Source organism: Salvia splendens, chromosome 11 (genome assembly GCF_004379255.2).
Source record: "Salvia splendens isolate huo1 chromosome 11, SspV2, whole genome shotgun sequence".
In the NCBI taxonomy this organism is placed as follows: domain Eukaryota; kingdom Viridiplantae; phylum Streptophyta; class Magnoliopsida; order Lamiales; family Lamiaceae; genus Salvia; species Salvia splendens.
In genome coordinates, this window is record NC_056042.1 from 21,885,696 (window position 1) to 21,947,341 (window position 61,646).

The 61,646-nt window shown below is 36.4% G+C and overlaps 3 protein-coding genes across 8 annotated transcripts; 2 read left to right on the plus strand and 1 right to left on the minus strand.

Moving 5' to 3' along the window:
• The first annotated feature begins 31,430 nt into the window (after positions 1-31,430).
• LOC121755490 (putative late blight resistance protein homolog R1A-10) lies at positions 31,431-37,842 on the plus strand. 6 transcript variants are annotated; one of them, XM_042150785.1, is made up of 7 exons: positions 31,431-31,832; positions 32,927-33,183; positions 35,333-36,189; positions 36,257-36,344; positions 36,423-36,869; positions 36,943-37,607; positions 37,683-37,842. In XM_042150785.1, exons 3-6 carry the CDS (start codon positions 35,843-35,845, stop codon positions 37,594-37,596), a joined length of 1,536 nt encoding a protein of 511 aa, XP_042006719.1. In that variant the 5' UTR covers positions 31,431-31,832; positions 32,927-33,183; positions 35,333-35,842; the 3' UTR covers positions 37,597-37,607; positions 37,683-37,842. The 6 variants fall into 6 exon arrangements, with proteins under 6 accessions (XP_042006719.1, XP_042006717.1, XP_042006722.1 ...); XM_042150788.1 differs by lacking the exons at positions 31,431-31,832; positions 32,927-33,183 and adding an exon at positions 34,717-34,909 and having other exon boundaries at positions 35,328-36,189; positions 36,423-36,700; positions 36,788-36,869; XM_042150787.1 differs by lacking the exons at positions 31,431-31,832; positions 32,927-33,183 and adding an exon at positions 34,717-34,909 and having other exon boundaries at positions 35,328-36,189; positions 37,669-37,842.
• On the plus strand, positions 35,333-35,836 carry LOC121754590 (serine/threonine-protein phosphatase 7 long form homolog). Its single transcript, XM_042149925.1, has one exon. The coding sequence runs from the start codon at positions 35,333-35,335 to the stop codon at positions 35,834-35,836; it is 504 nt and encodes a 167-aa protein (XP_042005859.1).
• An 857-nt stretch (positions 37,843-38,699) lies between the features above and the next one.
• Positions 38,700-40,722, minus strand: LOC121754591. Its single transcript, XM_042149926.1, has 3 exons — positions 40,566-40,722; positions 40,242-40,293; positions 38,700-40,122 (listed from the first exon to the last, which is right to left on the minus strand). The coding sequence occupies exons 1-3, from the start codon at positions 40,720-40,722 to the stop codon at positions 38,700-38,702; spliced, it is 1,632 nt and encodes a 543-aa protein (XP_042005860.1).
• Positions 40,723-61,646: the final 20,924 nt, after the last annotated feature.

The window sequence follows — 61,646 nt, forward strand, 5'->3', positions numbered from 1 at the left end:
CCACCATTAGATTTCAAAATGAGTGGATGGGATTAAATCTTACGAATTTCAATAAATAGTAGGCAAAATATCAACAAAAGGGTAATATCGTCATTCTATTATCATATCATAATTTTCGTGTTGTTTTTATATCAACATAGTGTATTACAAAGATCAATACAATGACATGAGTATTTCAACATAAGTACACGAAAATATCAACACAGTTTTATTGAGATTTTACATGCATTATGTTGACATTTTACATGCATTATATTGAGATTTTTTGATGTATTTGTTGATAAAAATCTGCTTAAAAACATATACGAAAACTGAAATAAAAATCATCAAATTCCATCATCCGAACATTGTCGGAACATATGCAATTGAGATCTCGTTAGAATCCTTATAAAATTACCTTTAAATAGATATATTTTTTGCGAAAAAATTATTTAAATCAAGTGAGTTACGTAAATTTAAAGTTTTGGGATTATTTTAATAAGAGAGAATTGACATTAATACCCTTTAATTTTATTTAATAATTATTTAAATTTAAAATATAATCTGCTTGGCATTATATCAACCACTAGATCTCCTAATCTAATGGTTAAAAATTGGTCTTAATTTTAGATTGCTAATTAATTAGTAATTGATCACATCCCGAACAGTAAATATTTAGCTTTCAAAAATATTTAAAATGTTCATTTTGTTATATAGAGAATAATTAAGATGCATGGATAACAAATTATAAGTACTTTACGACAAAAAACATTAACAGAAGATTAAAAATGATTTTAACTAAAGGTATTATTTTGATAATAAGAAGAAATATGAATTGATAAAATAAAAATGCAAAAAAAAAGGAAAAAAATTATGTTCTTGTTGATGGTTGAACCCTAGATGTCTTACTCAAAAACCCAACAACTAAACCCTTGGACTACTACATTTTATATGACATTTATTAAAAACAAATACATTTCTACACTCCATTGGAGGGCGGATATGTTATTTTTAGCTTGATTTAAGGAAAAGTTTAGGCTCTTCGAAAGGTCAGGAGGGGGTGGTCCCCTAGATCCGCCAGTGGATGGGGGTGGGGGAGATGATTGTGACATTTAACGATGGTGCCAATCAGGGTGTTTCACTATGGTCTATTAGCCTCCTTCTCTTGACTCTTTTTTTCTCATTATGAATAATAAGAAATTTGTATTTTCAAACTTAGGCTTTAATTACCAAAATATAGAGATTTTTTCTCAGGATTATATATTGTTTGATTTACGAATTTAAATGGCTACTATGCCGTGATTAGGCCTGCAAATTTAATCTGCGGGTTTCGGGTATACCCGACCCCGACCCAATACCCGTCGGGTATTAGGTACTCGAAACCCGAAATTATGGGTTCGGGTACGGGTTTGAGTAGTTAATGTTAGAATTTTTCAGATTTAGGGTACCCAAAACCCGTATTAGGGTACCCAACTAATAGCCGATTAATTATGTATTTCTGATAAATATTTTTATTTTGTATAGGTTGTGTTGAAAGACTTATTTTTATTCATTCAACAGCTTGCTTTACAAAGTGAGGTGGAGGCCTACTAAATACATAAAACAATCTCCGTATATGTTAAAGATTTGCCTTAGTATCAATTAGCACTAAATGCTAAGTTACCTAATTTATGAGATCATATCAATCTTGATTGATTTCTTTCCAACACTCCCCCTCAAGTTAAGTAATGGGATCACTCATTCTTAACTTGTCTAATACTCTGTGGAAGCTTCTTGAATCGACAGCCTTTGTGAGGATGTATGCGAGTTGGTCTTCTGATCTGACAAAAGGAATCTCCACTATCTTAGCTTCAATGTTATCTTTTATGAAGTGTTGGTCTACCTCGACATGCTTCGTTCGATCATGTTGGACTGGGTTCTCAGATATACTAATTGTCGCCTTGTTGTCGCAGAACAATTTACATAACCCCTATGACACCAAGTCCAGCTCTGTCATCAACCTCTTCAGCCATAGGATCTCGGTCAGCCCACTCCTAATCACTCGAAATTCAGCTTCAGCGCTCGAGAGGGCCATTACTTTTTGCTTCTTACTCCGCCAAGTGACAAGATTTCCTCCTACAAAGGTAAGATATCCGACAGTCGACTTTCGATCATTTGGATTTCCTGCCCAATCATCATCAGTGAAGCCATGAATTTCCAGATGTCCATGTTTTTCAAACATAATCCCATGTCTCTGTGTTCCCTTTAGGTACCGAACGATCCTTAAAGTTGCTTCCTAGTGAGTCGCTTGGGGTGCATGCATAAACTGGCTAACCACTCCTACTGCATAAGCAATGTTAGGTCTGGTATGGGATAAGTAGATCAGCTTCCCCACTAAGCACTGGTACCTTGTGCGAGGGGTTGATTCGACCCCTTCGATTATCTAGAGACCTTGGTTCTTCACCATTGGAGTGTCGGTCGGCTTTCAGTCAACTGCCAGAAGATCGAGCACATACTTCCTCTGGCTGATGAAGATCCCCTTTCTTGACCTTAGTACTTCTATCCCCAGGAAATACTTGAGTAAGCCCAAGTCCTTCATCTGAAATTCGGCAAACAAATTCTTCCTCAACTGATTGATCTCATCCTCATCATCTCCCGTGAGTATCATATCATCCACATAAATGATTAAGCAAGCGATCTTCCCTTCTATTTTCTTCAGAAATAGTGTGTGGTCTGAGTTGCTTTGCTTGTACCCATACTTCTTCATTACCTCCGTGAATCTCCCAAACCAAGCTCGGGGTGACTGTTTGAGCCCATACAAAGTCTTCTTCAGCTTACAAACTTTTTCTCCTTCGAATTCCTCTATAAAACCCGGCGGTGCCTCCATGTAAATAGGCTTCGACAATTCCCCATGTAGGAATGCATTTATTACATCAAACTGGTGTAGTGGCCATTCTTTGTTCGCTGCTATAGAGAACAATACCCGAATAGTACTCATCTTTGCAACATGTGAGAATGTCTCAGCATAGTCAACTCCGTATGTCTGGGTATATCCCTTTGCCACCAGTCTTGCTTTATACCGTTCGATCAATCCATCTGGCCTCCTTTTTATGGTGAAGACCCATCGACACCCCACAGTTCGGACTCCATCCGGTTTCAGGCATACTTCCCATGTTTTGTTCTTCATTAGAGCTTCATTTCCACTAGCATCGCCTCTCTCCAATGGGAAATTTTCATGGCTTCTTCCGTTGTTCGAGGGAGCTCCTCTTCTTCATAAACGCTGCTGCAAACGCCCTCGCCATCTCACTCAAATTAGCCTTAGCCAGATTCAACACCGAATATCAGCTTCTCGAGCTAGTCCTCTCAGGGCTGTAGCGCTTAGCTGGTATCCCACGAGTGCTTCTTGGTGGAAGTATGTACCGCCTTGTGTCACCATCAATGGCTGCATTCTCCTCTTCACCAGAACCGTTAGGAATAATAATTGTACTATCTGAGCTGGTTTCAGGAATGACCTCGGATATCACTGGAGGAGGACTTAACTGCAGTGTAGTTGGCTGAGGAGGCTCCATAGTAGACGAGATAGGCTCGACGGTGACACTAGCTTGCTCTGTTAGTTCCATTGTTGAGTTTCCTAATTGTGGTGACGCAGCCCAACTAAGGGGTCTAATGATATCACTCAAATTCTCCCCCTGGCTATGAACACTCTCCCCCTGACCCTGAGTCTAGGCTTGGAAAAAATATTCACATTCCAAGAAATTACAGTTCATGGTTGTTATTATTTTCCTAGAAACTGGGTCATAGCAACGGTACCCTTTCTGGTTAATCCCATACCCAAAAAAACACATTTAAGAGCACACGCAGAAAATTTACTTCTTTCATGTTTGGGAATATGCACATAAATAGAGAAACCAAAGACACGGAGGGGAAGCGTGAGGGGTTCGGGAATTTTAGCTAGGGTCGAAAGAACCTGTAAGGGGGTTTTCATTCCAAAAATTTTTGTAGGAAGGCGGTTTATTAGATACACAGGAGTGGCAACAACTTCTGGCCACAAAAGTTTTGGAACATTTGAATCGAAAAACAGGGCACGAGTGACTTCCAGGATTAACCTATTTTTTCGTTCTGCTACTCCATTTTTTCAGGGGTATAAGGGCAAGTTGTTTGATGAACTAGACCTTTACTCCTAAAAAACTCAGCCATCTCCTTATTAACAAACTCCCTACCGTTAACAGATCGAAGAATTTTAAAAGGAGTTTTAAATTATGTTTGAATAATAGTGAAGAATAGGACAAATATTTCAAAAAATTTAAATTTATTTTTCAAAAAATATATCCAAGTTAATCTCGTGCAATCATCCACAAATATGAGAAAATATCTAAAACCGTGATCACCAATAATAGGCGCAAGGCCCCACACATCAGCATGCACTAAAGAAAAAGAGGAAACATCTTTTTAGGTCCACAAACTTTGCCAAAGTATTATTTTAGGTCCTTGAACTTTGAAAATATTATTTTAGGTCCGTCAACTACAAGTTAATATCATTTGAGATATTTTGTACTTTTTCTGGACAAAAATGCCCTTAAGGCCTTCAAAGGGCAATTTTGACAATTCTTTCGCCACTCATCTTGCGCCAGAGACCTATAGTCCAATACTCTGAATGACAATACAAATTAATATAAATAATACTCTGAATGACAATACAAATTAATAGCTATCCAATTTCAAAACAAATAAACTAAATATAATTCACAAATCACCTATAGTAAGTTCTTAAAATGCAGTTTAGATTAAAAAAATAAAATAAAGTATCTAAGTCTCAATTCACTATCTCTATATAATTGGTCATCTAATAATTGAAAAATGTACTATTTTTTACGGCAAATTTTAATTATATTTAAATTCAATTTTGATTGTAATTGAATTAAATAGTAGTAAAAAAATTGTTGGACTCTAGGTGTTTGACGCAAGATGAGTGGCGAATAAATTGTTCAAATTGCCCTTTGAAGGCCTTAAGGGTATTTTCGTCCGAAAAAAATTCAAAATACCTCAAATTATATTAACTTATAGTTGACGGACCTAAAATGATATTTTCAAAGTTCACGAACCTAAAATGATACTTCGGCAAAGTTCGTGGACCTAAAAAGATGTTCCCTCAAAGAAAAAAATATCCTGAACTCAAGTCTCACTAGATTTGAATGATTGTCTGTGGCTTTTCGCCAAAACACAAGATTCACACGAAATGTCTTCAAACTTAGAAATTTTGGGAAAAGAACTTTAAAATAACCCAAGGAAGGATGTCCCAATCTGCGGTGCCACAACCAGGCTTCTCGGTTAGCAGATCCGTGAGCAAGCATCGCGGTGCCACCTTGTTGAGTTATCTCATCCACGTAGTAAAGACCTTGACGCTCAGTGTCACGCCCAATTATCCTCCTCGTCCTGATATCCTGTAACACACAGAAATTGGGATGCATCAGTAATGTACAATTGAGCTCTTTAGTCACATTGCTAATGGATATGAGTTTATGGGATAATTTGGGCACATAGAGGCAGTTGGAGAGTTTTAGGGTCGGCGAAATTTCTATGGTCCCACACCCACTAAAGGCAATTAATTCCCCATCGACGGTCTGGATTGAACATTTAGTTGCCTCATCAAACATTAAAAAATCATTTTTATCATACGACATCGTATCCGTAGCCCCACAATCAAATATTCATCCACTCTCCTTAGGGTCGGTTCTACTTTGAGCCACACATGAAATTGAAATTTTTTCTAAGGGGGCAAAAGGATTTGGGGTGACATGTTGTATAGATTTTTATTTGATTTCTGCCTGGTTTTTGGTTGAAGGTTTAAGGAAGGTATCGAACAATGATGAATCAAATTCTGAGTTCACCGATTGAGATCGAAAACCATGCTCTGATACCATGTTGAAAGACTTATTTTTATTCATTCAACTGCTTGCTTTACAAAGTGAGGCAGAGGCCTACTAAATACATAAAACAATCTCTATACATGGTAAAGATTTGCCCTAGTATCAATTAGCACTAAATGCTAAGTTTCCTAATTTACGAGATCATATCAATCTTGATTGAATTCTTTCCAACAGGTTACTTTGACATTTTATTGTTCTATTATCTCGACTTTAATACTTGTTTACATTCATGCTATGTTCATGTTGCATTATTTATATTCTTACTTGCTATCTTTTGAAAATATATAGGTATGTTTTCTCTATTTTATTTACATGTTCATTTAATGTCTTTTGAAAATATATAGTTATGCTTTCTCATTTTTTAATAATTTATATTCTAACCACAATATAATTTATGTAAAAGAATAAATTTGAAATATAATAATTTTGGGTTTATGGTTACCGATTAGTTGGGTTCGGGTACCCGCATAATCGGGTATTAGGGTATCCGAATTCACATATGGGTCGAGTATTGGGTATGATATTTTTGAGATTTCGGGTTCGAATGTCCAAATTTTCCTGTTTGGGTACCCGCGGGTACCCGAATTTGCAGGCCTAGCCAGGATTATGTAGTAGTGATATGATTGTTCACACTATAATTATGGTTCCTAACGAATTTAAATGACTACTATGTCAGGAGGATTATGTAGTAGTGATTGTTCACACTATAATGATGGTTTCTATATGGACTAAACATGTACGTCTATATTTGAACTCGTGTATATAATACAAGAACGTCCGGAATCAATATGATGCTTTAACATATACTCCATGACTCCATCCGTCTCATGTTACTTGAAGCGTTTCTTTGCGTCAAAAGATTAAAGAAAGTTAGTGTTTAGTGAGTTAAATAAAGTAAATAAAGTAGACGAGAGAATAAAGTAAGAGAGAGAAGAGGGTAAAGTAAAAGAAAGAATAAAGTAGGTGTGATTAGATATTTTGTTTTTAGCCAAAAAGACTCAAGTAATTTGGGACAACCCAAAATAGAATACGAATCCATGACTCCTTGCCCATCCAGGAGGTCTTGAGTTCGAATCATGGATGGTGCAACCTGGGATTAATTTCCCCTGTGGGCCTTTACAAGGCTTGTTGCCTTGGGGCTTGGCATGCTGATGAGCCTTGACCCGTCCGGGACAGCGCTGGTCTACGGGCCGAACCCGTCGGAGGGTGGCTGGTCTACGAGCCTGACCAAGGCTAGGTTACGAGACCGAATCCGGCTGGAGGGAGGCTAGTTCACGAGCCACGAGGGTTGGGAAGGGCTAGTTAGCTTGCCAAATGTATCACGAACTCCGATGTATGTGTGTGTTAAAAAAAACCGAAAATAGAATACGAATCAAGTAACTTGAGACTGAGAGAGTACTATATAGTACGAATAGGTATAACTTTAAAAATGTGAAAATCGAATGTGAATGTATAGAGAAATAACATGTTACTCTTTTCGTTCCATAGTAGTACAGTCATTGTCATTTTTGTACGCTTCATAGTAGTGAAGTTATTTTCTTTTTTAGTAAAAGTCAACACATTTCTTTTCACCTGCTATAATATCTCTTACTTTATCCTCTCTTCATCTCTCCACCTTTTTCATTTCGTACTTTATTCATCATTTACTTAGCTCACTTAACACAATTTTTTTTTAAATCGCGTGCCCAAAAAAACACATCCACTACTATGGAACGAAGTAAGTATAAGGTAACAATAAAGAACATTCATTGATGATACCAGAATAATTTTAAGAATATTTGCTTTGTTACATAGTACTCCCTCCGTATTAAAAAAAATAGAAACATTTGAAACGACACGGGTTTTAATGCACAATTGGTAAAGTAAGTGAAAAAATTGGTAAAGTAAGAGAGAGGAAAAGAAAAATGAGTAAAGTAAGAGAGAGGAAGAGAAAAGGTAATGATAGTAGAGTTAGTGGATTGTGGGGTCTATGTCCTAAAATAGAAAGATTTTAAAGTTTATATTTTTAAGGAACGACCCAAAATGGAAATAGTTGTTATTTTTTAAAACGGAGGGAGTATACAATTTAAATAGTACAACCATTTTTTTAATTAAGTACTACTCCCTCCGTCCTGACTAAAATGACATATGTTTTAGTTGGCACGAGATTTTAGGAATTGTTGGTTAATGTGTTTAATTGAAGAGAAAAAAAGGTAGGTGTGAATATTGAATCGAGAGAAATAGAGAGATGAATATTTTAATTGGGGGAAAAAATGATTGGGTGCATTAATTGGAGAGAAAAAGTTTTCAAAAACAAAATTTTATCGTTCGGATAAACTAAAAAGGAAAGTGTGTCATATTAGAAGGAATATTATACTATTTTTGGGGGGAAATGTAATAGTATATGCGTAATCCTTATATATATGACAGTAGTGTGAAGGTTTAGAAAAGTGGATGTGTAGTCATATTTAGTCACCTGCAGTGGTGTTCGGTTTTCTAAATAAAATAGTAGTATTAAGATATAATCTAAGATTTAATTGTGAGATTATTTTAGTTGAAGAGCTATAACTAATTATCCCATAATTATCCATCTAAGACTGAGTTGTGCGATTGAATCTCATGAACCAAACATGCTATATATTTAATTCAGACATATAATCTTGCAAACCGAACACCTGCCTATATATATATATATATATATATATATATATATATATATATATATATATATATATATATATATATATATATATATAGGGTCCCCTTATTCCCACAACATCTTCTTAGTGTAGAACTAGAGACTAAATATTAGCCAATGGATTTTAATCTAGTGGCTGAGATTAGAAATACTACATCATAAATTCGAATTTCATCCTGTGAATTAAATTGTTCATCCAAAGGGCATGTTAGTCATTTCTTAATGTGGTCAAATATGGTAAAAATGAGGGTGGCGTTAGTCATTTATGAATTAGGGTAAAAACGCACACATTCCACTTCCCGCTCTATTCTCCGCCGCTCCAGCTTTACCCCCACTCTCTTCTCCGCCGTTTCACTACCCCATTCCTCAACCGTAGCTCTCTTCCTTTCCTCTTCTCTAGTCTTCTACACATACTCACCATGGTGGACACGAGGCGGAGCAAATTGAAGGGTATTAATTGTCGTAAAAAAATAGTTACATTCTACCAAATCGATTTGAACTAATGGATGGACGTCGTCTTCTTGAGTTGATTCTGAATCTGAATCAAACAACAAGCCTATCGAATGTATAAACTTCAACACCGAATTCTCCAATCAGATGTCGGATTCAGTTTCCCATTCGGTGAGTTCTGGCTATTCTTTTTTGTTTATTTCAGTTGTAAAGTTGATTTTGTAGTTGGAATTTGGTCTCCGGTGAAGTGTAGATATGTTTTTGTAATGAAATTGTTGAACGCATGTAAAATAATTGTTGCTCGTAAAGGTTGGGGGTGTGCAATCCAGTAGGCCGGACCCGAGATTGCCTCCCGTGATTGAGGAAACGACTCGTAATATAAATCAATCGATATCTTTAGATTGCTGTCTAGGATGGTTCAATTGTTGTCTACTTTTTTTTTACTGTTTTGGTTCTGATTTTTGGAGTTAATGAAAACTATTCAAGAGATAAGTGATTACAGTGAAGATGAAGTACTGTGTAAAATGTGGTTTTTACATTGTTATATGAAGTGATTTGATTCAAATTTTGTTTGCTTCAAATTTGGATTAATTTTTTGGAAGGTTTAAATAAGAATATGAAGTTATTTCATTATTTTTTGGGAGGTTTAAATTAGAATATGAAGTTATTACATTATGAAATGAAATAATAAAAGTATAAGATGAAATTTTTACATTATAAGGTGTAATGTTTTCTTTCAAATTTGGTTATTTTTTTAAGGGTTCATTTTAAATGACGTGTTCCAAGTCTCAATTTAAGTTATAATATTATAAGATGAAGTGGTAATAGTGGTAGATGAAGTTATAGCATTATAAGATGAGGTGATTTGTTTCATATTTGGTTCATTTCTTTAGATGAATTTACAACATTACATGATGAAGTTATAACATTATAAGATGAAGTTAATACTTTGCAATATGCATTAGGGAACCAATGAACAAGGGAACAAATGGTAAGGGAAAACTGCATTACTTTGCATTATATTAAGTAATATTTTGTATATTTGATTCATCACTGACACTGTAATTGTTCTTTATATAGACAAATCAGTTCCCACTTATGATATACATGTATTGAATCAACCACCCGTGGCGCTTTCAACATTCAAACCAAACGAACCACTTGGGCACTTTTGAAAACAATTCATCAAAAATGTTTTTTTGATTCACTAGAATGATATACGTTTGATCATTATTGTATTATATTAGAAAATATTGTTACTATTGTATTTCAATATATATTAATTTTTGTTTCATTATTTATTAAATATAGTTCATTAATAACTTTCATTTTGTTTAGTTCATATACTACTCATTTGAAAAAATGTGCTTTAAATTTAGATTTGATGGATTTTGGATGATCGAGGTGAAGATTGTACAATGTGACATAATTTGAGGATTTAATTTTCCATAATTACAATATAGATATTTTAGTATGAAATTAGGAAATAAGAAATAATAAATCTTTTCAAATTTGATTAATGATTTGAAAGATGTGATTATCCATAATCATAATATGGATATTTTAAAGCAATAATTTGATGTGTTTAACCGATATAACAAGAAGTAATGTTAAAACATGCAACTATAAAAAGTTCATCCTAAAAAAAACAATTCAATACACAAATATAAATAATTCATCCTAAATAAAAAACAGTTCATTACGTACATGAATTACAGTAAACGAAATATAAAACATACAGTTCATTACGTAGGAAAATTACTACACACAAAAGATAATTGTTAACCTACAGATGGATGGAAGTCGTCTTCTTGAGTTGATTCTGAATGTGAATCAAACAACAAGCCTATCGAATGTATAAACTTCAACACCGAATTCTCCAATCAGATGTCAGATTCGGTTTCCCATTCGCCAATCTGAATCAGATCGATGGACGTCGTCGTTGTCGTCTTGGTTTCTCCGATCCAAATCAGATTGATAAATTTCAAGGTCGTCGTCTTGGGTTCTCCAATTTGAATCAAATGGATGTACTTCGTCGTTGTTCCCTGTTTTCCTCAAACGACAGTTCTCCATTAATCTTCCGATGAACAGTAAACAATTTGTAAATTATTTTTGCTTGAATCAATAAGAATATTAAGATCTGGAGGGTATAATGAGTGTAAAATGATAGAATTTAGACGTGGAGTATGATGATTTTAATTCATAATTATCTTTCCATGAATTTAGGGAAGTTTAAAGCTGAAAATTATCTTCATTACCAAATCACCCCTATGCGTGTATTTTGTGATTAAATAACCAAGAATGGGTTGATTTATTATATCCATTAGATTATAATATCGGATGACTGTGATTTGTTATCTGGTTCAGTCTTTAAAATTAGTTCGACATTGAATGCACTCATATATATATATATATATATATATATATATATATATATATATATATATATATATATATATATATATATATATATATAAATAAGGTGTGATCAAATACAAACCCTATATATATATATATAGGGTTGTGATCAATTGAGATTTTTTAGCCTAATTGAGAATTGAGATCCATTATTAGCCACTCATTTTTATTAAATGAGTGGTCCAAAATTTACCACATGGAAAATATTTTACATTAATTAATTGTGAAAGGGCAGAATGGTAATTTCATCATACATTTTATTTAATAAATATTTTTTATTTTTAAAAAAAAATTAAATTTTTTTTTCGATTTTTTATTTTTTTTATTATTTTTATTTTTTTTTGTCAACTACATATACAATTCATGTCAACTACACACATATAATGTCAACTACATATACAATTCATGTCAACTACACATATATAATGTCAACTACATATACGATTCATATCACCTATACACATATAATGTCAACTATAAGCTGTTGACATTTGATGTGCAGGGCTATTGACATTTGATGTGCAGGGCTATTGACATTTGATGTGCAGGCTACACATCGTAGTTGACATCGCGTGAAAATTAAAAAAAATTTAAAAAATTTAAAAAAAAATTTTAAAAAATTTTAAAAAAAATAAAAAAATAAATTTTTTTTAGTTGTTGACATTTTAATACGAGTTGTTGACATTTGATATTCTGGCTATTGAAATGAAATGACGATAATACCCTTAGTTGATATAATCTACTTGTAGTTGACATTTCAAAATGAGTGGCTGAAAATGCATCTCAATTCTCAATTAAGCTAAAAAATCTCAAACTAACAAGACCCTATATATATATATATATATATAAATAAGGTGTGAACAAATACAAACCCCTATCTATAATACAAACTACAAACTTTAATCCTACACACTCCTTGTAAGTAATCAACGGTTAGAAATGGGATTCATATGTCAATGTCAAAGCCTAATACAAATTCTGTCACTGGGGGAATGTCAAAGCCTAATACAAATTCTGTCACTGGGGGAATGTCAACGCTTAATACAAATTCTGTCACTAGGGGGAATGTCAACGCCTAAAGTTTGTATAGTTTGTATTATAGAGGGTTTGTAGATTATCACGACCCTATATATATATATATATATATATATATATATATATATATAGAGGGTTCTGTTAGGTTGAGATTATTTAGCTAAATTGAGAAATGAGATGCAATATCAGCCACTAATCCACAAGATTAACTAAATGTCAACAGCTATCACATTATGTCAACACGGGGGTATAAGTGTCATTTCATTAATCAAATGGTGGAAAAAATAAAATTAGATTTGAAATCATTTTCTAAAACCCTCTCTAAAACTCTCGGTGAAATATCTTCTGTGCAAATACAAATTTGCTGATCTTCAAAATTCAAATCGAAAACCTTTATCAACGCTTCAAAGTCGACTTCATAAATTTCTGCAATGACGATTCAAAGAGAATCGGCTGAAGAGCCGATTGTAGCTGAATCGGTTGAAGCACCGATCGAAGAGAATCGGCGTTCCACGTCAGCGGTGGTTCCGATCAGCGGTGGTTCCGACTTCTTCAGGTTCAGCAATTGATTCAAATTTTAAGTATATTGCTTCGATTTTAGTGTATTAAATCAAATCTGGATTTGTTTTCTTATGAATTCGATTTCTGCTGAAAGATGTTGGGGCTTCAGTAGAGGGCGGAGAGGAGAGAGCAGCGCGTGAAAAAGGTGATGGATCTGCGTTGTTGGTGTCCAACCACCGTTAGATTCTGATCGGTGGTTGCAACGCTGAGGAACTTGCGATTTTTGGCTTCGTTTAGAGTTGGTTAGCATTATTGATTGAAATTTAAATTGGAAGCCGGAGACCATAGAATTCCGATTCAAATGCAGCTCAAGGCGGAGGAGGAAGGCGACGGCGGCGGAGGCAGAGCGGCAGCGAAAAAACAAGCGTCAAAGGATTGAGAATCGATGAGATTGAGTGAGAAGACGGTGGGGTTGTATGTCGGCGAGAAAGGACTGTTGTTTTGGCTCACAAATTCGCCTACGCTTCCATCTTCATCGTGATTGGGGGATGGATTCTCTTCTGGTTTGTGGGTCCCGCTTTGAACTTGTAGATGAATTTGTGAAATATGTAGATGAATTTGTGAAATATATGGATGTCGTTGTAATTCGATTGTGTTGCTCGAATTTGTGAATTATGTAGATAAGGTGTTTGTGATATTGCCTAAAATATTATTATTGACATAAATTATATAAGTTGTTGACATGAAAATGTTTGTTGTTGAGTACGAAAACAATGTCAACTATATTTATAATCCATCTCAACTACATATAAAATTTATATCAACTACACACATGTAATGTCAACTATATGTACAATCCATGTCAACTACATATATACAATGTCAATTATATGTAAAATGTTGTTATTGACATAATTTATACATAAAATGTTGTTGTTGACAATAATTATATAGGTCGTTGACATATAGCTCGTTGGTGGAGTTTGACATTAGTCAAACGGATTCGATTCGAACACTTGTATAAAGTGTCAACAACTCAAAAACAATTCTTGTAATTAAAAAATAACAACTATTTTATCTTAATTTTTTTAATTCACACAAGTTCTGGCATCATGTTCATACAATATATGTTAATAGCATGCATATCAAATGTCAACAACTTATAGTAAAATGTCAACAGCATATTAATAGCCTGTATATAAAATGTCAACAGCTTGTCAACGACTTGTATAAAGTGTCAACAACTCAAAAACAATATCAATAGCGAGAATATCAAATGTCAACAACTAAAATATAATACTTATAATTCATATATCAATAGCGAGATATCAAATGTCAACAACTCTATTAAAATGTCAACAACTAAAAAATAACACTTGTAATTCACATATCAATAGCAAGAATATCAAATGTCAACAACTCGTATTAAAATGTCCACAACTAAAAATAACACGTCGATTCCTTATCTCTCATGATTTTCTTCGTGAATTCACGAACCTCATCGATTTCTCCCTGTCAAAACACAAAAGCAACAAACTGTGCCAAAATTTCATTATTGCATTTTTACTCCAGCTGCGATCGATATATCGAAGGAATTCGACAGTTCTTCTTTGCTCTCCAAGCATAAGAATAACAAAACTAAGCAAAATTTTGTCCAGAGTCACGTTTGCAGCAACCAAAAAAGTACTCTGTATAGAAGAAGCAACGCGCACAAATCTCACCGGAAAAAATATCATGTGTGAACGGCTTCGGCGAAAAGCTGATGAATGACAATTGATTCCAACCAAACATTCAATTAACTCCAACAAGTTATTATCCAAAAAATAAAGCAACAATATTTGAAGATTTTAAAACAAATTGAACCTCTCGGCAACGAATTTGCTGAATTGAAGATTTGATGAACTCCAACAAATTGAAGATTTGATGAATTAAACCTCTCGCTGATCAAATTGAGAGCGGAATCGAACACATCCGCGAATTCAACCTCCAACAACGAATTCGTTGAAGCTAACAATGCAGATTCCGACGAGATCGCAGATCTCCATCAAAAAATCAGAAATCTCGAGGAAGAGAATCACAATATCATTCCAGGAAGGCTGCGAAGAAGGAGAAGAGGAAGAACAACATAAAATAATTGGCAGAGATCGCGCGCTGAGAGGAGGAGGTTTGCCTCAATGATCCCGAGGAGCAGTGGCGTATTCAAGCCAAGTAGAAGCAGGAGGGATTGCGAGTCGAAGAGGATGTTTGACGACGATCAGCAGCAGCTATATGGCGGCGGCAATCGCCATTGTCGTCGACGAAATTGGAAGGATGAAGATGAAGATGGAGGGCCGATTAGCGGTAGTGATTTGGGAAAAAAAAGGATTTTTGGGAAGAGGAGAGGGGGATGTGAATTACCATTCTGCCCTTTCATAATAAATTAATCTAAAAATATTTTTTGTGGGGCAAAATCTGGACCACTCATTTAATAAAAATGAGTGGCTGATGTTGCATCTCATTTATCAATTAGCCTAAAAATCTCAATTGATCATGGATATATATATATATAACAATTGATCATACATATGATTAACATTTATAAATTTACAAAAGTATATAATACATTTGTCCTTTCAAAATAATCACATTTTGTTATTTTGATATATTCAAAAATTTAACGGCTTTTCATTTGTAATCATTATTTTTTTATTGATATATTCAAAAAACTAACGGCTTAGTGTTATTCCTTGTGACGAAATTAACTTTAGTCAATGTAATCTCTGAGTAAGATTCTACCTTCAACTAAAACTATTGTCATTCAACCACTACTATCTTTATAATACTTACTCCATATGACTTAAATACTTAATTGAATTAATAGTGAGTATTGATAAGTTGAAATAGATAATTTACTTCAACTAAAACTATTGTCATTCAACCACTACTATCTTTATAATACTTACTCCATATGACTTAAATACTTAATTGAATTAATAGTGAGTATTGATAAAGTTAAAATAGATAATTTAAATGAACTCCAAATTCACCTTCCGTTCTACATATGAAGGAATTTTCAAATTTTGAGGAGGGGCAATTAGCAGAAGATTAAAAGAAATTAATTTGTATTGGGTATATAAATACATGGGATGAAAATTATAGGTGGGGCAATTGCCCTCTTTAATAACATATAGATCTGCCCCTGAACCTTAGACTCCAAGGTTATTTTGCTTCTGCTTAATCGTCGAGTGTTCTTCCATTTTCTTTTCTTTCCCTCCTTTCAGTCCTTTTTTTCTTTTCCTCCTATTCTCTAATAATATTCCTATATTTATTATTCTTTTTCTCTTTTTATATATTTTTATAAATTGATTAATACTTACCTATACTACACACGTCATCTGCATGAGACGAAAAGTGCCATTTCATTTCTTTTGATCTTACACGTGTCCTAATTCCAATCTACGTGTATCAACTTGAAAAAAGTGTTCTATTACATAACTTAATAAGTCATACCTATATATACTTTATAAAGGAAATAAACTATATATATATATGATCATTTTCTATTGCTTATAGAATCATAATTCAAAATTAAGACCAAATCTTTATCATTAGATTTCAAAATGAGTAGGTGAGATTAAATCTTACGAATTTCAATAAATAGTTGACAAAATATCAACAAAAGTGTAAGATCGTCATTCTATTATCATATCATAATTTTCATATTTTTTATATCAATATAGTGTATTACAAATATCAATGCAATGACATGAGTATTTCAACACAAGTACACGAAAATATCAACACAGTTTTATTGAGATTTTACATGCATTATCTTGAGATTTTACATGAATTATATTGAGATTTTACTTGCATTATGTTGAGATTTTACCTATATTATATTGAGATTTTACCTACGTTATATTGAGATTTTTTGATGTATTTGTTGATAAAAATCTGCTTATCAACATATAAGAAAACTGAAATAAAAATCATCAAATTTCATCATCCGAACGTAGTCGGAACATATGAAATTGAGATCTCGTTAGAATCCTTATAAAATTAGCTTTAATTTGATATATTTTTTGCGAAAAAATAATTAAATCGAGTGAGTTACGTAATTGAAAGTTTTGGGATAATTTTAATAAAAGAGAATTGACATTAATACCCTTTAATTTTATTTAATAATTATTTAAATTTAAAATACAATCTACTTGACATTATATCAACCACTAGATCTCCTAATCTAATGGTTAAAAATTAGTCTTAATTTTAGATTGCTAATCAGTTAGCAATTGATCACATCCATATATATATATATATATATATATGTCCATGATCAATTGAGATTTTTTAGGCTAATTGAGAAATGAGATGCAACATCAGCCACTCATTTTTATTAAATGAGTGGTCCATATTTTGGCACACAAAAAATATTTTTAGATTAATTTATTATGAAAGGGTATAATGGTCATTTCGTGGTTTGGTTTAGGTTCTTCAGCCTTCAATCGCGATTTTGGTGAGATTGGCGATTTCTGTGAGATCTCTCTGATTCAATTTATTCTAACGCTTTCTGATTCAATTGATTCGAAAATTAGAACACAGACGATTTCAACGATTTCAACGACCTCTGATTCGACGATTCCTCAGTATATCAATTTAAAAAAAAAACGACTAATTCGACGGAGTTTGATTGAATCTGAAGTTTTTAGGTTGATTTTATCGACTTTGATTCTGTTTTTATGCTTTATTTGTTGATGCCCAGTCGAATTTGTTCCTAATCAGTTTTTTTTTTGCTTTTTCATCTTTAGCTTCGAGTTCAATTCGTAATCAATACCTAAGGTGTTATCTGATGGATTCTTCATCTTATCCCGAGTCGACGTCGACGAATGGTGAAGGTAATTTGGATTGGTTTTCATTAACAAGACTTTTTTGTACTTTGTTGGTGAATTATACTCTGTTGACATAAATGCACAGCTGTTGATATTTGAATTGATGTTCTGTTGACATAAATACAAATCTGTTAACATGATGTATGTTACCTGTTACATATTCTATATAGTTATACTCTTTGTTGACATTTTGTTGACATACAAAATAGTTGTATGCAAAATGCACTCTCCCCTGGCTGAAGAGCCCCTGCTGTGGTATTTGTTGGTGGAGGAAGGTGTTATGGGTAGGGTTGACAGTCCATGATAGGATGTCTAAGATGTTGGTGTTGGTGTATTGGTGCTGCGTATTTTGAGATTTTGATTCTGGTGTGGGTCAGTTAAGATATGCTAGTTGACATTATGTTCTGGTGTAAATTGATGTTTTGTTGACATAAATGCAAATATGTTGACATGATGTATGTTACCTGTTAAATATTCTATGTAGCTATACTCTTTGTTGACATACAAAATAGTTGTATGCAAAATGCACCCTCCCCTGGATGAAGAACCCCTGCTGTGGTGTTTGTTGGTGGAGGAAAGGGTTATGGGTAGGGTTGAGAGTGCATGATAGGATGTCTGATATGTTGGTGCTGCTTATTTTGAGATTTTGATTCTGGAATCTGGTGTGGGTCAGTTAAGATATGCTAGTTGACATTATCTGTTTTTGGTTATTGACATATTTTCCCATTATGTTGTAGGATCTGTTATTCCAATTTGCAACGCTGAGTTGAGGCCTTATGAAGGTAAAAAAATATCTTCACTTGAGGAGGGAATTTCCTTTTATGAAAAGTATGCTCAAGAGGCTTATTTTGATTGTCGAAGATTTGAAAATAGGTCTAGTGGTGGTGTTATTACTTTTCAGTATGTTGTTCGCAACAGACAAGGTTTTCATACAGTTGATCCATTGGATGTCGATGTAAGTATATCTGAGGATGTGAACGTGTCAGATGATGATGAAGTAACTTCAAAGAAGAAACGAAGACGTGGCACAAAAAGGTGTGGATGTGGAGCAAGGATCAGTTTCAAGTTTTTTTCTGATTGTGGTGTTAAATATTATCTTGTGCATCAATTCATTGAGGAATACAATCATGCTATGGGTGACAAAGATCATAAGCGATTTATGAAAGGAAATCGCAGTATGAATGATGTTCATCACAAGTTTGTTGAAGATTGCACCAAAGCTAACATCGGTCCTACTTCAACTTTCAACTTATTTAAGGAGTTTTTGGGTGGTTATGATGTTGTTGGGTGTACGTTGAATGATGTTAGGAATTGTTCTCGTGATATTAAAGAGAAACTGAAAGAAGTGGATGTTCAAATCATCCTAAATCAGATGCAAGAGAAGAAGAGAATTTGTGAAGGCTTTTTTTACAAATATTAATTATCGCCTGATGATAATAAGTTAGTGAGCTTATTTTGGTCTGATGCTGAGTCTCGGAAACATTAACATATGTTTGGAGATGTTGTAGCATTTGGTACAACATATTCGACAAACAGGTAGTTTATTTATTATACTTGATAATTGACATACATAGTAGTTAGTTGACTTAGTAGTTGACATAGTAGTCAACATAGGATATATTTGTAGTTGACATTGGTTATTATTAAAAATTTGTTGATGTTTTGTGTGATCTATTTGTTCAATAGGTATCGTATGGTGTTTGGTCCATTTATCAGAAAAGACAATCACGGGTGTCCTATTGCATTTGGAGCTGGTTTCGTATCCAGTGAGAATTGTGATGCATTCTCATGGCTTTTCACTGTGTTTGTTGAATGCATGGGTGTTGTTCCAAGGATCATAATCACAGACCAAGATTGGGGAATGAGGCTTGCAATTGAGAAGGTATTATCTGGTACAAGGCATCGTTTGTGCATGTGGCATATTATGAGCAAGTTGTTTGAGAAAATACCAAAATCTTTTTCTGATAGAGAAAAGTTTAGTAAGGAGTTTAAGGCTTGTGTTTGGTCAGAATTGTTAGATCCAAATAAGTTTGACATATTATGGACTGGTATTGTTGAAAAATATGGTGTGGAAGATCATAAATGGTTTAAGGACATGTTTGCTATTAGACATTTGTGGATCCCAGCCTACTTTAATGAGAACAACATCTTTTTCAGAAACTGAAAATAGTTTTTTTAAGAGGTACTCGAAACCGTTGTTTAATTTTGCTGACTTCACTCTTCAGTATAATAATGTCATTGATGCTCAATGGAATCAAACTGAAAGGCTTGACTATTATGATTCTTTAATCTCTCCAAAATATGCCACTGATTTAGAATTTGAGAAGCAATTGGCATCTGTATACACGGATAGGATATTTAGAGTGGTACAAGAATTGATTTATGTGGCTGATAAGAGTTGTCGGATGATTAGCATGTCCACATTGAAGAACATCGAGGTCTTTAAAGTTTCTGATGCTAGAAAGAAGACCTTCACAGTTACACATGAGATAGAGACTGAGTCATTTGATTGTGAGTGTAAACTATATGAAAGGTGTGGTTATCTATGAAGCCACATTTTCTTCGTCCTCAGAAACAAAGATGTGAACAATATTCCAGAGAAGTATGTTGGTAACCGGTGGCTGAAAAGTGAATTATTGAAGGCAGTTCATGGTCTCACGAGTGATGAAAGTGCGTCTGACAAAGGTATGTGAACTGTTTCCTATAGATATTTCAGTTTATTTGTCATACATTGCTCAAACAGGACGACGACATTCTCTGTATCTAACAAAAACACACATGTTTAGTATATTTCAATTTTGTGTTGACATAAACTATATAGGCTGTTGACATGTTACAGATTTAGTGTTCATATAATTTATATAGGATATTGACATGTTATATGTTTGCAGGTTCTAACGAAGATAACAAGCTACAGATTGGTAACAGGTGTCATGGACGTTACTTTGGTCTATATCAACGCGCTTTTTTAAGAATAAAAATCATCTGATTGCATTGGATAATTTGCTTGCGGGTATTGGTCCTCAAATTTTTACTGATGACACTACTGGATCTTCATGAGTTGATAAAAATGATTCCATCAAGAACATATATGGTATTGCTGTACCTGAAGAATAACTGCACATGCTCCAGATGTGGTTAGTACAAAGGGAGGTACAAGTGACAAAAAAAGCAGGATTAAGTCGAGCATAGAGAAAGCAATTGAAAAAGCAAGTAAACTTCATAGGCGTTGTGGAAAGTGTCATAAAGTGACTGATCATAATGCCAGGAGTTGTGGAAGAAAGTAGACATAATTGTTCTTTTTTAACAAACAGAGTTGTTTTTTAGTTTTAACATATGCTACAAGTAATTGACATTTTCTTATTAGTTGTTGATATTTGATTTTACACTCTGACTTTTGGCACTGGAATCTCCCAGAATGGAACAACATTCTGTTGTCAGTGCAATAAAATTCATGTTAGTTACAATTAAAATTATGTCAAATATATATACTAGCCATGTCAGCAACTAATATAATTATGTCAACTATGGTGCATCTCGTGTCAACAGCACATACAAGTCATGTCAACTACGGTGTGTATCGTGTCAACTACATGTACAAGCCATGTCAACTATGTTACATACTATGTCAACTACACATAGAACGATGTAAACTACAATTATAAGTCATGTCAACAACAATCATAAGAAAAAATAGATGTTGACATTTAATAAGAAAAAATAGCTGTTGACATTTAATTCTAGTACATTTGATAAGAAAAAATAGTTGTTGACATTTAATTCTAGTTGTTGACATTTGATATATTAGTATAGACTGCAAGGTTTAAAAATCAGTTTGAGATAATTGTTTTACATATCCATCTAAAAACATGATAAGATCAAATATCCAAACCACTTTTTGTTCAAAATCAGAATAAAACAGTTGTTTACTTCTTGCTTCAACAGCTAAACCATTCCTTGAACTTGTTCTGTAACTCAGGCAATCTGTGCTTGTTTGTTGTCATCCAGTCGTCAGCGATGCGTACTATATCCATACACTTCTTGTTGCTCCCTGATGTAAGCATCGCTTCGCAATATCTTACTCTGAGTATCTGTAGAAAAAAAGCCAATATTCCATTCCCTTCCCTTTCTGCCAAAGTAAGTTTCCATGTGTCTCATCAAATATATACCACTGTCTTCTTTATTGGTACTTGTGGCCCAATCTAAAGGAACAACTTTGTATGGAGACTTCTTTATATTTTCTGATAGCTTTGATATGTTCTTCTCTTTGAAGTATGCCTCAAACATATCTTTCTGCAAATATATATAAAAAACTAAACTAAACTATTTATACAAAGCATTTCGACATGATGCATAAATTATGTCAACAAAATGTAATCATAATGTCAATTTTATTGAAAAAAACATTCAAGTATTCCAACATGAAGGGTATACTTTTCCAATGGATCCTTGTCTTTAGGTGGTTTGACACTATCTATTATCTCAATTTTGTTGATCTTCATCCAAAATACCACAACGTAGTAATAGCCACTTGTAAAAACTGGGAAGAAGACTTGTATAATATGAGAGAAAATATTAGAGAAAAGAATTTGACAACACTTGTCCAAATTTATGTTGTTGACATTGTGAGATCTCTGGATAAAAATAAATTTGTTACCAAATCAATTTTTTTCCAATCGAAATCTTGTATTCTACTAGTCTCTTGATCAATTCGTGACATAAAGTTGTTCTTGGATTGTAATGGATTCCAATGAGGCTCCCGATTTGTTATATTCAAATACTGCATTCAACATTTTTTTTGAGTGAAATATGTCATTCAAATAGTTTTCATATAAATTTAGATTACTCACGCATGGGGATGTTGTTAGAAATAGGCGTGGAGGTGAGGTTTCTGCCCTTTCTTTTTCTCTAAAGTTCAGGTATGTTGCCCATACATCAATTACACCTATACTGATTTCTGTATGGGGTTTCAGAGATGAAAACACTCATTTGCTTGCCCAAACAAAGCCATTAGTGTAAGAACATGTATCACTGAAATGAAAGCGTGCAGACAACATTTAAACATCATTCATAAATTAAGCCAACTGCATAGAAATTTAAAAGTTATTCAAAGAATTAAATTATGCATACTCATTTGTTCCTTCAGTTTCTACTATGTAGTAGTAGATATCTCCGGGTTCAAGGTTGGTTTCATATGCACAACTCGTATTTCAAATGGTGAGCGTAGCACTGGGCTAGGACGCATTTCAGCACGAGTCCGTCTCTCTCTAGCTTCAGCCAGTGGAATCTCAGAGATTGGAAAGGGTTCTGTTGTCAGTGAATTTTATGTTACTTACAATTACAAATCATGTCAACTATATTATACTAACCATATCAATAACTAATATAATTATGTCAACTACGATACATATCGTGTCAACTGCACATAGAAGTTATGTCAACTACTCTACATGCTTTGTCAACTACACATACAAGCCATTTTAACAACTATTACAAGCAATGTCAACAACAATTCAGTCATTTTTAAAAAAATAATAAGGTTAATTTTACTTATTTTACCTGGTAGACAGTCATTCTTCTCTCTGCGTTTTCAGAAGTTTTTTTCTTTTTCCTCATGCATCTTCTCTTTCCCTTTATATCCTTGTTTTTGTTCGTTCCATTCAGGAGGTGTGTCATCCATTGTCTCAAGACCCTCTTACATCATATACTCAACAATTGAGCATGCAGCTGCATCCTCTCTGTCTTCCTGAAACTCCATATATACAATTTGTATTTACTACTGAAACTCCATGCTATACCATGTCAATTATATATTTATCTATGTCAACTACGATATCCACAATGTCAATAACTTATATAAAATCTATAAAATTTATATACAAAGCTTCTAGAGTTTAAGATAATCATTATAAATTGTACCTATTCATTTATGATATCAACAATGGTGTTTGTGGCCTTGATTGCTTCTTCATTGTTGTTGATTTCACAGTCACCACATACTTTTGATAATATGTGCAAGACATCTTGTGTTCTTAACTCTCTATCAGCTTCAACTTCTTCTTGAATTTCCAACTCACTTCCCCTATTCTCAGATCCTATTAGTGATGCCAGTGTGTTGTCATGTTCTGAAGCATTGACTTCTTGTTGTTGGAGAGATGGGGATGTTGTCCGTGGAGATCCTAGTATGGCTGTCGAGATAGGAGAGTTTGATTCAATATTCTCCCTTCTTTGTTCGTCTTCTTCAACAGACTGTCTGACCTCTTCAGGATCACCAACTGGTAAGGTAGGTAAGTTATCTTTGTTTCTTTGTTCTACAGCCTATTCAAAAATTAGTTCTACAATGTTACTTTCTAAACTGTAGGAATAATTCAATGTCAACTAAGAGAAACATATATTAACAAAATGATGTATTAATATCATTATAGGTTGTTTATGTACTTACTTTATCAGAGAAATCTCCCAATCTGGAAGTTGGAAATTCATTCAAATCTTCAATTGTTTCGTTTGCTTTTTCAGCATTCCGTATTGAATCAAACACAACTTTCCAGTTATCAACAACAACATCGTTGTCTATATTATATGACTGCGACAAATGGAGAAAAGTGTCACTCACAGAGGCAACTGGAGACTTTTGGCTTCCAATTGTACTTCTAGCAATATCACAAATATATCCGAATAAATCATTATTCTTGATCTGCGACGAAGCTTCTTTGAGGACTCTCACAAGGTTGGTCCTGCCATCATTTATTTGCTTGATGTATTTTACTAAATTGGCCACCATATGTGATGGGAGTATGTTCTGAGAAGAAGATCCAACTCCACTTTCATTTACATCAAGGCTTTTTTCTTCATTCCCTTGCTGCTGCTCCTCCTGTATGAAATCTTTTGGGAGTAGGTTCTGGGAAGACCCAACCGCACAGTCATCAGGAATCTGTTGTTGAGGCATCTGCTCCTCCTCCTCATCCTCCTGCTTCTCCTCCTCCTCCTGCTCCAGAGTGCGGACATATCTCTTCTTTATACGTCCTAAACCAAAAACTCCTTCACTGGTCTCTCTATCTTCTCTAGCCTGAAGATGCTCACTTTTCTATCCTTTCATTAATGGAAATGTGCGAGGAACATGACGTTTTTCTTGTGTAGCTCTGTCTAAGCAGCAGAGCTGCATATGTTAAAAAATGCATGTCAATTACTGGTGTGTAGTGTCAACTGAATACACAAGCCACTTAAATAACTAATTCAACTTATGTCAACCATAGTACAAGCTATATCAACTACACATACAAGTCATTTCAATAAGTAATATAATGCAAAATGTAAAACATACCATGAGGAAAGGAAGTGGTCCTGCAAAGGCGTTCTTCTCTGTCTTCGTCCAATTTCCCATAGCAAACTTGAGCACAGAGATTGTATATGAACACCAGTTGATATTTCTCACGTTATCCAAATCATCAATTATCTCTCCAATCTTAGATTTTATCATTCCACATGTTGAAGGCTCAATCAATGCGGATTCTAATAGGACCAAGAACAATCTCATGATCTGCTAACATAAGTTGTTCAACAGCTTTATGGTTCACGTTTCCTGGTTTCGTATCACATTGTTCTGCTAACTCCCTCATGAAAGGTGCATTACTTTTCCACTTCTCTCTGCAGTAAGTAATGTCACCTCTTGGAAATCCATATACAAGCTCCACATCCTCTTCCGTGATATGAATTTTTCTTCATCAAAGCTCTTCAACAAAGAAAATGCTAATCTACTAGGAATGTACTCAATTCTGTAATGCAAGACACTCTCAAAACCCATCTCCTTCACAGAATTAATCTGTGCCTCATTCAATTGGCTTATTGCAACAACAAAAAACAAAGGCTTCCTTTCACTATAAGCCTTTGAGATACATTTTCAGCAATTTGACTCTGTTTTTCATCTTCTACACTTTTCTTTTGTTTTTTCTCAACAATCATTAACTCTTTCTGAGATACCGAGGTACTCATTTTTCGCTTTGTTATTTTTCTATTTTCTAGTTTAAAATGAAACACAATAAATCTATATCAATAATAAGTTCGGGCATTAAGTATACTCTGTTAATAAATCCAAAATGAAACACAATAAATCTATATCAATAACTCCTTCTGGTTCAATCTACAACCATCCTAACAGTCATTCAAACAAATCCTTAACTGGTTATTATAGCTATGTCAATAGGTATTGTATGAAATGATCCTTAACTATGTCAATAACTATTATAGCTATGTCAATAGCTATGTTAATAGCCATGTCAAACAAATCATATACTCTGTTCAAACAAGTATATACTCTGTTTTATAGCTATGTCAATAGCTATTGTATGAAATGAAACACAATAAATCTATATCAATAACTCTTTCTGGTTCAATCTACAGTCATCCTAACAGCTATTCAAACAAGCATATACTGTTATTATAGCTATGTCAATAGCTATTGTATGAAATGTCAATAATCTTAAAATTTAAACAAATCCTTAACTGGAAGGTGATGCTTCCAATTGAGATTCTACCATGGCTAATCAAGAAAAAAATTCAGCAGAAATCGAATTCATAAGAAAACAAACCCACATATGTTTTAATACACTAAAATCGAAGCAATATACTTAAAATTTGAATCAATTGCTGAACCTGAAGAAGTCGGAACCACCGCTGATGTGGAACGCCGATTCTCTTCGATCAGCGCTTCAACCGATTCAGCTACAATCGGCGCTTCAGCCGATTCTCTTCGAATTTGGTCTTCAATCGTCATTGTAGAAATTTTTGTTTGAAGGTTTACGATTTGAATTTTGAAGATCAGCAAATTTGTGTTTGAACAATTGTATGAATTATATGAAGATCAGAAGATATTTCAGCGAGAGTTTTAGAGAGGGTTTTAGAAAATGATTTCAAATCTAATTTTATTTTTTTCCGCCATTTGATTAATGAAATGACACTTATACCCCCGTGTTGACATAATGTGATAGTATTTGATATTGAGTTAATCTTGTGGATTAGTGGCTGATATTGCATCTCATTTCTCAATTTAGCTAAATTCAGATGATTTAGCTAAATTGATCACAATTAGTTTGATATTGTCCGCTTTGGGTCAAGCCCGCACGGATTTATTTTTGGGTCACTCCCAAAAGGCCTCAAACTAATTGGGGTTGGACATAAATTATATACACCTTCCAACTTCCCTCACTCATCCGATGTGGGATAGGTTTGTAACCCAACAAACCTCCCCTCAAACCGAGACCACATCGGGAACGCAGTCGACACAAACATGGGTCGTTCCAACCCTGGCCCCTGGGTCATCCTGGGCACGAGTCTAACCCGAGTTCTTCAGGGCCCGACCCTAACCGGGGCTCATCCAGGCACAACCCATAGCCACCTGGGCTCTGATACCACTTGTTAGGATCGTCGACTGCAACATTAGTTTGATATTGTCAGCTTTGGGTCAAGCCCGCACGGATTTATTTTTGGGTCACTCCCAAAAGGCCTCAAACTAATTGGGGGTTGGACAGGATTATATACACCTTCTAACTTCTCTCACTCATCCGATGTGGGATGGGTTTGTACCACAACATATTGCCTATTAAAATATTGGACAAAATTCCTTACACATTGCACATCGCCGTATGCATATATATTCATTACCTTCTTCCTAGACTAATATATATACATTTCTATATTGCATATGCTTAGTTTAACTCTACTACATTATCAAAAACTAATTAGTACCTTATAAATGTTATGTCCATGCTAATGACAAAATAATATATAAAACTATAAAATAAGGTATACATTGGTCAAGGATGTTACAAAAACAACATACATAAAAGTCATTTAAGACATAATGGTTTTCTATTATTTCAAATGGTTCACTTTTCTCGATTATTACACAACTGGTCATAGAGTTAATAGCTACACTGATTACTTTAGACCATACAACCGTTATAAACTTATATACAACACTTTTTAATACACACACAAGCATGCACTTAATTATACTTAGTTCATTGATACAAGCCCAATGGAACCGCAGGCTCAGCAGGAGCCAGCGGCGGAACAGAGCCAGCAGAGTGACGGGGATAGGCGGGAGCAAAGGCGTGCAAAGGGAGTCCGAGAGGAAGCGTCCATCGCGAAGACAAAACCAACGAGGAACGCAAAGCCTCCGAATAGGTTCGGCGACTTCGTCGCCAAGTAATTCTTTCCATAATTAGTTAGTCTTTATTTTTGGCATTAGTCGAACATTAGCCTTTTATTTTGGAGTCTTTATTATTTATTTTTGTAATTAATTCGAGCGCAATTATAAGCTCCGTCGGGTTTTCTTGTTGGTTCTTTCCCGATGTAGGATTAGGTCGAACCAAACCTAGGGTCCATAGAATATAAATAGGGCTATATTGTTCACAACAGATTATTAAAGAAAATTATTGATCGCCCAACACCTCGTTGTTATCTTGTGAATTTGCCTCCGAACTCGATTGCCTGACGGGGAAGCTTCCCGCACACAATCCGTTCGAGCCGCCGCCAACCCTGAAACAGGGCGCCGGAACGACAGATTACCGCCGAGAGAGAGAGATCGGCGTTCGAGAGGGCGTAAGGTCTTAACATTCATACAGCCATTTATTATTACAGTAAAAATTCACAGAAGCAAATTACCTTTAAACCCTCTATGCACTCTTCTTGATTTCTCTTTAGGGTTCTTGAGTTTCCCCTTAGATTCTACATGAAAACCGGCAAAATGCCTATATCTTTCATTGTTGCTGCTATATTGTTAAGAAATAAAAGCAAAAGTAATCACAAACATAATTGAATCAACAGCTCTATGTGCGAAAGTTAATGGGATATAAGTTCAGGATAGAATACAAAAAAGCTCTGCTAATCGGGCCGCAAACGCACTTTCCCGCCGCGCCGAGCCGGGCGACGAGGGTTCGGGGTGTAGTGGAGAGAGCAGGGAGCTCGGGGATAAGCAGGCCGATGGGGTTCTCCTGACGACAGTAGCCTGTCCGGTTCCACAGCTCATCGAGCTGCTGCGGCGTGAGGTGACCTCGTCGCCGGAGTTGCGGGAAATGTCGAAGGAGATAAAAGAGGGACGTGCTCCACCGCACTTATCATGGGTGGATGGACTGATTTACTACAACAGGCGGATCTTTGTGGGATCCCGGTCTTCGGCGCGTACGCCGATCTTGACCGAATATCATTGCTCACCATCGGCGGGCTATCCGGGTTTTGAAAGGACTCTTCGTCGTGTTGCCGCCGAGTTTTATTGGCCGAATATGAAAAAGGAGATTCGGCGATTCGTCGAGGCTTGTGTCATATGCCAAACGACAAAGTACTCGACTCAGAAGCCGGCGGGGTTACTGCAGCCGTTACCGATCCCGTCACAGGTTTGGGAGGATGTGTCAATGGACTTCGTCACAGGTCTACCCCCGTCCCGTGGGTACACGGCCATCATGGTTGTCGTGGATCGCTTGTCCAAGTACGCCCACTTTGCATCCTTACCAACCCGTTTTGATGCATTGCGGGTAGCACACTTATTTGTTAACACGGTGGTGCGACATCACGGTTTCCCCAAGACATTGGTCTCGGACCGCGATTCGGTGTTCTTGAATAAAATTTGGGAGGAAATTATGCGGCTAAGTGGAACAAAGTTGAACTTCTCGACGGCGTACCACCCTCAATCGGACGGTCAAACAGAGGTGCGGAACAGGGGCCTCGAACAATATCTGCGAGCCTTCGAGGGAGATCGCCCTTCCAAATGGACGAACTTCCTGCCTTGGGCAGAGCTAGCACTAAATTGTTTCTATCATGCAGGTCTGGGCATGTCGCCGTTCAAGGCTTTGTACGGGCGGGAACCGCCTAACCTGGTTTTTGCTCCTCCATCAGCGTTGACACCCTCGTCGGTGGCGGAACTGATCAGGCAGCGGAGTGAGCTGTTGGTTCAGCTTCGAGGGAATCTAGCCCGCGCACAACAACGAATGCGGGATACGGCGAATAAGCATCGCCGTCATGTGGAGTTCGTGGCGGGTGATATGGTGTTGCTCAAGCTCCAACCTTATCGTCAGCACTCGGTCGCGCGCCCGTTGTCGGCGAAATTGGCGCGTCGCTATTATGGCCCATTTGCAGTGATTGAGCGGATCGGACAAGTGGCGTATCGACTACAACTTCCAGAGGGCAGCCAGATTCATAACGTGTTTCACGTTAGTCTCCTCCGGCCATTTGTAGCGGGGGATTCCGCGGGTCCTTTGGGGGAGTTACCTTCGGAATTTTTCGGGGACCGCCCGGTGGTGTACCCGGTGCGTGTGCTGGAGAGGAGGACGATATGGAATGGGGACCACCCGAGAGAGCGTGCGTTGGTGCGTTGGTCGGATGGTACAGAGTCGCCAACGTGGGAGCCTTTGGATGTGATTCAACGGAAGTTCCCGAATATCCTCCTTGAGGACAAGGATGTTGCCGTGGAGAGGGGGGTTGATACAAGCCCAATGGAACCGCAGGCTCTGCAGGAGCCAGCGGCGGAACAGAGCCAGCAGAGTGACGGGGATAGGCGGGAGCAGAGGCGTGCAAAGGGAGTCCGAGAGGAAGCGTCCATCGCGAAGACAAAACCGACGAGGAACGCAAAGCCTCCGAATAGGTTCGGCGACTTCGTCGCCAAGTAATTCTTTCCATAATTAGTTAGTCTTTATTTTTGGCATTAGTCGAACATTAGCCTTTTATTTTGGAGTCTTTTTATTATTTATTTTTGTAATTAATTCGAGCGCAATTATAAGCTCCGTCGGGTTTTCTTGTTGGTTCTTTCCCGATGTAGGATTAGGTCGAACCAAACCTAGGGTCCATAGAATATAAATAGGGCTATATTGTTCACAACAGATTATGAATGAAAATTATTGATCGCCCAACACCTCGTTGTTATCTTGTGAATTTTCCTCCGAACTCGATTGCCTGACGGGGAAGCTTCCCGCACACAATCCGTTCGAGCCGCCGCCGACCCTGAAACAAGGCGCCGGAACGACAGATTACCGCCGAGAGAGAGAGATCGGCGTTCGAGAAGGCGTAAGGTCTTAACATTCATACAGCCATTTATTATTACAGTAAAAATTCACAGAAGCAAATTACCTTTAAACCCTCTATGCACTCTTCTTGATTTCTCTTTAGGGTTCTTGAGTTTCCCCTTAGATTCTACATGAAAACCGGCAAAATGCCTATATCTTTCATTGTTGCTGCTATATTGTTAAGAAATAAAAGCAAAAGTAATCACAAACATAATTGAATAAACACATAAATAGGCATCTTGTCTGCGCGTGGTATAGTATTTTCATCCCACCACGGATCATAATCCGCACAATACAAAATTATACTCCCTCCATCATGAAAAAATGGTCTCATTTTACCGTTTTGGTCCATCCACCAAAACTAGTCATATTTGTATTTATAGAAACTTTCTCGTCACATTTTTCTCTTTAATTCTCTTACATTACAAACACGTGCAGTCCAGAAACGAGACGAATAGAGAGAGTAGTTTACACTATTTGAGATAGTGTACAAGTGGCTAGGATAATTTTCCTTATCACAGACTTGTTTGGAGGGGCACTCACATAGTCGCATATAACTCGGTGGATAGTGTGACCAAAGTCTTCTTCATCTACTCTCTCAAAAACCTTTGCAGCTTGTGTTAGAAAAGGTGGGAAATGGCGGCCTACGGAGCTCTAGTTTCTGTAATGCAAATTATAGGTCAAATTCAAACTCATTCAAACCCGCCTATCTCCCTCGATCAAAAACAAGTTGAATCTCTCACCGAATTAATCACTTTCCTCCAAGATTTTCTTGAAGGCTATTCTCCCCATATTGGCTACACCAAAGAAGAAGATTTTTGGGAGAGTCGCATTGTAGAAGCGGCTTACGATGCTGAGGATGTGATCGAGTCGCATATCGTGGATCAAATTCTTGCCCGATCAAGAAATGATGTAGAACAAATCAGCTCCATTGAATTCTATCAAGGTTTGTTATACAGTTTGTGATCCTTATCCCCTCGTTATAGAGCTGTTATTAGGCTTTGAAGCCCATTAGGTTGGACAAAAAAATTCACTAGTGAAAGGCATACCAAGTTGACATTTTAATATGATGTGTCGAATCAATATTTATTTGACGAATGGAAATAGATTAACACTCAAACTAATCTTACCTATTATGACATTCACTTTTATTGGAAAAATACCGAAAAATATGGGAATGTTTTTGGACTTCCTATATACCACACTAATCAAAGGTATCATATTAACGCAGTCAAAATTACTACATAGTTATTATATAAAATATCTCTCTCTTCATAACTAAATAAATAAATAATTAATACTAATTCAAACTTAAAATTGTGATGAGTTTATTGTTTATTACTCCTTCCATTCCATGTTAATAGAGTCATTTTTCTATTTTGGGAAGTTCCAAGTTAATTGAGTCATTTTTTTTTGGCAAAAAGTACTTCCCTCTTTTACTTTATTCTCTCTTCATCTTTCTTACTTTATTCTCTCTTACTTTTTTCATCATCCATTTAACACATTATTCTTAAACTCCGTGCCGAAAAGAAATGTCTCTATTAACAAGGAACGTAGGGAGTAGTAGTTAGTACTCCCTCCGTCCCAACTAAGTTGACAGAAAACTTTTGGGCACGGAGATTAAGAAATTATATTGAAAAGGATGAATAAAGTAGAAACGATAAAGAGAGAGTAAATTAAATTATGAAATAAAGTAAGAGTGATTGGATGTTTTGTTTCTTTGTCAAAAAAGGAAATGGTTCAACTTAGTTGGGACATCCCGAAAAAGGAATACGACTCAACTTAGTTGAGACGGAGGGAGTACTATATTTCATTTATATCTTCGTTTATTGTTTATTACTCCCTTAGTTTATTGTTTATTATTCCCTTCGTCCCAGAATAAGAGTCACATTTTGCTAATTAAAACAATCTTGTTGTTAGAACAATAGTCAGCAAAAGTATGTCTAAAGGATACATAAAAACATAATTTTGGTTTTCAAACCTCTATAGACATCACTCCAAATTTCTAATTAAGTTGTGGTGATCATTTGTTTTCAACAGATCTGCATAATAATGTGATAGAAAACATGAATTTGATCAAGATTGAAATTAAAGAGAAGATGGTAGTCCAAAAACAACTGCACATGATAGAGTATGTGAGCACTGCTTCCACTGCTCAAAACATTACCATGATTGGTTTTGACGATGTCTTGTATCAAATGCTGGACAAGATCACTAGTGGAGGACATGATCACCAAATTATTCCGATTGTTGGAATGGGCGGGATAGGCAAGACCACTCTTGCTCGCAATATATATGTAAGTCCACTTGTCCAACAATATTTTGATGTTTGTGCGTGGTCTACAATTTCTCAAGAGTATAATGCAAGAGAAATTCTTAAACAAGTTCTTGATCAAGTAGACAAGGAGAAAGATTGGAAAGATTTGAGTGAAGAGGAATTAGGGGAACAATTGTATAAATATTTGATAGGTAGGAGGTATTTTATTGTTATGGATGATATGTGGAATATTGAGGCATGGAACGGAGTTAGGACATTCTTCCCAAATAATAGGAACGGAAGTAGAATAGTAGTGACTACAAGGCTATCAAACTTGGCATCTCAATTTAACTACTACTCAAATGGTCTTGATATGAAATTTTTGGATGAGGCTACTAGCTGGAGCCTATTTTCTAGGACTGTGTTCGGGAACGAAAGTTGCCCTCTTGAGTTGGAGGACATTGGAAAGAAGATCGTGAAAGGTTGTAAAGGACTTCCGTTGTCAATTGTTGTGATAGGGGGACTCTTATCAAAGTCTGAACAGACAGTTGAAAATTGGGTATTCGTTGAAAAAAGTTTAAGTTCAATTGTGAATTTGGATGATAATGAGCATTGCTTGCAAATATTATTCCTGAGTTACAATAATTTGCCAATTCATTTAAAACCATGTTTCCTATTTATAGGAGTATATGAGGAAGATCATGAGATTTCAGTCTCTATATTAATCATGTTTTTGGTTTCTGAGGGAATTCTAAAACCAATTAATGGAAAAAGTTTGGAAGAAGTAGCGGAAGAGTATGTAGAAGAACTTGTTCATAGAAATCTCCTTATAGGTGAAACACGAAATTACCATGGGAAACTAAAATCATGCAAATTCCATGATCTATTGAGGGATGTATGCTTGAGAGAAGCTCGGAAATTTAAGTTTTTACGTGTGTTGGAAGAGTGCAACATTCCACATGGCTTAAATTCCGAACGTCGTATTCATCGGAATATCCAACTCCACTCCTTCAATCTCTGGAATCTGCATCACTTGTCCGGACTTTCTTCGGGAGATGTCCAAACACGTTATCACATAAATTCAGATTGTTGAGGTTATCTGTATTTCAGAGATACTCCAAGGAAGAAAAAAGTCTTGATTATTATGAGGAGATTTTTCTTGGGCTAGTGAACTTACGTATTCTTGTTGTCGATGAATATCAGCATCCAATACCCAGAATTCCTTCTTCGGTCTCTAATCTCTGGAATTTGCAGACACTGGGCTTAAACGTTGACAATAATTATGTTATCGGGATTTGGAAGATGCCTCTATTGAGGGGTTTTTTCTATTTTTGTGCTAGAAGAAAGATAGGATTCCTCGTTTGTTCTAGAGTTTTTTTTTGTTCTGGGTTTGGGAGAGACGCATGACCCTCATGCGTCTCTTTTTAATGAGACGCATGACGATTATGCGTCTTTTATAGAGACACATGAGGGTCATGCGTCTATCTTTTTTTTTCGTTTTTTTTAACGACGCATGAGGGTCATGCGTCTTAAAGAGAGACGCATCTCCCTCATGCGTCTCTTTTTTTTTAAAATTTTAATAGACGACGCATGAGCTACATGCGTCTTAGGGAGAGACGCATGAGGCTCATGCGTCTCTAATTCGAATTAAATCAGACGAGGCGAGGCAGTAGCCCCATTCAGGCGCGACAGAAAGACACTTAGGCGATTTAGGCGATTTTTGATTGGAAATTCCGGCGAATCGGACCATTTCTCCTCGTATTCCGGTAAGTTTCGTTCAATCCTTCAACATTCCTTCCTTATTTGTTGTTAATTTGCATAGTTTGTTTAGATTTCCCCTAATGTTTGTAAATTAGGGTTTATAACAAATTGCTAAATTTTGGCCATTTTTTTGTTGGGTAGTTAATTGTAATGGATTTTAGTGGGTAAATTCATTCTATTGTATAGTATTGATATGTTTGAGATGCTTGGTGTTGTGATTTTGGTTGATATTGAAGAATAAAGTATAGGTTGAATTGCATCTTTTAATTTAACCTTCTAATTTAGTAGCTATATGTAAATTAGGCCTTATAAATCATGAATTGTATTGAATTGGAGTGAATCAATCATTTGGTTTATGATGTGTTGTTATTTTGACGATGAATTTGAATGTATATGTTATTTGTTTTGTGAATATGTACTTAGATTAGATGGAGACTTCAAGTTCTAGCGGGCAATTATTATATGGACCCGAAGACCCGTCCTTGCTAAATATGCAGAAACATCACATTTCACATAAACTCATGAAAGAGGGCACAACCCAAGTATTTAAGGTCCGAAGGACAGAAAGCAAGACTTGGGACGTCGAAATTCACGAGAATGTTAGATATTGGCTTGACGTCTTTGGTTTCAAAGGCGTGATCGATTGTGAAAAGCCCATGAAGGTGGACAATGAGCTGATCACGGCGTTGATTGAGCGTTGGAGGCCGGAGACACACACTTTTCATCTACCGATCGGTGAGGCGACGATCACCTTGGAAGATGTGCAAGCTATTTGGGGCTTGAGGGCAGACGGTCGCGTCTTCACAGGGCGTGACTATCATGACAACTTTCCTGATTGGACCAGCAAGTGCCGCGATCTGTTGGGATGGATACCAGATACTTCCACAGAGACAAAGCAAGGCGGTTTGCTGATGACCGCGCTGATCAACTAGACAAGAATGCCTCTGGGTGATGACCTACCTATGTACGTATACATCCAAAGGGCACGTATCCACGCCCTAATTTTATTAGGAGGTCTCATTCTACCGGACACCACGGGGTGTAAGGTGCCATTTATGTGGTTGAATGGGCTTGGGGATCCGGAAGAGGTGAAGACTATTAGTTGGGGAAGTGCGGCATTAGCCTACCTTTATCATTATCTGTGCGAGGCGTCCATGGATAAGAGAAAAGAGTTGGGCGGGCCTATGATCCTTCTGCAGCTATGGGCGTGGGAAAGAATGCCCACATTGAGGTCTGCGTTCATAGGTCCAGTTGTGCACGAGCCATATACACCATGTGGCGCCAGGTATATATCTAAATATTTATTAATTAATGCATATTGGATTATTTTCTTACATAAATTTTATGTATAGGTGGAAAGGAACAACGGTGATAGGAAATGCTCCTAGACACTCGGTTGAGCATTACCGTGACCAAATATCTCTGATTAGACCTGGCCAGGTGAATATTATTTCGGTTTAGACTTCATTTATGAACTTATTATGAAATTAATTTGGCATTTGCATTGCTGTTTTGTAGTTTATCTGGACGCCATACGCACGAGCCCTACTGCCTGACTACTGCAATGATGCAGCTGGATGCTCTCTGTGCGAGACCTACTTGGTATGTTGGGCCTATGTCGAGGCCCATGAGCCTGGACGAGTGCGCCGACAATTCAATCGGTATCAGGATATACCGCAGAATGTAGACAGGATGCTAAGGAACGCCGATCATTTAGGCAAAAATGATCGGCGTGGTAAGAAGGGCAACAACTGGGCAAACACGCATCAGTTCTACATTGGGGAGTGGGACATGAGGTACGAAAGGTTCCAAGCTGCCGAATACGCCGCACCGATGTCCTTGGATAATCCCATGAGCTCGGGTTATATGGCGTGGTATAACAGGATTACCGTGACGTACATGACTCAGCATGGGGCACGGGCCAGCGGTGGGATGAACGAGTCGGCTGCTTCGATGAGACTATTTGTAAGTTTGTTATATTAAACTATATGATTTCATGTGATATAGATTGTTTCTTATTGACCCACGGGTGCGCCAGATTCGAGAAATTGTTAGGACTGTCCTTGAATCTACGAACAACAGTGATGTCATGGAATGCCCCGCTTCTCAACATCAGGATGTGGTCATGCCGTATCAAGAAGAAGTAGTTCCACGGCGTCGTGGAGCGCCTGGTGTTCGTACTGGGGGACATGGCTACACAAAGCAGTTTAGGATGTCCCAGCCGCATCCCAATTATGTAGCACCAGAGCCGCAGTATCAAGAGCATGACCCACCCCAGTGGTATTCACACCCGGCGCATAAGTCTCAGTCACAGTGGGACCGCCCACTGTATTCTCCAAGCCAGCCTGAGCCCGATTGGAATCGTCGCCCATATTCACAAAGCCATGACGTGCCGCAATGGAGTGGTGCCCGAGCGTCGGTCGATTCATTCTTCCAGAATTATCAGATCATGCCTCCTGTACAAGCTGAAGAAGAGGACGATGATGAAGGAGAAGAAGAAGATGACAACATTGTCGAGGCACATGAGGAAGAAGACGTTGTTCAGAGCATCCATGTCCAACCTCGACCATCTGCGGAGGGTTCATCACGCGGCGGGGTTGGGAAGCTCGTGAGCAAAGTGTACAAGAGACTATCTACGAGGAAGAACAAGGGGATTGAACCGTCTAAATACACTCCGTCGTCGTATAAGTAGCAATTTTTCAGGTACTTTGTTTATTTAAGTTATCATAGCTCTGAATCTTCAATTGGTTAATAATTTCATTAGTTTCTCCATTCCAGGAAGTCAGACTGTGAAGACTGAGGGTAGAATTGTCCTCCAGGAAGAATGAGGGTAGAATTGCTCGAATTTTGTAGGAAAGCACTATTTGATGGAACGGATTGTGTGATTGTTGCATATGATATGATATTTGGATATGTATGTTATGGTTTGTTGCTCAAAGTCATGTTATTTATTTTTATGTTGGTGTATTATTATAATATACGGTAGGACATTTGCCCCAATATTTTTAAGGTTATTGAAAAATCTTAGTTGAAGATTAGTAGATTACACACCCAAAAGAAAGCTTAAAAAAAACAAAGAAAAGATATACTATTAATGAATAACTAAATAGAGTATTAATTATATTTTGTAAATATAATTAAAGTTCAAATTGAAAATTCAAAACAATTTTTCGATTGAAAATTCACCGAAAACGCCCGATCGGGCGAAATTAGAAGATGGAATCGCCCGACCGGACGAACTCTCTGGACTCTGCCTGCCTGCAAGTTAGAGACGCATGAGCATTATGCATCACTACCTAAGACGCATGAGGGTCATGCGTCGTTACCTAAGACGCATGAGGGTCATGTGTCGTTACCTAAGACGCATAATGCTCATGCGTCTCTAACTTGCAGGCAGGCAGAGTCCAAAGAGTTCGCCCGGTCGGGCGATTCCATCTTCTAATTTCTCCCGATCGGGCGTTTTCGGTGAATTTTCAATCGAACATTCTACTATTATTCAGTGGAGTTGAGAGAAATACATTCCATTTTCCAATAGTCCGAAACACAACCTTTCATTGAAACTAAACAAAAGAAATTAACTAAAGTGCTAGTGACAGATAGAACAAACTACATTTCATCATAACACATTTCTTCTCCTGCTAATTCCTCTTCGTCTCCAGCTCCTAAACAAAATAAAAACATACAAAGTTATCTTCTTACTCCATTCATACAAAGGTAAATTAAATATATAAAATCAAAAATTGAGAAGGAAAAATACCTGCACTGCAGATGTCAACAATTTCGTCGGGGAGGATCCTACATAACACGACCGATTGTGCAATTTCTACGGTCATGCCCATCTACGCCGCAATTCCTGCACTTGCGGGGAGCTCTCGGTTCATCTTCCTCGCGGACATCCATTTGATTAGGAATCCTCCTTGTTCTGCCTCGTCCGCGCTTTCGAGGAAGCAACTGCTCAGGTGTGATACGCAATTTCCATCCAGGATTTGCCCAATAGTCTTCGTGTCTTGGCGCTTGAAATGAGACACCATAGTACTGTGCTTCCCATGTAGCTTTGTGGTTGTGTTTATCAATGAGTTCAAACATAGAGTTACCTCGATCTCTGGCAACGGTGCACGCATGGGAACAAGGAACTCTCCACATCTGCCACTTCCCACAACTGCACTTTGAATCCATGAACTCGACGTCTTGTCTATTATTGCCCTTTGCCTGTCCCTTTTCAACGCGTGGACGACTTCGAATTTGGTAATGACCTATTTCTTGGTCAAGTACTGAACAGTAATGCATTTGCCCCTTCGCATCATTCGCATCAAGTTTGTCCCTCGCCCACGGGGTCAACCGACCTTCGGTATGTTGTATTTCTGTCTTTCTATCTGCCCACCATTCCACTGTTCTCCAAAATGTCAGATCAACCAAAGCTCTAATTGGCAACTCTCTTATACCTCTCAACACGTTGTTGTAGCTCTCTGACATGTTTGTTGAGGGCACCCCCCATCTCAGTTCATCATCGTAACAAAGAGACCAATTCTCTTTTTTGGCTTTGTTGAGCTCGTGTATCGCAACAAGACTTTCCTCCCGTAGTGCACGTCGCCTTCGCATGTACTTGCGTACTTGAGTTGTCACACCCAATGCCCATATCATGCCTTTTGCTTTACCGCCCTTACCCTTAAGTTTTGTCAAGATATTTTTCCTCACATGGATCAAACAAAATTTGTGGTGACATATCGGCGGCTTTTTCCATTCATCAGAACGCATAGCCTTAAGAATTCCTTTATGCCTATCCGAAATGATGCACACCTCCCTTTCGTACTTCACCACATGAATCCTGACATGATCCAAAAACCACTCCCAGCTGTCGCCAGTTTCTTCATCAACAACGGCATATGCAATAGGCAGACATTTGTTGTTAGCATCAACACCACAAGCAACAGGCAGTTTACCTTTAAATCTTCCTCGAAGGTGAGTCTCGTCTATTGTTAAAACAGGTTGGCACTCCTGGAAAGCATGTATAGCCGACCGCCCAAGTGCCCAGAACACGTAATAGAAGACTTTAGTACGACCCTGGCTCAACAACTCGTTATGCCTCCACTCAACGATTGTGCCTGGATTCCTATACTGCAGTTCAAGCATGTAGCTTGGCAAATCCCTAAATGACTCCTCCCATCCACCAAACACAATCTCTAAAGCCCTTCTCCGTGCATACCATGCCTTCTTATAACTGATTACCACATGAAATTTGTCATGAACAAAATTTCTTACGGCTGCGGCACTGAACTCGGCGTTTTTTAGCAACTGATGGCGAATACACAAAGCAATCATTGGTGATGAAAAGTTAACATGTCCTCTATAATTACGATGGCCTTCAAAACTATGGCGTCCCCGCCACTTCCTAATATCCCACATATCGTCATGGGCCATGTGTGTAACAGAAACTTCCCATCGACATTCATTCGCTTTTTCAGCGTTGGTCTCGCTGATAATAGTTGTCCCATCTTCTGTCCTCCCTGCTGGATATTTGCACACGGCATGCCACCTTCTTAATTTGCTCTCAACCACCCTAAATTGCCAGTGTTGCCTCAGACTCCACATAGTAATAGCAGTCTTCACATGCAGCTTGCACGACGGGTTTATACACTACCTCCTCATCACTAGAGTCAGCACCCGAATCATCACTTAAAATATCATCAGACGATGATGACGACAATTCTGGATCATCAAGGTCTCCTCGTACAACATGAACATCAGCATGCTCTTCTACAGTCTCTTGAGTATTCAATCCAACATCAGCAGCATCTGCAACATCTGTTTGCTCATTCATACCGCAATCTATGCTCAAAGGTTCAAACCTCGTAGATGATCCAACACCATGATCAACAATTGGTGGGATGAAGGCATTTCCAACAGACGAATACTCAACAAATAATTCAATATGCCGAGTAGAATTTAGAGCCGCATTGAACATAAAAAACACACTTTGATCACTGTCAACCGCAGTACATACATAACTTGTACCGGTACCCAAGAAACAATGCCTCCAAGATATTTCGATGAAATGTTGGTTTGAATCTATTCTTATCTTAGCACATATCATTGCAACTAATTCAGATAATGAAACACATGAATCCAATACGATGGAAGCTCTCGCACGAGGAGGATCATAACAAATGCCCACTTGAGGAAGTTGATATATTCTACCACCCCAATATAAACTCACGAATACTTGCATGATTTCTGCAAAAATATATATACAAACCAACAACAATTAAACACAATTTTTTTCAATAAACCCTTATATAGTAAGTATACAATAAATTTATCACAAACCCTAATAATATGCAAATAAACAACAAATACGGGAGCAATGTTGAAAGATTGAAAGAAACTTACCTAAATATTTACCTAAATATGAAGGGAATCGCCAAGAAATCGCCAAGGAAATCGCAAGTTTTGTCTTCCTCTCTTTCTCTCGCGTATTCTGCCTATTCTGCCTTGGGCACTGATTTAAGCAAGTTAGAGACGCATGACGCTCATGCGTCTCTCCTTAATACGCATGACGGTCATGCGTCTCTCCCTAAGACGCATGACGGTCATGCGTCGTTGGTGAAATTTTTAAAAAAAGATGACACATGAGGGAGATGCGTCTTTTTCTAAGACGCATGACCCTCATGCGTCGTTAGAAAATCACGGAAAAAAATAGAGACGCATGACCCTCATGCGTCTTTATGAAAGACGCATAATTGTCATGCGTCTCATTAAAAGGAGACGCATGAAGGTCATGCGTCTCTCCCAAATTCGGAACAAAAAAAAAGTCCAGTACAAACGGGGAATGATAGTTGTGGTCTAGCACCAAAATAGAAAAAACCCCTCTATTGAGGCATGTCATAACCTACGGAGGGACGCTTGATGGTGCACAGTGTCTGCCCGACATTGATGCCACGGTATTGGAAAATCTACAGACACTTTCTGAAGTGAGCAATCTCAAGTTTGGTGAGAGGGTGCTTAAAAGGATCCCCAACATCAAAACACTGAAGCTGTATTATGGAGACACTTCGAAAGAAGAAGATGATTATGGCCTCAACAAACTTTGTTGCCTCCACAAACTTGCATCACTTCGCCTTCGTTGTTCTGAACAACACACCCGTGTGATACGAGAAGTGAGCTTCCCGCACTCCCTCAAGAAGCTGACATTAGTGAATACAAAGCTCCCTTGGGAAGACATCAAGTTGAAAATAGGTTCCCTGCCTCTTCTTCAAGTACTCAAACTCGAGAGGAAATCCTTCACTGGCTCTAAGTGGGAAACATTTGAAAACCAATTCTCCACTCTCAAGTTCTTGCTTATTGAAAGCTGATATCTAGAGTACTGGATCACACACAACACTCACTTTCCGCGGCTTGAGCACCTTGTTCTTCGCTACATCAAATTCTTGCGAGAGATCCCTTCAAGCATCGGATGTTTACCAACTCTTCAATCAATTAAGGTGAAACGCTGTGGTGATTCTGTGGTAGATTCAGCTCAAAGAATAAAGGAGGAGCAAGAGGAATTCGGCAATGATGGACTTCAAATTTATACGTGTTCATATCAAGATTTTCTGCAGGTAAGAACTTCTTTGGTAAGAGGGTTTGCACCCATTTAAATTCTGTTTATATATGTCATGTTTAAGTTCAAATTTTTCTTTTCTATTTTGTAGAAATATCGATGTAGAGTTAATGTCACACATGTTAGAGAGACGATGACAAGGCCTGCATTTGCAAATCATTAGTAGAAGATTAATGTTGGTAAAACGTGTAGTTTGTGCTATACGGTGGAGGGACTAGAGTGAGATATGGTATAAACCCAAGTTTTGTGTACATAATAACTTTAGGGGTGGATTATATTGCTAACTTCTTAAGTTGCTAACTCTGTCAATTTATCAACGTGGTGTATTAAAAATGTCAACACGATGACGATTGATCTCACCTCTAATAACCTATCTTTTAAATTCATTCGGAAATTATATATCTTGTGCTAGGGGTGTGATCAATTGGTAACTCTATCTTTAGTTGCTAACTACAGTTAATTTAAGATCATAAGATTATTTGAGATCTATTGGTCTATAAATTTTCATATGTAATTTTGTTTTAGTATTATTATTTAAATTCATAAGGATATGAAAACTATCAAAATTAGGATTTTGAATCAAATTGTCAATGTAGTGTACTAAATATATCAATACGATTCATTGAATATGGCAACATAATTTAACATTGACATTGTATATGCATTATGTTGACATATTATGGTAGCTATGTTGACATTCATCTGATACTCGAAAAATATGAAAATTCAAGATTTTTTTTTCAAATTTTGACGTCGGAATATATGCGAGTAAGATCTCGTTGTAATCCTTATTAAATTATCTTTAATTTGATATATGTTGTGTAAAATTAATATAAATTGAGATAGTTATAATCATTTAAAATTTTGAGATATTTTTAAAAAGTTAGTTATAACTAACTTCTATCAATTGACATCAATACCCTTAATTGATATTTTTTTTACATTGTATTGATATTCATGGTTGAATGATCTTGTATCTTGATTTATTAATTCAATGTCCATCATTTATTTATAGTAATCAATTTAAGAATTAGTTAGGTCATCTCCAACCATTTACACCAAACTCAAACCCATTTTTTAGTATGGGTCACACCAAAAAGTAATTTTACTCCAATCATTTACTCCAAACTCAAACCCAAAAGAATATTCCATATTTATATACTTTATTATTTTATTATGATAATTTGTAGTTCGTGTTTTATTTTATTTTAGTGCATTGAGGTTTAACTTGCTTTCTTAATAAAGACTTTGCTCTTGTTGTGCGACCTCCATCCATAGCTCTTTAAGTAATGAATGAATCTCAGTTGAACAACTTCTAAACCTCCATCCATAGCTCTTTAAGTAATGAATGAATCTCAGTTGAACAACTTCTAAACTATCTATACTACATAATTATAACGGTAAGGGATAATAACAAGACTTTTTAGCAATATTCATTCCTATTTACTAAATTTATTAGTTATTATTTTAAGAAAAAACCTAATTTATTATAATATGGTCAGCTTGCTAATTCCTATATTATTTTTTTAATAGAAAAATATACTTTATCCAAATTCAATGAAAAATGGTGTAAAACACATTTCCTAGACCCTAGTACAACGCTAACATATCTCTAATTCTCTATTCAATATGTGCAAATTACTATCAAAGTACTAGTAAACAAATTAGCCGGCTAATTCAAGTCCTCAAAATAATAGTAAGGACTATTATGCAATATTTAAAACTCTTTTGCAATAGATATTCAATTTTGGTGTTTACTTTAAATTTGGTGTTGTTTCATCAAAAACTTCAAAAATGGGGTTGGATATGGTGTATGATTGGAGAACTTTTTTACACCAAAAATAGGATTTGGTGTATGGTTGGAGGTGGTCTTAGCAATATCACACACCTTCTTTACCTTCTTTGTGCTATATATGAAACTTCATTTTTAGTGGACAAAGTCACCAATTCGTGGTCTTAGCAATATCACACACCTTCTTTACCTTCTTTGTGCTATATATGAAACTTCATTTTTAGTGGACAAAGTCACCAATTCATCTTATTTTTCTATAAGAGCATGATATCTTAAAGATGGTAATCGAGAGAGGCATTATATTGAAGAGTAAACATGGTGGCAAGAGTAGGAGAAGAGTGTTTTTTTGTATTTTTTGTTGTGTTTAGTTTGATGTAGAACCTTCCCTTTTATAGGGCTATTACAACTCTTGGACTTCCACTAATTTATTGTTTTGTCTAGGTAAATATCACCTATTTAATGTTGTAACAATTACCAAGTAGTTGGTTCTTGGAATGTGGCTAACTAGCCGTTTGTCTCTCCTTTTGCCACTCCCCCTCAAGTTGAGCAACGGTATCTCCAATGTTCAACTTGGTCAATATTTCTCTAAAACTCTTTGGATTCACTGCCTTAGTTAGAATATCAGCCAACTGTTCTTCTGATTGAACAAACGGGAACTCTATAATTCCTCCTTCCAGTTTCTCTTTAATGAAGTGGCGATCGACCTCGACATGTTTGGTTCTGTCATGTTGTACTGGATTTTCTGATATGCAGATTGCTGCTTTGTTATCGCAGAATAGTCTACTCTTACGGCTTGGGGAAAAACCAATCTCTGTAAGCAATCTTCTTAGCCACATAATCTCCATGAGCCCACTTTTAATTCCTCGGAACTCTGCTTCAGCACTAGACAGGGCAACGACCTTTTGTTTCTTGCTTCTCCAAGTGACCAGGTTGCCTCCAATAAATGTGAAGTATCCGCCGGTTGAATTTCTGTCGACTGGATTACTTGCCCAATCAGCATCTGTATAGCCATCTACTTCAAGATCCTTTCCCCTTTTTAAGAATATTCCGAAGTTTGACGTTCCCTTGAGATACCACACGATTCGCAAGGCCGCATTCATATGTTCTTCTTGGGGATGGTGCATGAATTGGCTAACAACTCCGACTGCATAGGCAATGTCTGGTCTGGTATGTGCGAGATAAAGCAATTTCCCTACCAGCCTTTGATATTTGTCTCGATTTGCAGGCTCGGCTCATTCAATAATTTTAAGTCCATGGTTTGGTACCATTGGTGTCTCGGCCGGCTTGCAGTCTAAAAGGCCGGTTTCTGCCAGTAGATTGAGAACATGTTTCCTCTGTCTTAGAAATATTCCATGCCTTGATCTCAATACCTCTATTCCCAAGAAGTACTTTAGGGGACTGAGATCTTTCATGTCGAATTCTTTGAACAGATTGGTCTTGAGGTTATTGATTTCTTCTGTATCATCTCCTGTGATAATCATATCGTCAACATAGATGATAAGGCAGGTTATCTTATCTCCTCTCTTCTTGGTGAAGAGTGTATGATCAGAAAGACTCTGTTTGAATCCATGCTTGATCATCGCTTGGCAAAACCTTCCAAACCATATCCTCGGGGATTGTTTTAAGCCGTATAAGATTTTCTTCAGTCTGCACACCTGTCCAGGCCCAAATTCACCATCAAATCCTGGTGGAACTGTCATATAGACTTCCTTGTCCTTTTCCAATTCTCCATGGAAAAAGGCATTAGTCACATCCAACTGATGTAGTGACCAATCCTTACAAGCTACAACAGACAATATTAATTAGGAGAGCCCATATCCAAAACCTTCCATAGATCCCTGACTGGGCCCAATATGAATTATTATAAATAGGAGAATAAAAGAGAAAAAAAAAATTTTAATTTTCAGTATGAAAATTTCGTCCACTTCTATTATTATGAGGAGGACGATTTTTTCAAGAATTTCTCCTCCGTGAGTTCTTCAGCTCCTTCTCCGTGAGAAAGTTCTGTCTCCTTTATTCGAGTCCTAGTGTTTCGATAAGATCAGCCCACCCTGATGTCGAGATACAGTTCGGGACACCAGTCAGAAGATCTGTGGTCTAGTATTGAAGATCATCGTGGAGAAGGCGCAAGCAATCGACGATTCTTTGGAGAATCAACGAGGTAAATTGGCTAACTCCGTAGAATTCATGTTTAGGATTTATATTCTATGAGCATGAATTATTTGCGTTCTAGCATGCAATTTTGTATTAACATGTGAATTGATTAATTCTGTAATCTGTCAAATAGATCCTACGACTGATTTATTTGTTTGTACAAGTCTTCCGCTGTGCAAGGGGCTCCAAAACCCCAACAGTTGGTATCAGAGCCAATTTTTGGCTATGATTATGTGGATTAATTTCATGTTATGTGAGTTGCTTGATGCATGTTTTGACCATTGCGTGGATGGATGAATTGCGTTGTGTTTTTCCGTGATTGTTGGAGTCGTAACATGTGGAATCTAATTCCTACTATTTGTAATCATAACATAATAATTATGTGGTAATGATTAGTTTGACTGCAATGGTTTTGAAAACATGCATGAACGAAATTTTGTTTTCGTGAATTGTGAGTCAATTCGACTTCGACTCTCGAATTGAAGACACCGCAGCAGCGATGAACGGGCAGCGCCGGCGGAGCGACGTCGACGCAGCAGCGTCGGAGACATCAAGTTGGGCGAGCTCGCGAGTCGAGTGGGAATCCTTCGTGGGTAGTTCCCAGACTCGACAGTCGACGGAAGCAAGAGAGTTGGCGACGGACAGCAGCTCCGGCAGCAACTGCTGTATCTTCGGACAGCAGCGCCGGACAGCAGCTGTGTCGTCGACGGACTACAGCAGCGACGCGGCAGTGTGGAAACGAGGCAGCAGCAGCACCGCGAAGGTGGCTGTGCAGCATCAGCAGTGGGGATCGGGCAGCGGCGGGTGCGACAACGCAGCGACAGCAGCGTTGGTATCCCGCAGTGCAGCGCCAGCAATCCGACGATGACGCGCTCCAGCAGCCGAGGACGGCGGTCTGCCATGAGCGGCGCCGGCGGCTACGGAGAGTAGCAGCTGTGATTCGAGTGGGAGCCCTTCGCGGGCAGGTTCCCGGACTCGAGTACGACGACGCAAGATTAGGGTTTACCCTATGCGCGACGTCGCATCACCTCGATTCGTGACTTCGCTTTCCAATTTTGATTAGGGTTTCCAAATCCTTGGATTCAATTTTGGAAATAATTCAAGATTAATATGGAAATAAGATTTGAATATATCTTTTGAGGATTTTATATATTATATGAGATTTGATTATGAATCAAATATTGGATTAGTTAGATTCTTTCCTTATTTAATGGATTTATATGGATTTTATTCCTAGATTAATCCTAGTTATATTTGGAAAATAATAATCTACTTTTTATCTATATCCTATGGATTTATATGGATTTAATCCTAGACAAATCCTAGTTGGATTTAGATAATGATAATATTATTTTATTCTTATCCTATGAATTTATATGAATTTATATGAATTTATTCATAGATAAATTCTAGTTGGATTTGGATAGTGATAATATAATATTTTATTCTTACCTTATAGATTTATGAGGATTTGTTCTTAGATAAATCTTAGATAGATTTGAATAATTATAATATAATATTATCTAATTCTATGGATTTATATGGATTTACTCCAAGAATAAATCCTAGATGGATTAGGATTAATATTAATATTAATTTATTTTATCCTATAGATTTGAATAGATTTAATTCTATTATGACAAATTTTAGATGGATTAAAATAAGCATTAATCCAAGTTATCCTTATCTTTTGGATTTATATCCTAGATAGATTAGGATAAAGATAATATATAAGAAAATCCTTATTTAATTTGATTTAGATAAACTTATTTATCTAAGAAATCCTAAGTAATGTATGATATATTCTAGATATCTATTCTAAATAGAATTAAGATTTGTATAAATCTTGGTTGGTTGGATTTTATTTATCGTATGGATTATGATGGAATTGTTTCTGTCTAGTAATATCCTAGAACGATTGAAATAATGATAATCCTAGATCAACGTTATCTTGAATTGAAGGATTTGATTTTATCGAAATAAAATCTAGAATGATCCTAAATGGATTTAGATAGTTAACACTATCTTGATAAATCCTAAATGAATTTGGATAATTAATATCTAAGATAAACATTAAATAATTATCATTAATTATCCAGTGTGTTTAAATGTCATGCATTAAATGGATTTATCTGTTTATTTGGTGTTTATCTTTGTAAGTGGATTATCTGTTTTATCTGCTTATGTGATAATTATGCAAAAACCATATAAAATATCTAAGCGATAATTACAACAAGTGCGTTGTATATGGTCTCCATCAATTGGTCAGCAATTTATGAAGCTTTTTTCTAATATTATTGCCACCAGCTCTGTGGGGACAATAATCCTAAGAAATAGCGAGTTCATGAGGGCGGATTTCTCGAAAATAAATAGTATGAACTAGAATGTGGTTTCCAATATTATCGCCACCTGCTCTGTGGGACAATAATCCTAAGAAACTGCGAGATTCAGAAGTTCACACAGAATTTATGAGATAGCTTGATCTTGTCAGCAGCATATGAGCATTGTTATGGGAGTGTGTTGTAGAAATGAGACTCTGTAATGCTAAATTCGGTGGTCTTGCTTAGGCAACATTAGGCGGCCATGCCACTCTGTGGTCTCTGGACTATTCGTCGGTGTTGTGACCAGTAAAATTGTAAGATTTTAATGCGTATTGACTTCCTCTGGAGGGTACAAAATTTTAATTTTACAGTTGCAAGATACATAATTGTTTTGTGGTTATTTGCGATTATGTATTGAGCATAAGTATGTGATAATAAGTTTATTTGCCAAATCTTCATTATGTCATTCATATTTTGTCTGCAATCTTAATGGAATAAACTCGAATGCCAAAATTATGTGGACTGGAAATGTAAATGGATAAGATTCTCATCGATAAAACTGGGAGTTTATACTCAATAATTCATGTCCTCCATTTCCTCGACATAATTCTACGAATATTGTTCGAGAATGCTTTTTGCATGTACTTGACAAGTTCTTTAAGGAATAAGGTCAAGCTATTTTCTTTTAAGTAGCACGACAAGTCTTGGTTAGTAGCGATGAAAGTTGGATATCAATAGAATCTGTCAAGATGATTCTATTGGAATATCCTAGAGAGACAGAATGTTTTGAGGGATCTTTTGATCACTTAAATAGTTTTCTGACTCAAGTCATCGCCTAAAGTAATAAGAAATGACTACAAGAAGGTTTAACTGAAAAGTAGAAAACCTTCAGAATATTAGTCGTTATATTACTGTTAGAGGAAAGTAACATGATAGATGACGAATTCATGAAGGCTGCATTTTTCCTAAGTCCTAGTTCATTAGAACAAAAGACTAGATATGGAAATGGGAGAGCCTGAATTGTCATCAAAGTTTGTCTAAAGCGAGTAAAGATGCTTTGTAAGATGGATTGACCTCTTTTATAGAAGGACAATGACTTACATGACAATGCAACTTCTAAGTAAGAGATCTTGATCCAGTTAGGATTTTGTTGTAGTGGGAGCTCTTAATGCTCAACTATTGTTTTATGGTTGATGTTTAAGGCATCATAGTATTGAAACAATATAGATGCAACAAGATTGAGTAATAAACAACACATCGACTTCTTAAACAATGAATGATAAAGTGTTTATGGCTCTTAGTCTTAAGGCCAAGAAAATACTTAGTTATTGTTCAAACTGATCTAGACTATCAAGTTTTTAACAAATTGTTTGTTAAATAGGTTGAAAGTCAAGAATGTCTATCTGATGCACTATGAGTTAGAATTCTATGATTCAGAATACTTATAAAAGTGCAACGTAGAAAGACTAGCAAGTCTCAATGGTTTACACCAATAAGAAGACGAGCAAAGCTTTATGATCAGTAGTGGGAGTCTAATCTCCATTAACGAATCCAAGCATTCTTTCAAAGAATGGGATAGTTATGTAAGAAGGAATCGAAGTCTTTCTAAGACAAGTTTGATCAAGTGATGAGTTGTACTCATGAAAATCTTATCATTGATGGGATAAGCGTTAGATACAACGAGATACACCTTAAAGAAACTACCATCATCAGTACCTTCTACAAAACACGAGTTGTGGACTAGAGTGACTCTAGTCTAGCACATCTCAAGGTGTAATGTTGTTCCAACGCATGTTGGAAAGGTATCCAAGTAATTGGAGTTGAGTACTGAGGTATGTTTTAAGGTTGTCCCAAATGATGTAAAATTATAAGTTCTGTAATCTTCAAAGATATAATTCTTGTATGAAGATCAAGAATAGAACTAAAAGCCTAACAGCGTGATAACTCTCAGGACATAGAGAGATATCGGATTTTCCATATTACCAAAGAGTCATACCATTAGAAACTTTTGCACTAATAAAATCAACTTCAACACCTAAGATTGTTAGAACCATGTCGTAGTGGGAGCGTTCCCAGGAACATGACAAGTTCATGGGTCTAAGAGTGTCGAAAGACTCGGTCTTAGATTAACTTGAACATAATCCCTTTAACTACAATGTATAATTGGTTCATTTGGATATTCATCCTTGGAAAGGTGATAGATTCCCAACTACAATCTTAGATAGACAACATATTTTACAAGACTTGCAATACTACCTACAGGCTGTGTCAGTCAGTGGGAGCTATTACATTTGCAAGTGTAAATGTGGATCTCAAATGGCTAGACAATGACAATGGGCTATGCCCAAAGAGAAATATCATCTTCTCGCTGTCATTGTGCCAAGATTTGTTCGATCCTATTGTCTATCAGCACTTACATAATTAGAATGTATGTATCATGATTGTCAAGACAGCTTTCTATTAATAGAAGTCTTGAAGAAATCATCTACATGGAACATCCTAATAGGTATGTAATAGAGGGCAAGAAACACATGATTAGAAGCTTATGAAGACCTTTGTGGTCTTAGGCAAGCATCTAAATCAGAGATAAGTGTTTTGTCGAGATTGTTTTGGAATTTGACATGTGCTTTTTAAGTGTGTAGTAAGCACAAGGAAGTTGAAAGTGCATTAAATATGGTATTATTGGTACTCTACGATGATGAAATCTACAAAAGTTGCAAACAACTAAGATTGGCATCTAGCGTAGGAAACTGGTTGTCTACCCAGTTTAAGATAAAGGATTATAGAGAAACTAATTACATTCTAAGCATCTAAAGTCTTTAAGATTGCTAGAAAGAATGTTGAGATTCTCTTAGGAATCCTATATCTATACATAGCTTGGAACATTTTAGCATTGGAAATACCATGAAAAGGTTGTTACCTTTCAAGATGGAATTGTCTTGTCTCTAGTCAAGTGTCGTTTGACGCTTAGTGAGAACAAGAATTATGAGACTAGTTCTGCAGATAGATGTCTCATGTATGCTATGCTGTGTACTAAGTTTGATATTAGTTGTGCTTTTGCATAGCAAGTATATATCATATTAACCATGGCAAAGGACTTTGATTGAGGTAATGAATATATCATAGTACTTGAGAAAGACTAATCGCTATATTCTAGTTTACCAGTCATTCATGTAATGTCCTTAGGGTTACACTGACTAAGTCTTATGACTAATCAGTGATCGAGTAAGTCATCCTCAGTTTATGTGTTTACGTTAGGAGTATACTCCTAGTAGCTTTGATCGTAAGTTTGAGTATACCTATGAGTATTTTTACTCTAGCAAAGGTTAACTCAAGAGGAACACGAGATCATAAGCTAAGCAATCACATAGAGAGATGAAATTAATTAAAGATCAAGTACGCAGCAAAGACATAGTGACGCAAAAGATATTATCAGAGAACAACCAATTAGATTTTTCACTGAAAAATGCCTTTGTGGCAACATGTTTCAAACATGATGTGAAATGAGTGGTAGTTCGATATATCTAGCTCCAATACCTGCTTTGTGTATAAGTGGGAGAGTTTGTGGCAGTGGGTATACTCGAAAGCATGTTTTGAGTATAAGTGGGAGATTGTTAGGGTTAGTGTACTGAAAAGCATGTTTCGAGCGAGAGTTCGCACGAATAGAACGTTGCATGTATACGTAAAAACTCTACAATCCACTTTTGACCCGATTCAGTATTATTCGAGCATTTCGCACGAATAGAATCAGTATATTATTACATTGTGTTTGCTTGTGCGTTTATGAGATGTTTTATAAACATTTAAATGCATAAGAAGTAAACAAAGCCTAAGTCTTTTGCTTAGTAGACTGGTTGTGGGCGTCGTCCACTTTAAGGTAACTACAGTCGGTTCTATGCAATGCTTTGCAAAAGAAAAAGAAGAATTTCACAACCTAGATTAGGCTTTGGCTACCTATCGTGAAAGGTTGCAATGTCAGTCCGATTATTTCTAAGCCTTATTGAAATAAGATGACGTTGGTGTGGTATAGCACTGAATGGATCTAACAGCAAGACGTGTCTTTACGCTATCTACTGAAAGACGAGGTCTTGATAAATATCTATTTCTTAATCAATGTACGTTAGCATTGAGCATACGATATTGAGTATCTACTACTTTGACTTACCAAAGGTGCGGGTTTTTCGTCACCCAACGATCCAGGTATATTGGGTAGTGGTGATCATTATCTAGCGGTGCTAGGATTGCTATTATGTTGAATCGTGCGCGAGGTGAGTCTCGTTTGATAATGTCCTCAAGAGGAGCTTGAACAAGGTTTTATTATTCGGAAACTGGCCAGTTGGAGTTTTATTACTCTATGAATAATAAATAAGTGTTTCTTGCTAAGTCTACTCTTGGAATTAATAAGATGTTAATTAATTAAGTCCATAGCATACTTTAATTAATTAATGGGCATTTATTTCTTAAGCGCGGGAAATGAATAATAAACAACATGGAAACCCGGAATACTTATAATTTCGGATTTGGAAGGCAGTGCAATATTACTTCTGTAGTGGCTGCTCGTAATATTCCAATATAAGCTTGTATTAAATTGTGGGTTCAATTTAATTAGTAAAAAGCTAATTGGGGGAGCCCATATCCAAAACCTTCCATAGATCCCTGACTGGGCCCAATATGAATTATTATAAATAGGAGAATAAAAGAGAAAAAAAAAATTTTAATTTTCAGTATGAAAATTTCGTCCACTTCTATTATTATGAGGAGGACGATTTTTTCAAGAATTTCTCCTCCGTGAGTTCTTCAGCTCCTTCTCCGTGAGAAAGTTCTGTCTTCTTTATTCGAGTCCTAGTGTTTCGATAAGATCAGCCCACCCTGATGTCGAGATACAGTTCGGGACACCAGTCAGAAGATCTGTGGTCTAGTATTGAAGATCATCGTGGAGAAGGCGCAAGCAATCGACGATTCTTTGGAGAATCAACGAGGTAAATTGGCTAACTCCGTAGAATTCATGTTTAGGATTTATATTCTATGAGCATGAATTATTTGCGTTCTAGCATGCAATTTTGTATTAACATGTGAATTGATTAATCCTGTAATCTGTCAAATAGATCCTACGTCTGATTTATTTGTTTGTACAAGTCTTCCGCTGTGCAAGGGGATCCAAAACCCCAACAGAAGGAAGTATCCTTCCTCCTCCCAAGAAGGGAAACCATACCAACCAAGGTATGGGGCTTACTAACGCCGCCAGCATGCTTCTCCCCGTGACGGAGAAAAAGAATAAAAATACCAAGGAGGAGGAGCTCCGATAAACGCGAACGCCTTAGAGGCAATAAGGAAGGCCTGTGTAATGGAGGCAATAAGGAAGGCATGCAACATCCCCTGATTCAACCATCTAGAAGGCAGTAGTATCACCCTTAACTCTGTTTCTTTGTGTAAATTGTGTTTTTAACTCTGTTCTCACACTTAGTCATGTGTCATAACTAAGTGTGAGAAGTTTATGGAAGTTGTGGTCTGTTTTGCCTATGTGTTATGTCTTTCTATATTTATTAGCTTATGTAGATTGTTGGCACTGTCTCACACTTAGCCCAGTGTCTGGTCTAAGTGTGAGAAGTTTCCCTTGTTTAATGTTGTGTCGTTGCCTATGCCTAACCCTTCTTTCCACTGCATCCAGTCCCTCGAGGACGATTTCATATGCAGTGGGGAGGGGGGACGGGTTAGTTACAGAAGAATCATATACATGCTAAAAAATTTCAAAAATAACAAATTCTAGTTAGTAACAAAATAGGCAATATGCATGAAATTGGATAAATGTAACACTTGATTACCCTTTGGAAGAGTTAGAAAAAGAATTCAGCATGCTCACATGTAAAAACTTGATTGCAAGAACTTGATCAATTTGAATGACGCAAGTATGATGGAAACGCTCAATTTCTAAACCAACTGTGAAACCTCTCTATATGTGAGTTATAAGCCAAAAGTAGAACATTTTCTACTATTTTTACAAAAGGAAATTTTACGAGAGGCTGACTTTTAATATTGAGCTGAAAATTGCACAAGTAGTTAGGACTAAAGGCACTAGGACTTAACCTTTTGAGCCGTCTTCTTCCTTCGTACCATGAACCTGCCTCGTTAATCAAGGCACCCCTTAGTTAACCACTTTCGAGCCATACACTCTTCCCATTCTTTGAAGCCTTAAAACCAAATTCAAAGTTACATATCACATGAGGAATATGATTTGATCCGCATTCTATATAACTGATCCGACCAGTTCGGTTATCATTCCATATAACTTGATCCGCATTCTAATCATGTTTTCGCCTCTTTCCAAGTCCTTCCAACGTGGTCGCTGTTGCCGGAATATGATTTTGCTTCCGTCGGCTCTGCATGCTCGTTGTCAGTTGAGCAGTATTGATGCTCCATGACCTCATCGTCACCGCTCTTTCCTCGGTCCAACCCATTATCATCTTCTCTCCGTCTCCCAACTCAACCATCAATGTCCTCTCGTGTCTCCCTCCTTCTCAATTAATCTTACTCAAATTCATATCTTTCTCTAATCAATTTCAGGAACCTTAACTGTCCATCGCTGCTCAACAATTCAATATCACTCCCCTTTAAATTTCTGTCGCGGTGCTGGTTGATTTTGGCGAGTTGAGAAGATGGAATTTGTGAAAGGTTTTGAGTTTTCTCCAAATCCAGATCCATTTGAATTTCCGGACTTGGAATTAGTCGGTGATCTCTTCTCCACGTTCCATAGTGATGTTCATGTGTTTCTCCTTTTCGGGGTTTGCTGATCTTGAGGCGGCGGGTGTGATACGCTCGGATTCTGCACGTCTCTATGGCCATCTTTTGGTCCATTTTCAATGCAAAGTTGCATTACATGTCCATTATTTGCATATTTTATCTATTTTGGTATTTTGACATGTTTTGTGATAAATGTGCATATTTGAGCCTAAAAAGGGAGTCAAAACGCGAAGTTGGAAATCTGGAGCTATTCTGCATGTCCAGCGGTCCGCTGCAACATAGTCGACGACCGTTGGCGCCCAACGACTGCTAAGCCAGTAGTGGCCCGCTCCGGGAAAGTTGTGCATGAAGTCAAGACACGCCCAGCGATCACTGGAGGATGCGTGGCGACCGCTACTGAGAGTCCAGAGAGTTACTGGATGATGGCTAGCGACCGCTGAAACAAGTGCAGTGGCCCGCTAGCTAAGACACAGACGCCTCGGACCAACCCAAAGCGACCGCTGTCCAAGGTGCAGCGGCCCACTGGGAAATAGCGGCGAGCAGAATTTTCTCTACTTTCTCTCCAAGATTTACCATATTTTGCAACCATTTTCCTTATATGATGAGGGGCGATTTTCCCACTATAAATACCCCACAAAGCTTCATCAAAAAGAGATCTTTTCTTTGCCAAATATTTCTAGAGCTTAAAAGTTAGAGTGCTTCATTGTGCAAGAAGTTGCAGAAGGAATCAAGATCATCATGGCTACAAGGATTCAACCTTTGGGTTTTATTGTTTTAGTACTTATGTTTTCATTGTCTTCCCTTAAATCTATGTTTTTAGCTTATTCTATCTTGTGTAACTAAACTCATAGGATTCTAGGGATGTGTTTGTAACTTTTATTGATTTATACAATTCCTATTTCTATTTTACACTCGTTTGTTCTTACTTTGTTTCTTCCTTTAGCTATACTATTCCTACTTTGTATACTTGCAGGTATTTATAGTACTAATAAAAAGTGCATCAGGGTGCTTGGGCTGATTTGGGGGCCGAGATAGGCGGCGGCGGCGTAGATTTCTGGAGCAGAGGACTCTATTTTGATTTTTTTAATTTAATTTTTTTCTATTAAATTATTATGCATCATTATACTAATTAAGTCAAAAAAATCATTAATTGGGTGTTGACCGTCACAAATTAACGGTTTCGTCAATTTAGGACCACTTCGATAACGATTTCAAATGTTTTGGACCTGATTTTCAAAAAGTTAATGTTTTGGACCAAATTTGTATTCTGGCTATATGTTTAAGACCAATTTTGACCTTTAAACTTTAGTTTATGGATGTTGTTGGTCAATGATAATTTTATGCATGCGTTATATTGTTTTCATGTTAATTTAAATAATTTTAAATACTACTAGTAAAAAATATTTTGTTCATAATGATAATAATAGTGATAGAATAAATAAACACTTTCATTTGTCAGCCTTAGAAACACCAGACAAACTCACTAAATCAATATTTTAGTTTTATACTCCTTCCGCGCCTGCCCTTAAAAGTCTCAATTTGTCAATTTTATTATTTCATAAATACATATCTCATTTTGCTTTTTAGTATATTACTTTTAATAATAGACTTTATATTCTTCCAAAAACTCTACATTATTCTCTCTCTTACATTATTATTTTTCCACTTGAACTATTTATTATTATTTTTATAAACGACTGCGGAAAAATTAATAAGACTTCTAATATAGTACGGAAGGAGTACTATTACTACTAAGAGCATCTCCAAGGGGAGAGGTAAATGGAGAAGTAAACTAATATAACTACCATATTTACCTTTTTCATGAAAAATCATTTTCCAAGGGGAGAGAGGTATTTGAGAAGGTATTATACATTTTTTCATTTTGAAGAGGTATCTTTACCTCCCCATCAATGGAGAGGTAAAATCTTATAACTACCATATTTGTCTTCTTTTCATGAAAAATCCTTCTCCAAGAGTAAGGTATTTGAGAAGATATTACACTTTATGTTTTTAATACATTTTGTACTATTATTTTATTTTTAAAAAATAATTTACCTTTCTATATAGTACCTTTTTTCCTTTGAAATGTGTTACTTGTTAAAAGGATATATTTCACTTTTTTTAGAAGGTAAATATATAATATGCATTTTCTTCCCTTAGGGATGCTGTAAATATAAAATAAGAAATCAAAAGAGGAGAGAAAACAGTGCAAGTGAGTAGATACATTGGGATCGCGCAGTTTTCAGATCCAAGGCAATTTTCTATTATTCCTTGTTGCACTAATGAGACTAGTCACTATACAAACTTATGTGTCTACTATTTACTCCACTTATAGAAAAATTGACCCTCTATTAAGCATAAAAAAAATAACCTCTAATAATTACTTTCCTATTTTATTTATATTTTTAATTTCTCATTTCTACTCTTTTTCACTCATATTTTACCGATTTTACACTTAAAATAATCTATCAATATAACTATTTTTAGTAAATGGAGAGAGTATATTAGTATTTGTCTACAAACTTATGTTCAAAATAAAAATATTCAATTCAATACAGAGGGGGAGTTGCTACATACAGAGGAGTGCGGCGGGCGTCCCTTCCGATGTGCACAGTTGGAAACCGGTGGGGTGACGCGGTAGAGGTGGGACGATGGGCGCCGGACGGGGCGCGGCACCCAATGATGCGCATTGACTTTGTGTTGACCAAAAAAAGAACATTAAGTTTTGGCAGCTTTGGTTGACAAGTGCCTCCCTCCATTCATCCATTATTTATACTTCCTCCATCTCCATTACATGTGATACATTTCTTTTGGGCATAATTTTTTAGATAGTGGTGTTTAGTGGTTAAATGAAGAGAAAATAAAGTAGGTGTGAGAAAAAAATAGAGAGAAAAAGAAGGAGAGAGAATAAAGGAAGAGAGAGGTAGAGTGTTATTTTTATGCCATAAAAAGAAATGTGTCACTTATAATGGGACGGCTAAGAAGGAATACGCCGCACTCCAGGACGGAGGGAGTAGTATATAACATAGGTGCAGAGTTTACTACTACTCCCTCCGTCCGCCAATAAATGTCTAATTTCACTTTTACTATATTTGGTAAGTAGACCATATATTCCACTAACTCATTCTACTCACATTTTATTATAAAATCAATATATAAAAGTAGGTTCCACATTCTACTAACTTTTCTACCCACTTTACTACACAAAGTCAAACTATTTCTTAAAAGCCGTGCCGGTCAAATATGAGACATTTAATCACAGATGGAAGGAGTAATTCTTTTAGTCCTTTTTTCTGTACGCGGAGTTGCAATTTAATAATGCTAGTATTAACTCTCGTGCTATGCACGGGACATAAGAATTTCAAATAATGAATACAAAATATAATAAATATATATAAAAGAAGAATTCAAAGCAACGTGAAGATTTAAAAAAATGAAATGTACTTAGCTTCTCTCACTCTAAATGAAGAATTTACTCCTCCTTAATGAATGTATTATTTATACAATTTTAATTTATGATCTAAGTGGAGTAAAAACAATAAATTAATGACAAAAAGAAGATCTGTAACTAATGGTCAAAGAATATGAGTTAATTAGAATAAATATACAAATAAAGAAAATATGTGTGAGTAAAGATCAAAGAGTAAAAATCAGATAATTGGAATAAGAAATATACAATAACAGTATACTCCTATTAGATTAATAAAAAAATATTTTAATTAATTAAATATAAATTTTAAAAAAATTTTAATTAAAACACTTTAAAATATCTAATACAGACAGAGCATCACACTTCAATGACATACTACAAGTTTCGTAACTTTTCCCGCTAAAAATGGTATTTCACCTAACTACCACTTTATATTATTTATATATGTGATAATCTAAACTGTGATTTATATTATAAGAAGTTATACAAACTTTATAAGTTAGAATTAATTTTAAATAATTTAATCTAATTCCGGAATTTGTTGTAATAACTTTAGTAGTATTATGTACTTCATTGGAGACTAATTAAAATATAAATAGAGACTATGTTAAATTTTTAATTGAGTAAATAAAGGATAAAAATTGTAAAGATTATATCATGGTGTTGTTGATTAGGTTGTGAATTAGTTCTGAGAAAAAATATTGCAATAAAGGATTAAATTTCAATTTTAACCTAAATTAATATATAAATTTAATAATTTAATTAAAAAAATAATTTTAAAAATATATATGAAATATTAAACTTATCCACATTAACTATATAAATAATTTAAATTATAAAAATTTTAAACTTCTTTGAGAAGTCAAGTTATAAAATTTGTATTATCCAATAATCACATTTTATTTGACAATTTATTTCTTTCGTTTAATTTCGGACCATAGCATAACTTGATATACACGGCCAAAGACTAAATGAATTTTTAATATTGGAAAAATAAATTAGTATCACTTAAAATAAGGATAATATTTTATGCATCTTGTTTGTTTTGAATAATGTGACAATTTACACTACTCTTTACATTAAGAAGTTATACAAACTTTATATGTAACACCCGATGTACTGTACACCGAGTGTCATATATTCTATTATCATGTTGACTCATGTATTACTCAAATATAAAACACATTATGAAAATAATGTAATTTGTAAAGCCCATGTAGGGCAGAGTCACATCAAGTAAATCATTTGCAAGTATTAAGTGTCAACAACTCATATTTTCTCACATTCGTCTATGTTTGACTCCGGAATTTCTCGTTTAATCGCATATCTTTCACAAATCATATGGTTAGGGCTTAGCAATACTCGAACAATGGCCAAAGAGACTAATACGAATCACAGTTGCCTTGCACGATGGCATGGTAGCCTTGCATGATAGCACGATGGTCTAACACAATGGCACGATAGCCTTACACGATGGCTCGATGCCTGGCACAATGGCTCGATGGCCTGGCACAATGGTTCGATGGCCTTGCTCGATGGCTCAATGGCCTGACACGATGGCTCTATGGCCTGGCACAATAGCTCGATGGCCTTGCTCAATGGCTCGATGACCTTGCTCTATGGCTCGATGGCCTTGCACGATGGCTCGATGGCCTTACACGGTGGCTCGATGGCCTGGCACAATAGCTCGATGGCCTTGCATGATGGCTCTATTGCCTTGCACGATGGCTCTATGGCCTTGCACAATGGCTCGATGGCCTTGCTCGATGGCTCAATGGACTGACACGATGGCTCGATGGCCTGGCACAATAGCTCGATGTCCTTGCACGATGGCTCTATTACCTTGCACGATGGCTCTATGTCCTAGCACAATGGCTCGATGGCCTTGCTCGATGGCCTGACACGATGGCTTGATGGCCTTGCACGATGGCTCGATGGCCTGGCACAATAGCCTTGCACGATGGCTCTATTGCCTTGCACGATGGCTCTATGTCCTAGCACAATGGCTCGATGGCCATGCTCGATGGCCTTACACGATGGCTCGATGGCTTGGCACGATGGCTCGATGGCTTGTGCCATGCCCGATGGCCTTGCACGTCTCAGCCCATGGCCAAGCTTTTGGGCATAGTTGGCTCGGTCTTGCTGAGTCTCACCCCTCCTCCCACACAAAAATGTCCATTTGGACCCATGTCGTACACTATAGGTATCTTTTGCGTGATAAACAAAATCATATGATTTTCACAGTTTTTCTTATATACTCTTATATTCTTATCATATAACAATTATAAACAACACTTCTTAATACTATCATGAAGTTTGAGTCATTTCTTTTTAATTATTTCATATTGAAAGATTATATTTAATCTAAGCCCCGTAACGGGATATTACATTATAAGTTATATTTAATTTTAAATATATATAATTTCATCTTATTCCTTAATTTAATCTATAAACTTAGTAGTATAGTTTAGTTAATTAAAAACTAATTAAAAGTTTTAGTTTGTAATGATGTTTGATGGTCCTAATGATATGGAAAAGAAAATATTTAAAAAGTTTGATAAAGAACATATATAAAATGGAAACATAAATTGGATATGCTTTATTCTAATTAACTTTTTTCTGAAAGGGAAACATAATTATTTTTATTTTATCGGACGTCTTACTGTATTCCTTCCTCATTAAACTCGTAAAATAAAAATGTATAAAATCA

Coding starts and splice junctions, on each gene's coding strand:
- LOC121754591 (XM_042149926.1), bottom strand. CDS start 40,722: ATGAATGAGCAAACAGATGTTGCAGATGCTGCTGATGTTGGATTGAAT. Junction 40,294..40,565: donor TATTTTAAGTGATGATTCGG/GTGCTGACTCTA, acceptor GTGGGATATTAG/GAAGTGGCGGGGACGCCATA. Junction 40,123..40,241: donor ATCGTAATTATAGAGGACAT/GTTAACTTTTCA, acceptor TGTGGTAATCAG/TTATAAGAAGGCATGGTATG.
- LOC121754590 (XM_042149925.1), top strand. CDS start 35,333: ATGGAGACTTCAAGTTCTAGCGGGCAATTATTATATGGACCCGAAGAC.
- LOC121755490 (XM_042150783.1), top strand. CDS start 31,523: ATGGCGGCCTACGGAGCTCTAGTTTCTGTAATGCAAATTATAGGTCAA. Junction 31,833..32,926: donor CTCCATTGAATTCTATCAAG/GTTTGTTATACA, acceptor TGTTTTCAACAG/ATCTGCATAATAATGTGATA.